The following is a 72,089-nucleotide window of genomic DNA, read 5'->3' on the forward strand; positions in this document are numbered from 1 at the left end:
CAGATACAATTGTCAAGGGAACAAACAAGACATTTTGTAGCTTACCTTAGAGCAAAACTCAGAACTCTTTAAATATGGAGTATCGCTTGAACAACAGCTCGATCCACGCCAGGTCAACATGTGGAAAAATCCAAAGCTTGAAGGACCTGCGGTGCCTTACGGTTACTACGCTATGACTGGATGCTGTGATCACTGGTCGGTGGAGGGGTTTGGCGAACAGTCAATTCTCTCTGATTTCAGGAAAAACTGATAAGCAACTTTAAGAAATATTGTGTATAATGCAAAGACAAGTAAACCAAGTTGTAATGACAAAAGTATGTCGGAAATACAGTTTGGTGTAATTACCTTTCCCAAAACCTCGTCAATGTTGTCACATTCTAATTTTACCATCAAAAACCCACAGAAAAACACAAATGCCCCCACACACGCACGCTCAACAACAACCAACCCCTAAACTGTTGTCTACATCTCTGCCTGATAATGACACTGTTTGTGCAGCCTCATAAGATGAGGAAATTGCAGGACTTCAAGGCTATTTGGACCAATGCAGACTCGTCGGATATCTATAATTGTGTGTTGTTGCTGGTCGGAATGTGTCTCTTTTTTCGACTTTTGTTTTTGACTGTCTCTCTTTAAAATTGTGCTGGCCGAAAAGATTATCTGTGGGATTGCAGCCGAGGCATCTTTGAATGCAAAAAAAGGGTGATGTAACTGGAAAGATAGTCCAAACTAATTTAGCACATCCAAAAAGCGTCACTACGCAGCCAGATTCTCCACTGAAAGTCACTAATCAGCTGTAACCAAATACTAAACCAAAACTAAAAAACTAACTGAAATACGTTTTTCAAAACGAAACAAATTAAAAACTGATGGGAAAGGACATAAATCAAAACCAACCCTGACATAAACTCATTCACACACACGCTGTATGCAGCAACGTGAGTCAGTAATTACAGTTAGTACAGTAGATTTGTCGGCCTCTGTGGCACAGCATCATCAGTGTTGAAAAACTGAAGAGCCGCAAACGTTGACAGCCAGGTGGTATGAATCTAGGTCGCATGAATTCAGCGTATCTGCGGAAGGAAGGGCCCATTTAAAAAACGCTTTGATAAAAAAACCATGAATCATTTGAAAACAATGATGTGCATATTCAATATATTTGTGTTTTTATGATTTTTTTAGTCAGTTAACGGAGCATATAATTTAAAATAGCAACAAGGCCACCTGCAGTTAACAGGGTGCTTATGAATGCTTTGTTGGAGCCATGTTGGACATTATCAGAAAATTACCTGCCTGCCGAACCAAAAACTGTAACCGCCAGGAGGTCGAGTTAGAGACAGGCAGGTAATATGAAAGTCAGAGCTTTCTCAGTTCAAAAAGGCAGGCCGAACCAGGAAGACCGTCTGATCAGGCAAACAAATCCAATAAAGAGCAAGGCAGCGTGTCATCGAACCAGACAGCGAGACTAACACTAGCCAGCAGAGATAGATACACACTCGATAATCTGGCCAAGACAAGCATGAAGGTGGAGAGGTATATATATGTATGTATATACTGCAAGACTAATCAGGGAAATGAGAAGCAGGTGAGCGAGTGGATGGAGATGGCCAGGTGAGGGGACTGATGGAAAATGGGTTTGATCTGTAATGACAGGAAGAGTTAGTATGACAGAGTTAACAGAGCGGGTAAGAGAACGAATCCCAAGTCTCTCATTTGTCATTTCTTGACGGCCGTCACAAAGCTCTTATTTCTGAGGAGAGAAGAACGAGCTCTCTGCGGAGCCATGATGTAATTTAATGACGAAGATGTTAAAATGCTCCGTGCAGCAGAGGGGAACTACAGAGTTGGGTGATCATTTCATCATGCTAACTGACTTACAGCGAATGTTTTGACCAATTGGACCTGGGTTTTGTCGGCCATCAAGATAAATGGCAACAATACAGGATTCAAATAATAATAACCAAGAACAGATACAGATGTTTCAAATTAAACTAAGAGAGGGAGAAGGGGGCATGGTCATGGTCTCACATAAAACTGACACGATATTTAATAAGAATAAAAACTCATCAAAAGACACTAGAGAAAATATGTTGTGATACAATGCATTATTATATTAATATCGAAGATCAAACGCTGTTATTATCCAAACATTTGGCAGGTATCATTTACAATGAAGCTGTTGATATTAAATGGTGATTGAGACGATGAGGAGACAGTTTTGCAAAAGTGCCCTTCAAATATATAATCAGCACAACATATTTTCACCAAAAGTTTAGCGCCATAAAGTTCTTGAACATTTTTTATTGTTTCATTATAGGATGCAAGAGGCACCACTGTCAAAGGCCTTTATTGCTTTATTGGATTAGAGAGCGAGAGGGGGGAGAGAGAGAGAGAGAGAGAGAGAGAGTTCTTTGCAGAGTCCAGAAGGCATTACTTTTTTTAAAGAAAACCTCACCACTGTGTTCAAAGGACAGCTTTCCATCTTTCGAGCGTGCTGTTTGCACTCACACCAGTTACCCTGGATACCAGGGGCATCAAAATACAGGCACAATGACAAATACCAGCATCTGTGTGTGTGTGTGTGTGTGTGTGTGTGTGTGTGTGTGTGTGTGTGTGTGTGTGTGTGTGTGTGTGTGTGTGTGTGTGTGTGTGGGTCAGTGAGGTTCAGTCAGGGCGGTAATGTGAGACCGAGATGAAACACTCAGCCATCAGCACATTCCTATGGGCCTCGGTTTTCTTCAGCATGGAGAAAGAGAGAGAGAGAGAGAGAGAGAGAGAGAAAGAGAGAGAGAAGAAAGACAGAAAGAACAAAAAAATGGGACACAAAAAAGAAAAAAGAAGGGATGTCAGTTAAAAAAATTAATATTACAGAGAGAGAAACCCGTGCAGCAGTAAACATGTCAGCTCTATAAATGATGCAGTTCCCTCCTCCACCTCTCATTAGCTCTCATCACAGTGAGCATAAGTCTGTATGTTGTTGTAGTCTTTACATATAATGATATGCCTTCAGCCTCGTCTGCTTCATGATGGCGGTTGACGGAGGAATTTACTTCCCACAAATATTGTCTGAATATCTGCGGACCAGACTAGAAACAGAGTGCTGGCTGAAAGTGATCATTGTGATGTGGCTGCAGAACCATACAATAACCGCTTATTATCAGGCGTAACCAGACTTTTGCTTTAACGAACGTTTATTTGTTTCTTGAAATAAATTAGGCTGCAGACAACTTTCAAAATGAAACAGCCTGAGTTTGAAAAGACCCTGCAGACTCTGGAAACAACACGTTTTAAGTTTTTACGACACCCGAATGCTGAGTTACAAGCTTGAAGAGGACAAGCTAACATGTATGAGATGTTAGCTAACAGACTAGCCAGCAGGCGAACAGCGCTAGTGGTTTAGCTTGTGAATTTTGAAACTCTTTCTAAAAAGCCCACTCACATCAATTGGCATGGGAATGACACAGCAATTTGTAAGGCATTTTGCGTGCAATAAGAACGCCTTTCTTTGCTTTTTAGCGTGTAATTTGTGCGCCATGTAGCCTGTGCTGACTGCAAAGTTAATGCATCCGCGTGAATATGCTACGTTTTGAAGTGCTGTAGTAAAAAATGTGAGAGATGGCCGCTTATGGACCACGTACGGGGAGGTGGATGGGTGTGCCAAAGTGTTATTTATTTTTAAGTTATGTTAGTAACGTTTACTTTTTTACCATGTTTCCGAATGCATTTGATTTAGTTTAAGTACAAATTTTAAGCCCAACCACAATGTTTTCCCTTACTCTAAGTGTTTTTTTTGTGCAAAAACCTAACTGCGACCATCACCGTAGTTTTGTTGCCTAAGCCTAACCCTAACCCATGGGTTGAATGACTCCTGGAAAAAGCCTAAAATGCGCAATAATGACAGGTAGACGGCGGCTAGTCCACCTTCACAGCCTCGTACGGCTGTTGTGTTGTTCATCGATGGACTAACATTAGCTTTGTTCTTCTGATGATTGCTGATCAAAACGTGGTAAGTGGCTTTTTGTCGCGGGAACCAGTGGCGATGCTAACTTCCAGGGTTGGCATACAAAAAAACCATCACCCCTGCAGCACTATTCAGACGATAAATGGTGAAACAGCGAAACAGAATTCATCATTCTCCATCATTATCTTGGATTTTGACCAGCCAATGGCATAGGTTGTGGGATGCATTGTGGGTCAGTTTGTGACCATTGCAGTAAAAAGCTAGCAATCCAAGACTAACTAACGGAGAAATGAAAAAGAGCTTTGAGTTGAGATGGGACTGTGAGGGAGAGTTCCAGCTGCTGTTATTCTTGCTTTTTGCTTTGTTCAGCTCAGTTTGGAGGACTGACTGCCCGTCTGCCTCGTTTTCTCCATTCTTTTCTCAATTTTTTTCAGATTCAGCCCACCCCTTTCAACATCCCACATCCTTCTTCTCCTCTGCAGGGGAAAAAAACGCAGACTCCACAGTAATTATCCAGCTGGAACTGCTCATGGCTATTCGGGCTGTATTAAATTCATTACCGACCAGAGAAACAGATTCTGAATACTCCCTCAGCGCAGAATGTGTTTTTATACACATTAGGTTACAATGTGACACCTCAGATTGTTGGCATCCTTACTGTGGCATCCTTGCGGCATTCAACTGTGCTGAAGTGTATCTGAGACACTTCAGCACAGTTGAATTCAAGTCCAATGGTGCCATTATTCCCCGCCTCGTTGGTGCCTCTTGGACGATTTGGATAGAGGTTGAAAGGTTTGTATTAAGCTTGTGACCGGAAGGCAAGTGGTGAACCCAGCGCAGCAAAATAAAAAACATACTCGGGGTAAATTCACTGGAAAGCACCCTTCCATCCATCAGGAAAGAAGCCTCAGCAGAATTGAAGGACGAGGAAACATCCTCTAAGCGAGACCACTTTTCTGGTTCTCTCTTCCATAACAGGGAATGGAACTCATTACAAGTGCCGGATATTTGTGTCTCTGGCTAACTCTACATTTAAAATAAAGAGGTTATTTTATTCTTTTGCGCAACTTACCTTGTTTTGGGTTACTTCACGTGCGCTGATCAAACGTGTGATAATTTTCTCGGCCACTTGGAGGGAACAGGAACAACTTGTGAACACAACATTGTTAATTTGATCATTTACACCTGTGCTTTTCCTGCTGTGAACCGTCAAAATGTCATTCATTGTAAAAGGCCCTATTGGTGCCAGCACCATCCAGCAATATTTCTGCCATTGCTTTGAAGACCTTTCTCACATCAGACAACTTGACCTGTCAAACACATGTGTAACTATCACATTACGACGATAACCTCTGGGAGGAGATACCGGAGCCTCCGTGCTCGCACCACCAGACTATCAAACAGCACCAGACTATCAAACAGCTTCATTCACCAAGCTGTCAGAAAGCTGAACTCTCTACCTCACCACTCCCACATCTAGACTCTGCTGCTAATCCTAATTTATGTTGTTTATTTATGTTGTTTATATGTTGTATATATGTTGTTTATATGTTCCATATATGTTGTTTATATGTTCTATATGTTGTTCTATTTTTAAACCGTTTTGCACTACTCACTTTGTCAGACAGAAGAGAAACACAATTTCAAGTCTTCTGTATGTTTACACTAATGGAAGTGACAAATAAAACTAACTTTGAACTTTGAACAAGATCGAGGAGGCCGCAGTTGCACCGACTGCATGACCCAGGGCATGATGGGAAACGCCTGGCTGTTGCCAGATCAGGGCGCTGATTGGCTCTTGGATTTGACAACAAACACCGCCTTTAGTATACAATCCTGTTTTTCTTTGTTGTTGTAATAGTTAAGGCTTGATTGTTGGCTATTAGTTGTATATTGTGCAATGAAGGTTTAATCTAAAAACATATATTATGTGATTGATAATAATAAAGCATAAAAGGAACAAAATATAGCATACAATGCAGATACATTCACATTTCTACATATATAAATTTATGGATACACATGAATAAATCCGAACAAGGTCTGTAAACTACAAGTAGCCTATAGGTCGGGTCTAACGGGAAGTAATTGTTTCTTTGACTTTCTGTGTATTCTTGGAAGGAGGCTGAAAACTGTCCGACTGGACAGCAGTTTTGTTGTCAAAGCCCCCTGCTGCTGCCGCCTGATCTCGTCTACTTTCCAGGCGAGGCGCAGTTCATCTTGAATGAGCCTATTCTAAACGAGTAAATTGTTAATCTTTAATGAATTACACCTGTGCTTTTTTCCAGCTATCGCGAGATAAAATGTCAGCTGCGATAAAGCTACGTTAGGCTAAACGGGACCAGGAGCATGGCCAAAAGCCTGGTAGTTCCCATTCTAGCCAAAATGCGTGTGTGGCTAGTATACAGGGCAAACTGGGAATGTTCGCTACTGGGAATGTTAACTACTGGCCAAATTTGCATGGGTGGAGTAGACAGGTGGGACACCAAATTCTGATCTGACACACAAGTCCAGGCAGAAATCACACACAGACACTCCGCTAGAAGCTTGGAAGTCAACCTTTATTGTTTTAAAAAAAAAAGAGAAAAAAAAGTAATTTCAACCAACAAGAGAAAATGATATACGTCTTTCATATTTGCTTCAGTACTGCTGTTTATACGTGTGAAAAACACAGATTAACATAATGTATCTCATTTTGATTAGGAATGACATTGAGCTCTCATAGCCACTGCAGAAGTTCCCATTCAAACACTGATCTCGCATCAGTGCAGCATTTACACTGAAGTTCTTACAGAGGAGAATGGAATCACCATTCTCGTAAAAAAACAAAATCTCTTAAAATTGTTTAAAACCTTAGTTTCACAATTTTGTGAATTCATAAGTGAACAATCTACCATCTGTATGTCTGTATGTTCTGATCAGAGCAGAGATAAAACAAAGAAATGCCCACTGCTGAGTCCAAAGTAATAATACTTTGCGTTTATTTCCAAGTATTTAAATATTAATTTTTTTACCGAAGCTATCAGGGGGAATGTAATCAAATGTAATGCTAGAAATTGCTAGCAAAACTGGATTGTCTTGTCCATGTCTAATTTGTTTGTGGTAATTAATGCTTGCAGCAAAATGTTGCAGTTTGACATCCAAATGTGTTCTAACTTCGCTGTATTGGTATTTATAACAATTGTATAGCAACTTTTAGCTCTGCTTTAAGGCACTGAGAGCGATTATGAATGCATGTAGTAAAAGGGTACACGCTATAACTGATAGACGTACTTCAAAATGAAACAAACAAGAAGAAAATTCCAGAAGGAAGTGGATAGAGGAGGAATACCAGCGTTTTTAGACCTCTTTTCTACACACTGAAGTCAAAATGTCATAGTGGCGCTTTTTGCTAGCAAGGAGCCATGTGGTGCCTAATGCACACCAGGATTTGTGTGCAATTTTCATTTGTTTTTAACAAATGAACAGTGACGGGGTCACATTCAGTTTTAAATGTTTCTCCGTATAGCTGAGGGGTTGTGAAACGCTGGTAAGCCTTGTATGACTTTTAACTGGCTAGCTGTTGTGTTTCTAAATTCTGTGCACAGTGTCCGTCTTGGTGGTTGGACACCTTGTCGATATTCAAGTACTCCTCTATTTCTCTCGGGGAGTATAATAAATTAGATGCTCTTTGAACTGCCCTGCAGTTGCAATGCGACCTGTGATGATAAAACTGAAGATATAAACACATATATTGGTATTAAAGTACAGTTGCAGGATTGTGTGTGAAAAAGTGTGAGAGACATCAACCGGATTTCTGGTTGTTCAATTTCAAAGTCCAAATGCGAACAAAAAAAGAATACACACTGTAGTTGTCCAGCAGTCTATTTACGTGGATGCCAAAAAAAATTAAAAAATGAATATATTGTTGTATTCTAAATTCAATGAAACATGAAAAGGTGGTTAAGGACGAAATCCAAAGCCTCAAAGATATCAACCAACGTGGCATTCAAAAACTTATCTTCATCACATATTGCAAAAACGTACCTTCCATATAACATCTGTACAATTCCCTGTCACCAATGGTACAAAAACTGGTCCACATGTAACTGTATAATTTCTTATTATTAAAGGATGGGAATTTGTTATCAAGTTGTTGTATAGAAAAAACATCATAAAAAAGGTGAACAAAATCCCTTTGACACTGAGAACAATAATTAAAGTTCAAATTACGATAATATTTTGTATCTTGATTGCTCAACACCGTTTTAACAACACAACCAATTCAAATTTCTGTGAAATCCAATTCCCAAAACCTCTGCAACGGAGAAATAGTCCAATCCATTCAAGGTTTTACCGGGTTACTCAGATTTGCATGTACAACCTACTTTTCGGCTAACAATGGCCTCACTCAGTAGTTGATGAAGACAACAAAGAAATTTCATCCATTACAGTTTTCTTCAGTTTTCTTTCCATTCTGTGGACTTCCTGTGCATACTTGCTTTGCTGTCCAGCAACAATCCACCCTGATCTCACAAACACCAACACTAAGTCAAATATATGTGCCCGAATCCCCCCTGTTCATGTCAAGTCAAACTGCTTTTTTGTATTTGGGAAGGGGTGGGGTCCACTCTACATTTTGTACATAGACAATGACTCAGAGATTCACTGGTACTCCTACGTTTATTCCTCCCGAGTATATGATTTTTAGTTTGAAATGACTTAAATGACTACATACAGTTTGACTTGACAGTCTCCCATACAAGAAGAGGAACAAAGTATGACTGGGACTGAAAATACTGCTTATAGCAGGAGTACCTTTGGCAGCGAGGACCACAACCTTCAACAGAGCGGTAAGTCCGTGACATCAAAGCGGGGCGTGATTTTTTTTTTGTCTGTGTGATTCAGGGTCGGAGGCTGGGCGGGGGGCGCGATGGCGGTGCACAGGGAAGGCCCGGGGGTATGCGGGATGGTGGCGGTCCTGGGGGAACCTGGCCCGAAGGGGGTGATCTGGCAGGAGGGCTGGCAGCGGTGGGAGACGGTGCGGTGGTCACAGGGCGGTAGTCCGGTGGCGGGGGCGAGTGTGTGTGGATCGGGGAGCGAGGTCCGGCCTTGGCTGCCGCTGACTCTTCTTTCACTCTCGTGAAGTTGATGCATCGACCCTGAAGGGAAGGAAGGATACGCGTAAGATTAAAACAAGTTTGAGTTTTAGCGGCTTGGATTTTGTTCATGGTTAATTGTTGAAGTCCATTGACTTTGGTGATACCCTAACTTTTCATCTCAGGCAACCTTCAGATCCAAATTTGAATGTGTTTGTGTATTTATGGTTAATGACGTGCAAAACTCGCTTAAATAAATCGGTGCACATGCTGAAAATAAAGCCTGCTGGGTATTCATCAACTTAGCATGGTCATCGTGGTGACGTCAGCGTTTAGCTCAAACAGTAAGTACAGCCACGGAGCTGCTTTCATGGTTGTAGACTGTGGTACGAATGATAATATGGACAATACCATGAACATTAACCTTAACATTAACGGACTCAGTTGGGGATATAAAAGGGAGTGAAAAGAATAATATAAGTTGAAAGTATGTAGTGTATATATCTGTTTAACATCAAAGTAGGTTGGATTTAGAAATATAATTTTCGTGAAATTGTACACACTTTCAGAAACACACTAACACACACACTTACACATACACTCAGGTGTCTAATCTGAAGCACATTTGGGCGAATAAAGCAGTGACATCAGTGGACCACGTGATCATGTTGTGTGTGTGTGTGTGTGTGTGTGTGGTGTGTGCATGGCCAGCTGGTGTTCCATATGATTACACTCAAATCCATGCTTTGTCGCCCCCCTACACAAATGATCCCATCCAATGTTTTATCCCTAGAGCTGTCGCTTACCAAAGTTAAATTACCATATGAAAAAGAAAAAAGATTGAGGTTAGAGGCTAGGTGTGTGGGTGTGTGGGGGTCGGGCGGTAAAAGGTAGCGGTCGAGTTGCAACAATGTTAACAGTGTAAGGCTGACTTATCAGACTGTAAAACAAATGAATTGGTTCCGGCAGAAATCACATTTCACTCCTGAGCTGCTCGTAAAATATTACACTAACCACGAGCTTCCCCAGAGTTCACCGGGGTCGCTGGTCCCATAGTAACTCTACTCGCTCCGTAGTTGCATGCGGTTGGCAGCCAGAGTGGAGTGGAGTAATGTTAATCTGCTAATAACCAGTGATTGGAACCACAGGACCAGAGTTTTATTCCGTGGAAAATGGGGGAATTGATGTCACTCACAAAGCTGTGTGGAATGAGCACAGCTTAAAAAAACTCTTGCACCTGTGTTTTTATTACAAGCTTTATACAAATGGAAATGTCTATGGAGAAGAAGCACGAAGGAACATCGGAGAGCTAATCTGTTGATCTACAGCAGTGTAACATTCTTGCAGATAACACACCTTCAAGTTAAATTAAAGTGAGTGAAAGTAAGACAGAGAGAGAGAAGGAAAACCACAGCAGACAGAGGAAAGTGATAATAAACCACATTGAAATGTGTCAATTCTTCAATATCCCACTCTCAACTTTGCCCTATGCTCCGGCCAACCACTCTTATCCTCTTCCATTTAGCCCGCACAGCTCGAGATCCACTGCACACTCCTCTCTAACGCAGACGTGCAGTCACAAGGAGGCAATGTTAGGCTCAAAATCAAAAAGGACACATTGCATTCATCCCGATGCTGTGAGCCACCAGTTTCTGGTCTGACTTAACCATCGATAAAAGAAAAAAAGAGAAAGATTTAAGGATGCTCTGAAATTCTTTCAACTGTTTTCTTGTCTCATGGAAATACCCACGGAGAGGAGATGAGTAGAGGCCGCTATCTTTGGCCAACATGCACAAATTCTCCAAACTAGAGCTGCACTCTGGCTCCATCCCTGGCAGGATTTATTGAGAAACTAATGGATAATCTCTTCTTCTTTTTTCAACCGGTCTGGGTGACTAATGCTAAGCTAAGTGGCATGTGTACAGCCTTTGATAATATATCCTTTGATAATGTAAGCAAGGGAGTTCCACATGTTGCCGCTACCTTTTAAAAGTTAATTAAATAAAGAAGAATTATGAATTTTGAAATGTTAAATACCATTTTTTTTTTTTTTTTTTAAAGAAATCCCCCCAAAAACCCAGCTTCGCTTCATGTATGTTGTTCCGTTATAGTGCCCAGCTGCGGTTTGAATCCATGAACATTTTCCTGGATTAAAGAAAGCCACACTCGCTTGTTCTTTCTCACTGACCTCCTCCACTGTCTACAGTCTTACCAAGGTCATAAAATTGTCTAGGTCTAGGCAAAATGTGCACGCGTGTGTGTGTGTGTGTGTGTGTGTGTGTGTGTGTGTGTGTGTGAGACATGGTTGGTTGGTGGAGACAGCGCTGGCAGTCGCTAGGTATTACCTCATGTCCTTTAGCCAGCTAAATGCTTCTCAGGGGAGGCTTGTGTTTATGAGAGAGAGAGAGAGAGAGAGAGAGAGAGAGAGAGAGACAGAGAGCGAGAGAGAGAGAGAGAGAGAGAGAGAGAGAGAGAGAGATTGTGGACTAGCTCCACCTCACACTGTACTCTCTGACGTCAATGAAATGGATGTGATTTTGTGACACACAGACACACACACACAGACACACACACAGACACACACACACACACACACACACACACACACACACACACACACACACACACACACACACACACATACAAAACCCCTCTGCTCTATATCATGCTCTATACTGAGCCTATACTGAGCAAACAAGAGGAGGGGTTGTTGAGTTCATTGCTGGAAGAAAGAAAAAGCATGTGTGTGTGTGTGTGTAGCCATTACAGTATATGAACAGTATTAGATCCACATTTTTGTTTGTTTTGGTGTCACTGGATTTGATAGCAAGAACTAACTTCCTCACTACACGATGCAGTGCTGCAGCCAGGATCGGGTCAGGGGTCACATTCAGCTGTTGAAAAGCGCGGCACGGCAACAGAACGAAGAATCCAAGCTGAACTCGGCCAACTCGGCCTCATGTGAAGAGCGAGCGTTCCTGTTCATTTGAAAGTCTGCCAGCTTTGGAGTGCGAGACTTTGCTCTAAAAGGTCTGTTACAGGGTGGGACTGTTGCAGGCAATTAACATCAACTTAGCTGTTCAGGTAGAACTTAAAGCAAGGGTGGGAAGGCTGGTTTCCACTCCACTTTCACCTTGAATTAAGACATTAAAGTACCTGGAAATGAGTCGGCCTGCTGGCCTGGGAGATGTTTCTACCGCATCGTTAGAAACCGCAAATGACTTGAGGAGACGACATCATTTGAGTGGAAAGAGTAAGCATTGCGCCATGCGGAGCGCTTACGCATGCAGACATTGCTAAAAGCTTCTCTCGGTAAGAGAAATGTGTTGACTAAGTGAATCCAGGCCCAAATCTTTCTTTTTATCTGACTTCCAGTTTGCTTTGGTGAAGATGTTTTCTATCTGATTTGTCTCAGGGAAAGCTGAAAGCAAATTCTGCCTCTGTTACTGTTTTAGTGCTAAGAAAAACTGCGTGACCATTAACATGCGCTGTGATTGGTCACAAGGAACTCCTCGGGACCGCCAAAATCTCATCAACACCACCAATGAATACGGCCAGTTGAGCAATATCTCTAGTAATGTTGGTCCTTTCAATCCATTCTGACTGTTGGCTCAATGGTTAGCATGCTTGCTAGCAGAGGATTGGTGGTTCAAACCTGGGCTCTGCTAGTTTTTCTTCTTTTGGTGTGTGTGTGGCTTTTCTGTAATTTTAACAGTAGGTGGCGGTAATGCACCTTTTGTTGGATAAATCTGCATTTAAAAAGACTCTGCAGGGGGGCGCGGTGTGGTGCCAGTGCGCCGGTTAGACAGCAGGCGTACGTAGAAATCCACAGCCCGCCACTGGACTAAAGACAAAGGCTGCGACCACTGGTGACGATACTGTCCGACGAATCAGCGGCCTCCAGCAAATTTGCCTTTAGTGTCATTTGCTAATTAAACGCGTTGCTAGCGCGTTTAGAAACCAAGCAGCCGAAAAAGTTTAGATTCCTCTTTTATCGTGTATTACTGAATTACAAATTACCCATAGTGAAGTTGGAAATTATAAAGAATCTCACGAGCACATTTAAACATTAACTGACTTTGCGAAATGTGTCAGAGGGATTTCAAACGTCCCTAGAGAGCTGTCTGTACTCAGTGACCTCCCATCTCCTCCAACTCTTATCTAAACACAGAGGCTACAGGCATTTTAAAACTAAACCATGTGGCTTTTACCATCTCACACACACACACACACACACACACACACACACACACACACACACACACACACACACACACACACACACACACACAAACCCATCAGAAAACACTCCCATCGGGCTACAAGGATGTGCCTTTGTGCAAGCTGCTTTATATCCGATTTATAGCGTCTAATGTGAGGCAGGCGAGAGCGGGCTCAATGGGATGGACGCAGGCCAGCTGAGGTGTTAGCTGGCGCAGTAACACCAGGAGGGAATGAGACGGAGAGACAGATGGAGGACGGGAGAACGGGATGATCAAAGGGTTCAGAGGACTGGAGCATTTTCAGACCGCAGATACACGAGAAGACTTTAAAAGCTGAGCCAGTTCGAGACATACCTGCAGTTTTTTTTGGTCCATCTAAGACAAAAAATGTCACCCCTCCCAAGGATGGAGGGGTCGTTACTTTCAAGGCCAAGGAGCATTTCTTACCACATTATTATTTTGGGGTTACAGGTTATATCAAAAATAAAAACCCTTCAATATAGCACATCAGCTAAGTAGCTTAACAGCATTATATTAAATTAAAATACTATTCTTATTATGAGCCAAAAAATAAGAAATGTATTTTTAATTCAACAAAAAGAAAGGGAACAAAATATGGGTCATCAGAGGTATAAAATACTGCAGGAGGGATGACCTTGAAGCAAAACGTGAGGTACAGTGAAGTGAATGCGAGTGTATGCGTGTGTGTGTGTGTGTGTGAAAGCATTTGATGAAATGAAACGCCGCTGAGGTACTCACATGATCCCCGGGCTGGGGTCTCATCAGGGAGACCTGGTCGTACCCGCGGCGAAACAGAGCCCAGATAGCATCCAGTTTACCCTGAACAGGACAGAGGGGAGTGGTTTAACAGCTGGCCACATCTGGACACCAAACTCTCCCACACCGCATGACATCTAAATCCTATTATTACGGTTTCTACTGTGTCAGCGGACATTTGGTCTGTGGTCCTCAGCATCGTGCCGCCAGGCCAAGAGTCTGCAGGTTTGAATCCCAAACAAACACCACAGCAGCTGATTCCACTGATTAGTTCCTTCCTCTCTGGTGTAAACGGTGCTGATTAGTCAATTGGCCATATGTCTGCTCGACTTTAGACATGAACTTTAATTCCCTCTGAATCATTTCCTCTGTCAAGCAGTTAACAGAACGCTCCTTATCACTAATAAGACGGTCTGACAGGGAATAAAAAAAGGTCCTACTTCCTAACACAAGGTGTATCTTTTGATGGGACCAAAACAGACTCCTGATCCTCAGTCGCACACACTTGAGAAGAAGCTAGTCAATATCTTTAACTACCTAGAAATAACTACATCTTATTATTACATTTTTTTCATAATTATCAGAGATACAAAAATAGGAACTTGTGACATAGTTATTGAAAGCACTAACTCATGGCCATATAGCCATCTATTGACCAGGTATGATAAGCTTTACACTGAAATTCTAAAACACACTTTATCGCATAAACTACATGTGGTTGTCAACATTAGACTCATCGGTTAAAACTAAAAGCACGTGTGTGTGTTTGCTAAATTCTGCCATTGACATTCTACACTCAATTTTCAATTACTGCGATCAAAATGCACCTGTGAAAACAGCTTAGAAATCCGAGCAGAAACAGTATAACTAGGATTCAGGTTTGGTCTTTGGAGAGCAAGTTAGAGGACAATAGTATTGAGTATTGAGAATAAACAAACTTGTTTGTTTCCCCATTCCATGTCTGTTTTGTTTTGTGTGTAGAGTTTTGACAAAGAGGGAGCAAGTTCCAGAGACTGTTATACAGCCAAAAAGGATCTGCATGTGTGGGGGCCAACTACACCCAACACACAGTGACTAGTCAGTGCATGAATTCACCTTTTTCCTACACTGACTGTTGTGTATGAGCAGTGTCACGTTTCACCATGAATCCCTGCAGCGCTGTTTGTAGGCCTGTGTCATGCTCAAAATACAGCTGGTAAGGTATCGGTGTCTCCAGATAACAGTCGGTGTGGCTGATGTATGAAAGACCAGTGTTGCTACACAGAGCTGTATTGTAGTGTAGAATTAAAGCACAAACAGCACTGACGCCGGGTCCAATAATGTCTCTCTGTCTGGAGAATATGTTATATCACTTTGGCTATGTGGGCACATTGATAGTTGGAGAATGTTGTGCTTGTGCAACTAATTATACACAAACATGACCAGAACAGGCTTTATTCCTCCCCGCTGTATTATGAAAACTTTGCAGCTCCACTCGTGGTGCTTTTCATGTTTGAACTTCGGGTTGAAGCAGTTCGGGCTTCTCTGTGGGTGGAGATAGTTCTGCCACGCCCGCAGTTATTTGAAACTTGCTGGGCAAGAGCTCAAAAGAAGAAGAAAAAAACGCACACTGGTCAAACTGTAAGCAAGGCAGATTTTTGTATTCCTGAAAAGCAGACATTTTGTCAGGGGGCAGCAAGTAGCGTCTCTGCTAAATAAGTCTGCGTGTTGGATGTGAGGGGAAACGGAGTCTGTGTTTACCTGGATGGGCGTGTACCACTTCCGGTCCTGAGGCGCCTTCTTGTTGTGAGCTTTCCTAGGTTTGGGCTCGAAGGGCTCGTACTCCTGGTCCGGCATTTTCACCACGGCGTTCTTCGGCTTCTCCAGCTTGGCCCCCTCCTCGGTCGAGCCCTTCCCTCCCCAACGCACCTATGACAGCACACAATGTGTGTATGATGAACACACAAAATAATAGAGGCAGGCAATGAGACCTCAAGTGGTCGGATTCCCCTCAGTTGTTTTTCGGTTGTCGATTCAATTATGATTGTTAGCGTCACGCATTTTTTAAATCATCTTGTCACCTCCATCCTCTTGATTCCTCCGATTCCTCTTCCTCCGTAATAAGAGGCATCCACAGTGGGCCATTTCTTCTTTGGCAGGCCGTCTTCATCATCTGAACTTTCCTAAAACACAAATAATCACACAATCACATAGATTCCGAGGGAGTTATCATGGACTTTTGAATACTTTTGAATACTTTTGAAAGAAAAGAAGGAACAAGGAACTGGAAAACAAGGAACTCAATCTTAAAGGAACTGAGACAATTCAGGGATATTTTTACCATTTCGGTTGAACTGTGTTGGTACTGTTTAGATTAGGAGTTTAGTCAATGTTGTGCAGGATTTTATTTGAAAGTATGTTTTAGTTTTTCTATTTTCATATGGTCCAATATAATCTTTGAAATCAAACCATTCAGTGGCTCCATTTCCTTTGTGTGTCAATTCTTATCTTCTACGAACCTAGAGCTTGGCCCAATAATAATTTGAATGCCCCGCGGACACTAAGTGGGTTACATTAGCAAAAGAAAGTATGAATACTTCACGCAAATATGACCAATCTGCTTTTCATAAACATTTGTTAACAAAGTGGGGGGAGACACACCCGCCATGGCCACGCCCACTTCGGAAACAGGAAGTGTATGCCATCCCAAACCATTGGCGGAGCTTGTAATGTGTCATCTTTGTCATAGAGCATCATTGCTACAACTCACTTCATCCGATTTCTGGCTTTTATAGCATGTGTTACCTTTATTGCTGCGTGTATGTAACACTGGTAATTATTAGAAAGAGATGTGATCATGACTGTTACAGGATACGTATCAGACACACATTCTCCTTCAGACCTGGTGGGTAAATATATGTGGTGTGTGTCTTTCTACTCACAGGCTCAGGAGGAGGTGGAGGAGGTGGTTCTTTGATCACCTGTGGAACAAAAAGAGGTACGACATCGATGAGCACACACGTTTTTCCCATCTCCTAAAGGTCTGTATGTTGTTTTTGTAAGGACCCCTAAGCTGCTTAATGCCCCTTTGGAGGTCAGACGAACCTGTTTGAAGCTCTGGATAACTTTAATTTAAGTGTTGCTTTTTTCAAAATCGACCACTTCCTGAATGTAGTTTACGTTTTTCTTACCACAGTGCAGCAGAGAGGCCAGAACCACCACATAAAGAGCAGGGCCAGCAGCAGGAACAACACCAGCAGGGTGATCAGGAGAATGGTGCCGTCAAACTGGAGAGGGAAACACACGCAACATCAGAACATTACAAACGCACACACGGCACTACGGCACTTCTCACGTGCTGGAATGGAGATTTGAACTAATATACTAACTGTATGGAGCAGTAGTAGAACCGAAGTAGAAGAAACGGGAGGGGAACAAATTGGTAAAGTAAGTGCATGAACCGTAACAATCATTTTTTAAAGAAGCACCAGAAGTAGTAGTGGGAATATGTTGTTGTAATACTCGTAGTACTTTCTAGATCAGTTCTGCCAATGTAAATAGTCATGCTTTTTGTTTTTCTCAATTATGTGTAAGCGGTGTGATCGCCGAAGGAATCCATCAGTTACTTTGCTCACTTTGAGCGATGCAGGCGTCCATAAGCCAAACGTGGGTCCCATTACGGACCACAGATGAGGATTACATGTGGTTAGACTTTCCCCTATCTGTCTTGCGACCAGGACGGGGAGGATTTTATCTGATCGGCAGTGGGGTCCGTCACAGAGAAGTCACTAATTACCATCTCTCAGAAAATTTTCCAAATCAGCAAGTTTTCTTTAAGTTTCAACAGCCGTCGAGCAGAATTTGTGATGTAATGGTTTAGCGGACCGCAAACAGTGACCACATCTGTGTCTCGCACACACAGCGTGTGTTTTCTCAGGCTATATGGGCAGACTCATATATGGGCAGACTAACTACAAAGGCTAAATCTATGGCACAAGATTTATTGCACAAGGCCGACCTGTCCCAACGTACCAACTTGTCGTCTCCTGATTTCATTTTGTGTTTAATTTTCCTAATTTTGTGTGCCCCTTAATTAGCCGGGTGTGACTTCAGCCTACATGGTTTTATTAGAACAGCTAATTGCTATGGTTTGATTGAGCTCTGTAGATCATGAACCACAACGTTTGAATTCACAGTGTTTTCATGGATGTGATGTCACGAGGGCCGAGGACGAACAGCTTCAAAGAGCATGTTTTTTTTCACCTGGGTGGAAATCTGCTGTAGCTCCGGTCCATATGTTCCAACATATGTGATTTTTTTATTAAATTGCTTTTAAATTGCTTTTAAATTGCATCTTGTTTTCATAGGGGATGAAGCTCCATGCTGCTCCACGCTGACACAGTAATATTCATTTGCACACCTGGGGGCTCCGAGAGTCTCAGAGTATCGCCATTGAGTCGCTCCAACTGAGGGGTAAAGGCTTTGCACAAGGGCACTGGTGAGATTGAACCGGCAGCCTCACGGTCATGAACCTGCTCCCCTAACATTTTCGTCTCCTGAGGGTTCCGAGGATCTTTTTTGGGGTGGATCGCTACTACAAACCCCTGTGGATTGGCTCCCGAAAAAAAAGGAGGAAAAATAACAAAATTGAGAAAGGGAAGATGAAGGAGACAAAGGGGTAAGGAAACTCACTGCAGATAACAAAACAGCAAGCTTCTAGGAAAAGAGATGAGGTTGGTGTGGACAGAAGAAGCCGAGCAAAGACGAGTGGAAACCACATGCAACACGAGAAGAAATGGAAATATTACAACATCTCAAGAGTAAATCTACGATATAAATTGAGAAGCTTTGAAATATGAACTCCAAATTAATAAACTTATTCATCATCAGTTTGAAGGACAAAAATGTTATATAATCCTTATCAAATAAAGATTATGAGAATCTACCCAAGTGCAAAGTTCCATTTTTATTTAATAATCTGTCCGTTAAATTAGTTTTGATTCATATCTATATGATTTTACGGAACCATGACTGATGGTTAATCGGCAGGACTACTGCGGGCTGAATGCGTGAACGGGGGACAAAAAGCGGCCACTTACACACTCCGTGGTGGTGATATGCACGTTGCTGCTGATGAAGGTCAGACCGTCATTCATGCTCACTTGGAGATAAATCACCCTGAAACAAAACAACAGACAAGAGCACACACACACACACACACACACACACACACACACACACACACACACACACACACACACACACACACACACACACACACACACACACACACATTTAGAAAAAAGCAAGTTTCGAATACTCATGTTACAATACAACAACCGCGATTGGAGCAGTTCATGTAGCCTGGAGCGTTTCCTCCTGAAGCTCAGTTTGTTTGGCCAGGATGGTGTCATTTAAACTTGGGCTCGCACCAAAATCACGTCACCGACCCGCCTGCAAACTGTGAGGTAGTTTGTGAGAAGTGAGAAAGTGAGACAGGAAACAATCACAAGACACAGACGACTAAAAGAGAAAATTCTGTTATATCTTCAAAGTTTACTGGACTCGGATCAGTTCTGACCTGGCAGGACGGCGTCCAACACATGAGCTACTTGGTGAGTCAGGTGGCTTTTGTTTGCGAGCTTTGTGTCACTTGTAATTGAGCAAGCTGAACCCAAATGAACTGAATACAAGCATTTTCCAAACGTAGGTGAAGATTATTTTTGGAACTGCGTGAGTCTTTCGTGATGGTCTGAAGAGTCCCTTCCTCCTCCGAGTTGAGAAAAACAATTCTGAGAATTTCATGTGACCTGCAGTGGCCTCTTTGGAGCCTGTTCTCTTCCAGCACTTCAAAACATGTTGATTAAAAGGAGAGCATTTTTAAAGCTCCCCTCCTCCCCCCCTCCCAGGTCTTCTCCAATAGAGGGCCGAGTGGATGGGAGTGAGGCCTGGCAGATGATAAGCAGGCCTTTTGACCGAAAAACCTGTCTTTACTCTGACTCAGTGAGCTGTCTGTCTGGTTTGGAAAAACTAGGAGAGAGAGAGAGAGAGAGAGAGAGAGAGAGAGAGAGAGAGAGAGAGAGAGAGAGATGATCAACAGCAGACGTACCTTCCTGATGACAAACAGCTGGGCATTACGGGATTAAAACCTTAAAACAGTCTTAAAGGTAAAGTAGGCGCCATTTGTGTTCACTTTTTTGATGTATCTCGCTCTGTGACCAGCTACGTATACGGAAAGTATGGCGTATGGTGAAACACACCCCTCAGATTTAAGTGGGATGAATGATGTAAAAGAATAGCAGTGAACCTAAATATTGTTTAAGGAAAGTTTGATCTGTTCATAGCTAAATTTTAAATTATTATTGTCAACAAATCTCCCGAAAAAATAATGTGTTAGTTCGTCTTCACAAACGTTCTGACCTCCCTATCCCTACTCTGTCTGTGGCAAAAAAAATAGTATGAAGAGAAAATGAGCTAGAGAAATCTGACCAGCGTGACTTTGAGGATGTGGAGGAGAAAAAGCAGCGTGGAGGAAATGTTAGTTGTAGAGCACCCTGTCTGACAGCTGTGAGGCAAGGAAATGAAACAGACATGGCAGCTGGTCCAAGCAAGAACACACACACACACACACACACACACACACACACACACACACACACACACACACACACACACACACACACACACACACACACGCACACACACACACGCACACACACACACACACACACACACACACTACTAGAGTTCGCCTAGTGCTAACCTATTTACTATTTACTAGCCAGACATAGATTACATGATGCCACGCCCAGAGGGGCAGAGAAACCATCCCAACAAATAAAAAGCCCAGAAAAGCAATGAAGCGATGATAAAATTTGACAAATTTGCTGTCAAAGGTAAATCCGTTTTAATGATACAAACGACTGCTAATTTGTCAAAAACGAACTTCATTTGTCTGGGTATTAATGGAGCAGTTCAAACACTCAGAAGATTTTTCCACCCTGCTGAGAATCAGACTGCACACAAACGGCGCACACTTGAAAGACCGGGCAAGCTGCGACATGGCTTTGATCAGCCAAAACTGGACAGGGAGACTGTTGAAAGAGAGTGGGAGACTGACGGGGGATGAAAGAAAGGGACACAAATAAGAGACAGATACAGAGGGAAAAATTAACAGACGGGCAGAAAGATGGGGGGTTGAAAACAATCCGCAGGGCAAAGCATTTGGTGAAAAACAAAAAGAGTCACGGTGGCACCGAAAGTAAGGCAGAGGTGGAGAGAAAGCAAAAGGGAGGGGGAGGGGTAGAAAGATAGTGTGGGATAGGAGGGTCGGGAGGTTAAGTCGGGAACGCTTTCAGAGAACATACAATATATACAAAGGCAGGACAGGGCTGGCTTGTTGGGACATTGAAGGGAGGCGAAGGCACACGATGTACCTCCAGTTTTACGACCCTTCTGCTGAGGTATCGATTAAAGCTTCAGAGTCATCGGTCCGAATTGTTCCTCCCTGCGGTGAAAATCAAATTCGCTCTCTTTTCACTCCACTGCCAGTGCAAATATCAACCGTAAATCGGATTTGTAACTTCTACGGTGGAATAAAACGATGGAATTTGTAGCGCAATTATAAAAGTATGCACAAATACCACCACAGGTATAAATAAGGAACTAAAAAGTGACTCTTTGTGGCCATGCAGTTTAAAGATCCACTGAACCATGTATTCTGTGGACCGTTGTACTTTTCTTCCCATGAAGAACTTCGGTTAAAGAGGTTTGTGGATTGTTGATGTTGGACCATGGCCGGGCTCTAAAAGGAGAGTAGGGCTCAGCTGATGAAGAGCTACTCGGGCCTCTGCTTGGGTTGCACCAGGAAATGGTGTGACACTGTGGTGAACGTTCTGAGCAAAACAACCTCAGTTGTCTTAGTTTTCACAACCCGCCGCCTCCATCTGTTCCTCCAGTCATCAAGTTTTGATGGTGAACATGACGGCAAACAGTGTCTGCCGTTTAGTGCTGGGCAGGTAGCACACAGTGAGCTTTTAGAGTTTTTTTATTTTGCAGAAAACAGCTGCCTCCTGCAGCTGGAAATGGCTCATGTGAGCAGTGAGACTGAACCAAAACAGTAAAGCTGTGGCTAATGAAACCAAAAACAATGAGCTGAAAGATGCTACAATGCTCTGCGGAGCTGGCCGACAGTCCTCTGTGGACTAGTCACTTCTCGGTTCTAATTCAGGACAGGAGCAAGAGGGTTTACCACCGCGTGTGCTGGCACGGCTACAGAGCCCCTTATATTTTGCTAAGCCAAAAGGTTTCTAGGGATCTAGAAAAAGAGGAATGCGGCCACGGCTGGGGATCGTAAAAAGAGCTAATGTATGGCAGGCTTCACCTGGTCTGTGTCCGAACATACACGTGTGTGCATACATGTGTTTCTCTGGGTCTGAGGCAAAGAATGGGATCAAAGATGAATGTGACATTGATTAAAAAAAAAGAAAAAAGAGACACCTACTTCCCAACTTCATCGATGACAGGAGCTGGACACAGTAAGAATGTGTTTTCTACATCAGCCGGCTTTTCATCTAGGAAGCAAAGACGACATTTTAATGAAGATACACTCAGTGTCATCCATATCGCTGTGTATTACTTTACATCATGGACACTCATTAGAATGGTACTTGTAAAGCTGAAACAGCGAGTGTTTGATCGATATGGGCTTTAGAAGCTGACATTTTGCACATCTGGACGTGACCATTTCCTTGCCATAAAAAGCCTGATGAAGTGTCTTCTCCACTTATTCATATACTGTGTACTGAGGTGTCGTATTTCCACTAGTTATTCAGCACTGACGCATGCAAAGGGGAATACTGAGCGTCTCAAAGAAACTGAAAAAATGACCGATCTAAACCTCCATACATTAAAAAGTGTTGGCATACTCACTGACTGTGATGGTGTCGTTGATCTTGAAGCTGCAGAGCACCTGGTTGATGTCCCTGGCATGGAGAAAGCCGTTTCCTCTCACCACCACTTGGAAAGACTCTGGTTGCACATAGACATGATTTTTTTTACACTCTTTGGCAAGCAAGAGGACATTTCATACTGCATGTATCGCACATGATGCTCATCATACGGCACCAAGATTTCTGGAAATATGGGCCTCAGTCCTCAGATCTAAGAATGCATAGCACTTATTTATTATGTTTTTACATTTTTAAATACTTTAAATATGTATGAATGTATATCTAGAACATGTGCGTGTGTAAATGTAATTTTTCCCATGAAATATACATTTAAATATTGCCACTCTTATGTAAGAATAAATGATCATCATAAGATCGTTCACAAAGAATAACCGAGAGACTCAAAGACACAGGTGGTCCATCATAATGAGAGAGTTATAGCATTAGATTAAGCCCAAATCTCTAATCTGGCAGCCTGAAGACGTTGTCCACGGAACCGGCAAACTAATACGGCATGTGTCTTTAATTTGCGAGTGAATCTGAGTAAACAAAGTAGAAATAAATTACAGCAGAGTAAATCTTTCCACCCCACAACTGAGCCACTCAGCATACGATTGAGCTACAATTGTTGGACAGCAACCCTCAGTAGTAGCAATGTTGCCTGAAACTGGGCAACATGATAAGAATAAACCTGCAGGACTGAAACTGAACAGCGGAGCGCTCGCTGCAGACTGTTTCACGTGAAATACCTTTCTTGAAGGGTGAAAGTAATTCAGTGCTAAAAAAAAAAGAAGACAAAAGCAGATGTGAAACGCTGTAAAAGTCCCTCTGCTTTTGCCAAAAAAACTTTTATCGGATCATTTGTGCCATTTAAAGTCCATTTAACGTTGCTTTAACTGTGCTAATCTTTCTCTTGGCTGTCCACTTTACATTACAGCCAATATCCGCACCGTCACTCTCTTACGGCCAATCCTTTTAATGAGAACCTATAATATTATCCCCACTGCGGCGCCGCCTCCCAATAGGTTTTCTGTAAGTGACCTGGATGCCCATATAAGATCGCTTTTTTACTCTGGGATTGTCATTAATGAAGTGAGAGCAGGGGAGACAGGGAACACAGTCATGAAATGAACACAGTTCAATGTTAAAAGGCTAGCATCCGAGTATGAGTGTTTGTGTGTGTGTGTGTGTGTGTGTGTGTGTGTGTGTGTGTGTGTGTTTTCCGCTCCCCACCTCCGGCACACACACTGGAGGGCTCAGCTGCCAAAATCTCAATGCAGGATTTCTTGATGATCTGGAGGGTAAACAAGGAGAAAGTTATTGTTTTACTCTATTCTTTTTGTGCACACATGCTGGCCTCTTTGTAACAGGCAGGTTTGTCAAAATGTACTGTGATAAAATAAAATAAAAGACTGTCGAGAGCTCAATATATACAATATTCACAGTATCACTTCTGAAAACGTTCCACTTCCTGAAATGCATATGTTAAAACACGATTAGTAGACTGGAGTGGTAAATCTGTCACATGACGGGAGACGGGGCTTGTTGTTCTTGGAAGATCGTATGACAGGGAAAAAAAGTTAAGTGAAACCCTTTACTCCAACTAACAGACTAACAGGGAAACTGATGAACATATTAGCTCCTCTCATGAGAGGTGGGCTCACCCTGCCCGTACTGTACTCTTTAAATATGTGCACGAGTTCCATGAGCCCACTGTGCACAAAGACTTACCGTTCTGCCTAATGCGTACAAAAAAATAGTGCGCAGGGTCAGTTTGAGTTGAATCTTGGACTACAACGCGAACAGTGTGATGTGAATCAGTGTTGCTTCTGCATTCTGGCATTGGACAAACCAATGTAGCAACCGGGTGTCTGATGAGTAACAAGGTTTTCTGTGCATTCATGTTTGAGTGAGTGTTTCCATGAAGTCAGTTCGCAGGACAGACTCAAGATAAAAATGTGAATGTTGTGAGCTTCAGGGAGTTTATTTACCGAATCAATGACTCCCCGGAGGGCGTGGAAGCCGCCCAACACAGGAAACACGTGCTCGATGGTGTCTGCAATAGTGGCCAGCTAAAGAAGGGGAGAGGTGGAGACAGAGGTGTGGAAGGAGGAAAAAAGGGAGAGAGGAGATAAGTAGCTGAACTAGAGAAGAATATTTAATACGTATATCGTGGAAAATTGTGTAAAGAGAGACATCTTTAACATTCAGACGTTGATGATCCCTGATATTTCATAACAGGCTCCAGATGTACTGGTGTGTGACATTATGTACGGGAAGAACTGCTCACACACACACACACACACACACACACACACACACACACACACACACACACACACACACACACACACACACACCATCCATTATGATCACACAGTCTGGTGAGTGAAGGTCGACCAGCCTTCAAATGGTTTCAAACATTCAAACATCTTTGACATTAAATACAGGAACCTGAATCATTTCCCTCCTCCTCATTGTGTTGGAGCTAATTGTTGAGTTACACACATTTCCACATTCCAGCTTTGTGCGTTGGCATCCTTAAGAGACAACTCGGGGTTAAAAAGCTCCTTGGATTGGTTTTCAGGACATTTTTAATTATGGGTTCGCCAAATCGCACAGCGGTCACTGAATACACACTACGCAACATGGAGGTAAGAGCATTTCCACACGCATGGATTCCTGAGCACATGTGGTACCGGACACACATGGTCTTTATTTCAAACCAGGTGATACAAAGGTAAAACGGACATCAATTCATTACGTTGGCACTACCTGCGTCTCATTGAAGTCTTTGACACCGACACAGTACACAATGGCTCCAAGAGACCGGGCTCTCTCCGCCTGTTGGAAGACACAAGCAATAAGCCGAGTAAGTTCCGGCCTTCAAGCAAAGAAAGTGTTATCAGCCGCCGGAGCTACGAGTGGCTACCTCTTGCTGCGCAGTGATGAGCTGATGTTCCTGCAGCTCTCCGTCCGTCAGCGCGATAATCACGCTGGCCGTGCCTGGAATAAAGCATACAGACATGCTATGACCTCAACATAATTCATGACTGAGCTTGAAGTAGGTGCTCACAAGGAGAATTTTTGTTTTTGTTACGCTGACATGTGTACCAAAGTTCTCCTGGTGGATCTGCTCGTTCGCCTTGAAATAAGAAAACATTCTCGTGGTGAGAAAGACAGGAAATACCAAAGCTTCACATTTAAACTGGCGGTTCAACAGACTTGCTCTTTGCAAAAAAAGTGTAAAAATAACATTTTTGACACAGGCTTACCCTGTGCAGGCCAAGGTGCATGAATGTGTCTCCACCAGGAATCTCATTTTTCAGAGCATTCAGCCCCTTTCTGATGTCCCCTCTGCAGAGAAGAAAGAGAGAGTTTCGATGAAGAAACATTTTAAACTGCAGTTCTGTCCTATTTGTGCTCTCTTCCATAGAAACTAATCCATTTGACTGCAATTTATTGTGTTTTGCCTTTTTATTTGTTTCCTATTCCCTTCACAATGTGTGTTTCTCTATCCTTTACAAAATGATACTGTTAGTCAGTGGAGACACGGGTCAGTATTCAGCTTCATGTCAGTTCAGAGAGCATCTGCTTTCACTCTAGTGCAACAGTTTGAGTTTTCTTTCCTCTTGTGTGAGAAGAGCAATCTGTACTATAATAACATTTATTTATAACAAGAGATTGAGCTTGGAGTTAATTCATCACATAAGTCAACAGACAGTCTCTGTCTGAATTTACCTGTTTTCCGTCAGTTTCATGATGGTGGATGCTCTGGAGGAGAACGTTATGAAGGACATCCTCAACATGGGACTGGAACAAGAAAAAATAAAAACATCATCTCACTTGTCATTCAGCCAGTACAAAAATCCCCACAGATGAACCAATTATTGATGATATGTTCAACTGCACTTGGCTGCCAGTTGTTGTTTTCCCACTTCCCACCCATTTTTACACCATCTGAGATGAATCAGAAAAATTGTGTTTGACAGTCACACTGCGAAAGAAACTTATTGTTTTCCACAGAAACATGAAACAACTGCCCGTAACCCATCGTGTGATTTTCTTCAATGCCAGACAAACACAGTTGAAATCCTTTCATTTAAACAACAAATATCTCATGGTGAAATAAAACTACATAGCTCTCTCTCTCTCTCTTTGAGGCCACTTTAACAGGTTCTGCATGAATTGCATATTGAACTTTCTGGGATTCGAACCTTCTGTGTTGCGTGACAATGAGTCAAAGGTTTGCATTCAAACTACATCGCTGAACCCCTCAGATGTTGGGAAAGCTTGTTATTTTTCTTTGTTGGGTGACATTTTATATTCCGAAATGAATTACATGCGTGTAAACATACATGCACAGCCATCCGAAGTAAAAAAAAAGAAGATATTGCATTATTTGTGAGAGAAAGTAAGTGAATGCAGATTTGCGCCATTTGAAATGCTCTCGTATTTGTGAAAAACAGAAACTTTGGGGAGGGTTGGTTCTGTGCTTTGGTCAAACCGCAAAGCTCCAGGTGTTGTTGTGGCCTTCGAGCAGCATAGACAAAACAAAACCACTCGCGAGCTGAAGATCAGCTGTTGAATTTTTGCCTCTCTATTTTTGCACTATTGAAATAGGCTTCATATTTTAGCCGTTGCTTTAATAATATAGTTTTCTTTATGTTCACTGAACGATTGTTCTGCATGTTGACGCATGTGGAATCAAAATGGCTGATGCTAAAAAAAAATGAAAAAAGGATGGAAATTATTGATAAGCACATGGCAATTAATGCCATATTCTTAACAATAATAATAATTGAATATTCAAATATTCATATCTCATAAAGAGGCTGCACTGGATAAACACATAGTCTGCTTATTCAATTTTGTCAATTTGTGGGGAATCATGCTGCTGGGGACATTTTATAAAAACAACTGGATTTTTATTCAAGAGCACTACTTTCTAGTCATCTTTAAAATGTCAAGACATGGTTGATATTCACATGGAACTTGTTTTCGTTCATATTTGTCAGATGTGAGTAACATTTGGGGGGAAATATATCTGACTGAGACACTTATTGCTGCAGTATCTTCAGAGGCAGCAGATCTGTGTTCCTGTAGTTACTGCTGGTAACCCCACTGACACCAGACATCAGCTCAGCTACTGAAGATAGTGAAACATCAGCTTGCATGCCGAGGGACTAAGCATATTGCCAGCTGTCGCTGTAGGGACAGATATTTATTTTACTTTACCGTGGTGACTGCTGCAAAAAGTATGTATTTCTCTTCAGTGATCTACAGCTCGATGCTCCAGGAAGTACAGAGGCAGCAAGGCGGTTAAGTGTCCCAAGACTTGAAGTCCAGTTGTGAAACCTTTCCAAGCCTTTCAAATGTTACACTATACAGTCCCCCCCCCCCCCACACACACACACTTTTTTTTTTGCCGACATGTATGTTTGCCTGTGTTCTCTTACCTTTTGAATTTCTCAGCTAAATTCTCCACAAAGTAGTAGATTTCCTCCCAGTGATTCTTCACACTGCCAGACCTAAGACAAAAATCAATGAAAACAATCAAACATCCTTCATACAAGACAAATACTGCTTTGCTAGCCAAAAACAAAACAGGGGGCAATATCATGAGCTCCAAAAGCAAGAAAGAGCTGTATGTATTCTGGGCCAAACACTTGTTTCACTTGTTACAAAAAGGTTATTAAGAACATGGACCGTCCGTTATGTTTATGCAGGGCTCTCAAGTTTTTACGACAGGTAAGAGAGACATATCCCCATATCCCCCCCCCCCCCCCCCCCCCCCCCCCTCCCCTCCCCCCGTATGCCCACAGACCAGCCTCCCTCCCCCCCATATTATTACTAGCTTTATTTTCATTGGTTGCTGGATTACATTTCACCAACAGATACGTTTTTCTGATTGGCTATTCGTGTAGCCCATTTCTTTTTTTTGATTGGCTGATGAGTGGCACCTCGCGGCATAACTCCAGGGGATTTGGGGGAGACGTGCTTGATTCCTCCATGGTGAGGGCAGCGCGACCAGGTCATGTTTGTGCGCTGCGGCACATTAAATAGCCTAGAGTTTTTTTTCAGCGCGAGAAATACGATGTGTGGCGGGAGGGCGTGACTTAAGACCGAAATGCGTGACAGTCACGCTCAATGCGTGACACTTGAGAGCCCTGTTTATGTATTCAAACGCCACTGGGGGAATAACTTAAAACAATTAGCCTGTGCTATACCTTAGGGGCCTGTTGAGATAAAAGAGGCTGGTGGTGTGGTCTGGTGTGTAATTTAGCACCCTATCCTGAATGAGACCCTGAAGGCTGAGGAAATAGGTCCCGGTCTCACCAGGGGAACCTCTATAAAACTGGACTATTATGAGAAACTCCCTAAGCTACCTTCATTTCCTCTGGACAGACTGTTTGTGTATGTGTATGTTAGTGGTAATTGTATTAAGTGTGAGCATTAACAGAGAGGTCTTATGGCATGATGTGACCGGTCAGCTGGTCATCCGTTAGAAAAAAGAGTGAGCCAGGAGATGAGACATGGGAAATGAGCTAATTGACCGTGGTCAAACTCAAGGCCTGTTTAGAGGATGAGGCTTACTTAGACTAAAGTGTAAGGCTGACTCAATGCTATTCTAGGCGCTGACTAACTGATGTAACGGCATTAGACACACTGGAACTGGCCAGCATTGTTGCATTGCAACTTTTTTTTATCCACAGGATTAGCGGGATTTCAATTTATTGGAGTTTCCATTGAAACGTCTTCTTTTTTCTTTCTTTTCATTGTTAAAATCGTCAGGTTCAAACAGTTGTATGTATGGGAAGTCATAAGAACCAGACTAAACACTGAGTCTGTTATCCTAGCTTACCTTCTAGTTGTATCAGTTCCCAGCACACTCAAATCCCGTCGAGACATAATAAACAGATTGAACTATTTTTGGTTCACAGGCTTTTCATGCCTTGGGCTGATGAGAAAACATTTGTCCAGTAAATGATATTACTATTAACGCTTATTTTCAACAATGTTTTTTGATTATTTGGATATAGATACACAAACCATGAGCCTTAGTCTTGCGAGTTGCTTTTGAAAACAGCACCTGCTCCAAATGAATTGTTATTCATGTTATTTGCCTTGCAATTGAGTGTCTCAGAGGTTATACCCAAAGGTGTTTTTTAGTTATTGCTTGGCAGAGGAGGGGTAATTATTTGACAAGGCCTCGGGAGCGTAGACACAGCCAAGGGATTTTCCCATCATGCCTCAGTCATTCAAGGTTCTTTACCTTGTCAGATTATAAACACTCTGATTTGCAGACTGGACAACGTATGACGAATATGGTGTGTTCTTAATCTTCTAGTCTAAATTTTTCCCCTTTAAAGAGGCAAAAATAAATAGTTGTACTGTCGCACAGCTCATAGGATATCTGCATGGGGTTGGTAGGGTTGTTGATCAGGAATTAGGGGCCGACCACACTTTTAAAAGTACAGTCGCCTCTAAAACGCCTTGGCAAAAACGCGCCAGGCAAAACAGCCCGGTGCGCCTGTGGAGCGGGCCTGCGTGCGCAACCGGTCGATACACACTGACATTGATGAGCTGTGCGACCCCGCGCAAGGCGCTTAAAAGTTGAGAACACTAGAAAAACGCGAAGCGCAGCATTTAAAAAGCGTGCATGAAAGGTGCGACGAACCATAGGAAAACAATGGTTTTGGTAGCGATGCATTTTTGAGAGTCGCGTCTGGTGTGATCGGCCCTTTACTTTGCAGATGCTGAACTTATCGGAATTTAAAACTCGTAACACCTCTGCAGCTACAAGCATTTCAAGGAGAATCAACACAAGCAACAGTAGCTGAAATGAGAGCCAGCTCATATTCAAACTTCATCGACTTAAAATCCAAGGAAAACCAACAGATTGATTGCTCATAAGGCAGAGAGCTACTAAACCTGCTAAAGTCTGGTGAAAAAGGAAAGCAACTTTCTGAGTGAGGTTCAGGTTCCCTTTGGCCACCCATGCTGGTAATATCTAGACCCTTTTCTTCCAAATACAATAAAAGCATCCAAAATAACATATACTTGTAATGTAAGTTTCAGTGTTTTCACTCGTCTAGTCTGAGCAGATACAAATGCTGGTCGACTAAACACCCTATCTCAGCATTTTCTCAGACTTATTGTTGTTCTAATGACATGACTTGTTCCCCCACATCAAGGCTGACGGAGCAAAGAAAGAGGACAAGACCTTACAAGCTCAACAAAAACCTCCCAAAATATAAAAAGCTTGAGTTGGAGAGATGTTTAGCTTGGGTGTTCAACAAAATGTGCAGCGCAAACACAAATAGTCACACAAAGACTGCGCGCACACACAGTCCACACAGTCCACACACTGATGGCCTCTGACCTGAAAAATTGTCAGGAGCCAATTTCTTTTGTATATTGTTCCATTACAGCGACAGAGGAGGGGGAAGCAGAAGAAGAAAGTCTGGTGAAACGTTCCTGCAGCTGATAGTCATGTAGAGGTGTGGGGATCCTAGTTGAGTATTTATTTAACACCAGGGTGAATCTGAGGACTCCCACCTTTTGGTTTTCATCTGCTTATCTTTATTTCTGAACCACAATGGCTCTTGTTTGCGTTGGACCAGCTCAACTGACCGAGGTGGCTGCAGTCGTGGGACCGAGACCTAGCTTGCAGTTTTACTCACCTGTCCAAACAGCATTTGGAAAGGAAGTGGGCCATTTCATTTTATAACTCTTCACGAAACAATTTTATGTGGTACTTTTATTTCCCCCCTAACTCCTTTGATCTAATTTTAATAGTTTGAGTTGAGACCTCTGGTTTACTGGTTTGGGGTTTGGCCACATAAAATAAAGGTTTTGAGAGGTGATCAAGACCCAGCAGCGGTTTGAAGTTGTGTCACAGCAAATAGGCCAAAGCCGAGGGACGTTGTTCTCTTGATTGGACAGGTTCTCGGAGCAAGATGAAGAGCATGTGTCTGGCCGTGCGCCATCCGTGGGCCGAGAGAAAAAGAAACAAAAGAAAAGGCAGGAAAGAGAAAAGGAAAGATGAAGAGCCTTATCGTACAGTAAATTCAGCTGACTGGGAGTGAGATAATGTGAAAAATCTGTTGGCTCGAACGCAAACTTGTCTGCTGGAAGAAAACATGTTGATGATTTGATGAAAAACTGTCAGGCCAAGTTTCTTCCGCGCGCTTCAGCCAACACAGCTGGCATTCAAAAAGCCCGAAGCACCAACACCACCAGATGGCCAAAGCAAAGTGTAAACAATCGATTACATTGCTGTGTGGTGAACATATTTACTCTAACTTTTTACTCTGGCCTCTGGGTTTTAAGGTAAGTCGGTCAGTAGACATCTTTCTCCACCTTCTTCCCTATTATATCTCTCCTGTCAACTCTTATAATGGCACAACATGCACCCCCAAAAAATAAAGAATATAAAAGAAGCTTGTGTTTCCATGTAGATTTTCATTTCTATGGAACCACTGACTATTGTTGGTATTGTCTGTGAAGATGTATCTTTATCCAGGTAGTAAGATGCCAAACTAAATATCCAACTACAAACTGTTGCATTAATAAGACATTAAGGCTCCCACAGGGATATATGGAGGTTGGGTTTGCTTCATTGACAGATCAATTCAGCTGTAACTGACAAAGGTAATAATAAAGTAAACAAAAAAAAAGGTTTTGGCCTAAATTATACAAAGTTTGGGTATTTATGTCCCTCTGCTGCTACACCAGTACTTCTCACATCCAGGGTGGTGATATACTGTTTCTAAATAAGCACAACGCAAGGTTATATGCATCATTACTATTCAGCGATGCCAAACAGATGTCGAAAGGGACAAGGAATTTGCTAGATAGCCCCCAATGGTCCAAGAAGACCTGAAGAATAAAAACATATTTTTTGTATTAATGCCTTTTACTGCTGACTGGGTGATTTTGAAAGAGCTGGTTCTGCAGAAAATGAATCATACGTGTGTGTGTGTGTGTGTATGTGCATATGTGTGTGTGTGTGTGTGTTGAGGAGAGCATACAGTTCAGATGGAGGAGGGTGAGACAGAAAGACAGACAGAGTAGGAAACAAGAAGAAAGAGAAGAAGCTTTGCCTGCAATGTACTTGTGCTTTAAATGTATGCTTAATATACTGTTGAGAGTTTATGAGATATGGGTGTTGTTTTTTCCTAACTTTCCAGTTGTCCACTGGTTTTTAATTATTTCCATACAGAATGAAAATCAATTAGCTTACTCTTGACGCATTCTTGAACTATGCATCACGTCTTAAAGTTCGCCAGCTCTGAATTAGAGCTTACCAGTGTTACATTATTAAACCAATAACATAATAATTAAAAGATTTAAAGACTGACTTTGAGTTGAACTATCACATAATGATATTAATCTTCACTGTAATGGATTGCAAAACACAAGCAACTTGTAAGTGTCTGCTTCAGGATTTTCACATCATACAACAAGACTTGCAGCCACGCTAGAGTGGCTCTATGAGGCTGTGGCTAACGTAAGCACGCTAACATGTATACTTTTTAACATTCTGATGTTCACCATTTTGGTAAATCACATTAGATTGCAAACATTTGGACTGTAGCAAATACAATGAATGTGTTTTGTTTTGTTTTGGAGGAAACAGTTGATGTTTCAAAAAACTCAGATTGTGCTTTGGGTCTTAATGCGGACATTTTGAAAGTCAGGGATTTTTTGAGTATCCCTGCAATCTGTTAACTCTAGCACAGGATATTACAGCTGAAGCATGTTTGATATCAAGCCTTCTCTTTAATTTTTTTAATCAAGTCCACTTTTAACTACCGATTGAAGCTCTTCTCTCCAAGAGGGCAACGGGATGACGGCATGTGGGAAAAAGCTCCATCGGTCTAAAGTCTTAGCGGCTGTCAGCTTCGTTCTCACGGTTCTAAGTGTTGGCGAAGAAAAAGAAGAAGAAGAAAAAATCCCAACTTCACTGAGGAGGCTGTCTGCCATTCCAGCTGGGCCTACCCACACCACCCCAGCCTGTAGCCAATGATGGTGCTTCAATTCAACTGACTGGGCACAAGGATTTGTTTGTTTAAAACCACTAACCTACTTTTACAGCCGTTGTAGAAGTCAAAGTCGTTACTGCGAGATTGCTGAGCTAATGCTGCACTTCTATTCCCAAATTGCTGAGGATAGCTAGCTGGAGGAGAGGCATGTGAGATATGTGTCATAAGATTATTTCTTTTCTTTTCAGTCAGAGGTAGTATATTACCAGGAGTTAGAGACACATTCATTCTCTTTAAAAACCTTTGGTCTTGCTTTTGTCTACGGGGGACTTCGGACAGCATGGTATTATTTAACTAGACATGTCTTCCTGCTGAAAACAACAAAGCAGCACGCTGCAAAAGACAAATTGACAAAACACAGAATGAGTGCCATTCCTCAGCTAGAACGTATTCCACTGCTAGACATATCCAAAATATTTATAAACTGCAGCTGCAAGTCTTGGTTTTTCCGCTGACTTGCCAGAATTCAGACAGCATGACCCAATGGCCAACCGGTGCGCCAACTTGTGACTACATCAATAACAACATTTTTCAGCCGTGATTTGGGTGTTGTGAAAAACAAAGACGAGACGGAAATTACTGTAATTTGGCCTGGACCTACAAGAGAAAGATTACATTATTAATAACAGCACTACAGGAGTATGAAAAGCGTGTATCATATCTTCGAACACCCAAGTGAGGCAATGAGGAGTATAGATTCAAGCGGTGATGGGAGTCTAGTGGAAACCAAAGAGAGAGGGAGATGACTCAAAAGAGCCAGTGGAAGAAAAGAAAAGCAGAAAGACATCGCCACAAAGGGAAAGAGGGGAAGTAAACTTGGTAGTTTACTACATGTATCTATTTTACTTTCCCCTTCTTCAGATAATATTGTGATCCACAAAATCAACAGTGATCGCAATATTGTGCAATAATTGCTTCAAACTTTTGCACAATCAACATAAAACACGACAGTTAAATGCAGTCACCGAGAAGTGAACATTAGCATGGGGCCCAAAGGTGAATCATTTCATCTTCCATATGAAAACACCCCAAAACTATCTGGCTCTGTGTTCCATAAGCTGCTCCGAATCAGCAAATATGCATCCTCCTTTGTGAATGTGCAGCAGTACGGGGCTGAATCACATACACAACTTACGTCATTTCCCATCAACCTCAGTTGTACCTTGTGTTTGGCCTTGATTAGCAAATGTTAGCATGCTAACACACTAAGATGGTTGACGTGGTGCACATTATAGTACAGCCTCAGGAAGAAGCTAGCATGGCTGTAGACTTTACAGTCTAGTTTGTGTGCAACTTCATTTAGGTTAGAGTAGTGGTGACATCAGTTAATTATTTTTGTTTGTCTCACATACCATACACCACAACACAGGGATACATGTTGTTGACGGGTTGCGGGTGGTAGGGTGTGGATGGGGCCCAAATGTTCCCACGTTGTACTGTATCAAAACAGCTTTTTAAAAAACTTTTATTTGCCAAGGGTTTGGAGTTGTTCACGTTTTACAATCAACACCATTATTTGCATATTGTGTCATTTTGTCCCAGTTATTTGTCCTACTTGACAATCACATGGGTTAGCATTCTCCCATTTCCTCCACCATCTGTATCCTATTAGTCATTAGTGCCTGTGTGTTAAAGTCATAGTTTAACACGTGTGTGCTGCTTGGACTTGAAGGGAGAACCAACCTATACATGTATTTGGTTGCAGACGTTTAGTCCTGACACTGGATGTTGTGCTGCGGCCCCTCAGCCCCTTGATGTCCTGTGAGCATTGTAGCGCCTTTCTTTTCCTTTAGTATGTCATAAATAACTCTAAAGGGCACTTTGCAGTTGAGGATAGTGTGTCTCACTAAAACCCAAATTTTCCAACCCAGTCCCGGATGTCCCAGATTCAAACTGGGAACCATACAGGCATTAGCCACCTCCTCTAGCATTCAGACTGCAGCCAGTCTTAGAGAGCACTGTCCTACATGTTCGAACCGGGACATGACATCATCTGCCCGAATCTGCAATGAATGCCTTTGGAGACGACTTTATGAGTCGATGCAGCAGTTATTTTTCCTCATTACTGTGAAACTCGTGACCCTCCAACGCAGTGCCCAAAGTGTGTTTCTCTCTCTTTACGAATCAAATGAACCAATTCCATCGGCATTACCGTGTGTCTGTGCGCGTTCTTTCCAGTTCAACACGACCAACCCTACATGCAGACATGATGTTGATGTTGGACAATTCTGCAACATCCACACATACCACTTGCTGTATAGTAACACATTAGCATGCTGATGTTAGCATTTAGCTCAAAGTACTACTGTGCCTAAGTATACGGCCTCAGAGAGACATTAAGTTATGTTTAAGGCTTAACTTTTCACTTTGCTACTTGAAAGGAACACTTCGGCCCGCATGGGTACTATAAACACGTTCATGATTTCATTCAAATGGAGACTGGGTCAGACAATAGCTACAGCAACTATTGCTGAATAAAACAGCTTCAACCAGAACTAAGTAGCTATTAAGTGACATCATCATTTGGTGGCTTACAATATAAAAGCCCTCAGGCATGTTTTTCCCCCTGTTCAGCCAGAGCGCTCAGTCTTTCGTGTAACTCACTGTCAATGAACTGCCTGTCCAACATCCTTTTGGTATTTACAAAAGAGGAACACATCCATGTAGGGTTGGAGTCTGGGTGACCGATGATTCAAACTATCCCGAAAGTAGTCATAGTGTCTTACTGTACTTTGATGAAATGGAGGGCCGTCAGCATTTCACCATCCTGTGTGGTTCAGGCTGTGTCTCTTAAACCCAACTCAGGCCCGAGGGATGGGGTTTAGGTGAGGCGGACGCATGTCTCTAATGAGCTTCCTCTCTAAACCTTGTTAGTCACCCCCCAGAGTTGGGCACCAAAGCACGCACACCAGCTAACAATAGCATCTGACATTGAAACAAAAGGAAAGAAAAAAAGAAGAAGCATGTGTCAGTGTTTACTGCACAGCGCACGCTAAATACAGCCGTCCGCATCTGGGGAGCAATTTCGCGTTTTGTGTCCAGGAGTCAAAACTTTTACAAGCCAGGAAACATGTCAAGGGTGTCGTGCTCAGTGGGTACAGCAAGGCACTTCAAACTGTCACAATGCTGATGCCTACTGGGGGCCATCAAGGTAAAAAATGTCCATTTAGATAAAGCTATACACCAAATGGTAGGACATTATATAGTCATTAGTGATGCCAATCTGCAAGAAACTTCTCATTTTGATCTCTCAAAACCTCATGGATGACCCCCCCCCAACACACACATACACACACACACACACACACACACACACACACACACACACACACGCACAAACAAGCTTTTTAAGGTGCTGCGTGCAACATTTTGTTCTCCAAATTAAGACCACATTTTCCATAAAGGTTGTTGCTTCCTGTCCTTCCTTGTTTCCCCTCCCCATTCTGGGCAATGCTCCATTAATGCAAGGAGAAGGATACAAGCTGATACAGCAATGGCCAGGTCAGATACTCAACAGATTAGACAGCAGAGTTGTAATAAAGTTTCTAATTGCTCACAGTAGAGGTTCCCATTCTGCTGCTTGCAGATTCCTCATCAAATCATAGCATCAGTGGCTTACACCAATGATGATTTGTTGGGTTGCAGTAATTAGAATCATATTCATCTCTGGGATGAATACTATAATGCTGTGTAGATCTTTAATCTGTGGTCGAGTCACATTATGGCTTCCTGTACTCCATTATGTAGGGTAACACAAAGTTACTGCGCTTGAATGTACAGTAAAGGCATTGAAAGAGAAACAGGCTTTTTCTCTGACATTTTTTCTTCTTTTTTCTCGGCTGAAGTCCAGCACTAAGATGTCACACAACCACAGCATTTTTCCTATGTGGGCGTACAAAGAGTGGAAATGAAAGAGCAGAAAAAGTCCCTTTAGCATGAGTTGGAGGGAGAACAGCCTCGGGCAGTTAAACGTGTTGTTTCTGCAAGAAGAGTGACACAGATGATGTGGAGAAAGAAACCGGGTTTTTAAAATCTGCAGAGAAATATGCTTATTCAGCAAACTGTACTCTGCAAGTCAGCCTCCTTTCCAGCGTCATCGCGCGCACGCGCACGCGCAGATGTCTCCGCAGATTCGGCAGCGCGAATCAGCAGACGAGAGCCGAAACTTGTCTTTTTCTACTTTTTAAAAACAATCATGTTTGAAGCAGAAACGCTGCTGTCATTCATCCCATGTTTGGAAAATAAGTTGTCCGTTTTTTGTGTGTGTCTTCAATAACAGAATTAAATAAACGCACAGCAATAAAAGTAAATGCAGGTGTTTGCTTAGTTGTTGTGTGTTTTGCAAGTTTATTGCACCCGAGAAACTGCTGTAGGGTGTTTTCCGAATTGTGTTCCTATTATGATTAATGAATATATAACTGCTTTAAGCTGTTTCCACTTACTTATCAAGCACAAAATACAGGTCAAAAGCGCCCTGACATGAACTCTCCTCCTCCTCCTCTTCATCCTGCTGCTCCGGCTCGGCTCTTGCAGATGGAGAAGAGAGCAAAAATAATCCGAATAAAACCAGAACAAAACGCATGTTCAACTTAAGTGTCGCCATACTTTTTCCTCGAAAAAAAAGGTTAATTCCTTTGTGGATAAAAAGAAAAATAACAATGTGAGTGTCTTCTTACATCCCAGAGACAGTTATATAATTAAAGAGGCAGAGATGCAACAAAGACAAAAGAAAGGATGAAGGCGACGCTTCCACGTCTCTTTGATTGTGAGCTCAGTTTGCAACCATAGCCACCCGCATCCCGGCCAGTGAGCCCCCCGGAGAAGAGATGATCTCTCCCAACTGGAATGATTAAAAAAATAAAAGTTCCGGATAGTTCAAAATCCACGTGCAGTTTGTAGAAAAAACAAGTTTTAAAAGCAGCATTTGGAGAAAACAAATCCAAACCCGAGTTAAAAAGGAGAGAATGGCTACATGAATGGGTGGTTGGTTGGTGAAAAAGAATTAAATAAAAAAATGGATAAAAGTTTCCTGTCAAAGTGTCAAAACGGAGAAAGCCAAATGAAGCCGGGTAATGCAGAGCAGCGTTGGCGCCGGAGGAACTGGGAGCCCGGGTGACAGACTGGGCTGAAATGGACCAAGGCTCACGTTTCAATGAGGAGGAGAGAGAAAGAGGGGAAATGGGTCATTTTGCGCCTCCCTCACGTGGCAGACTCGCGCATTTTGCGGAGGATTCGGCGCAGGGCAGGATGGGATGATGATTAAGAGGTAATATGAGCTGTCCCTCTTGTACGTCGAAGCCTATTGTCACAAATTAGTCTCAACACCAACGTGTCCGTTTATGTGTTCACAGCACTTTGCCCTCATTACTCACTGCTAGTGTGTTGGCTTTCTCTGTGCTGCTATAGTTAATTAAATACAGCACCATGGGCCATGAACAGCTACCTCGCTCTGTAATTATCATCATAAACCAGAGTGTGGAAAATACATGGAACAACAACAAACATACATGGACACAAAGTGTTGTTGTTGTTATTCATCAAACCAATGGAGGTGATTAAAACATTGTTAATCAATTGTGTTTATTATAACTTTGTTTATTAAAAGATACTATAAGTATCCTATGATTTGTCTTCTTAATCCCACGGAAATCTAAACTGTATGTGCGACATAAAACATTATGCGCACATTATTTGCATGTCTGTCCCCTGGCCCATCCTCATGATCTCTGTAAGCACAGCTGTAATATCCTGCCAAAGGGCCCCGGGTAGAAATAAGCTTCTGGGCCCTTTTAAAACCTCTCTATCCATTTTGTACAGTATACCTGTGCTGTGAACTACATGCCCCCGGGTCTGCTGTGTGGATATTGGTGATATGTTATGAAGCTGTATCTGCTTTGAATTATAATCCACACGATTTTTCATCAAATGAAACCCTTATGGTCGGCATCTTTTCAGCAATAGCGATTGATTGTTATTGGCAGAGTCCGCCATTGCCTCTCAGGATTCAATTTGTCTATAATGACACTCACACAAACAAACAAACAATCAACTACAAAACGCTAGTTCGTTGGCCACGCCTGCTGAGGTTTTCTCCTCAGAGCCTCTGTTTTTCTACACCGTAAACCCGAACAGTACTACTAATACGAATCACAAGTACAGGAATCAAAACCAGTTGATCAGCTAAACCAACATTACACTTAAACATTTTCTGAACGAGTAATACTATTTTAATTTTATTTGAATCTATCTCTGAGTAAATATTAATATCTAAATGATAACTTCTTAGTGAACAGAGGGACGTATAGCGCTCATGCTTGGTCTTGACGTTCCCATGGGAAATATTTGTATAATTTGCTGTCCCATCACTTCGACACAAACCAGGTGGACAATTACAAAAATATTATTAGCAGCCTGATTTAGTAACACGGTCAATCCCGCTCTTAACGTCAGACCGCCCCCAACCCCTTCCACGCGGTTTCACCCGGCCTTTGGTCCTTGTTTCACTTCTCAACACATGCTGATGTGTTCTGACTTTACCTCCTTCAGATCCTTATGGTTCACAAATTACATTCCAGTGCGTCCCAGTCCCCTGCTCCTCTGTTACACATCCACTCATACAGTATATCTTCATAGCCACTTACATACATACCACTTACAACATGCTCATAAACACTCAAGTCTAGTGTATACAACAAGTACACTCATCAGCCCCCCTCTAAAAAAAACATTCCTGTCATGTCTTTATGGCTTCTCGAGTTCATCCTACCAATATTATTTTAGTAAAGCCCATGTCAGTGGTTGTTTTTGGATTGCAAAATGCCATTAGCTACAATCATTACTTCTGCCTTCTGTTAAAGAGAGACCCAAACACAACCAACATCTAATGCCATTTACACCAACATGTTACATACAGACTGTATATTTTGTGGAGGGTCCAGTACTCTTCAGAGCAAGGAGAAATTATTTCTGCGTTAATATTTGGGCCTCAAATCAGGGAATCTTGCCAACCTAATTATCTGGGTTCATGGTCTGAATTGCACCACTGAAATTATAGTTTGTGGTTTGTGCACGATTAAACTACTCCACACAACGACCGTTAACAATACAAATTGTAAGCTTCAGATACTTGTTCCAGCTAATTTGAGAGACACATAAGAGTTGAAATAATGTACTTTTACGTTATTTAAAAAAACATTAAAGACTTAAAAATATATAGATTCAGATTAAAATGTATTCTTTAAAACACTTTGTTCAATACAAACATTTGCTTTCTTTATGGCCTCCAATAGAAACAACAAAGAGTTATTATCTCTTTTTTATTGTATTGTATAAAAAGACCACGTGGTCCTTAAAACACGAGATAAAAATGAATCCAAGACCGATCTTCTCTTGCCTGTCTGTTGGATGATTCCTTTGGGCATTAAAACTTGGTACATAGATGTCCATCATGTTATTCTCTTTTTGTGAGCTAAAGCTACAATTTAATAGATACATATTTGGTTTTCTTGCAGTTGTTGATTAAAGGTTTTGTAACTGACAGTTGTATCTTAAATATGACATAATAATAAAATGGAAACTTCTTGCACTTCACTGTAGAATAAATGCAGACTTAATCAAAAAAGAACTTCTGTATTGGTACAAACTGATATTTTTTTGTCTGTCTGATAAATGTAAAACATGACCAACACACACTTTTGTATTTAAGTTTTGAGTCATGTTTATTGTGTCTCACCACAGGAAATTGTACAACCCAAGCAGGCCCACATGGCTTAATTGATGTATTTCCCATTCACAATGAGGACATTGCATGATGGTTTTCTGACCAAAGCAACAAGTGGATCACTTCACAGAGGTCACAATTCAAAAACTCCAATATAGTACAAGAATAGAAAACATAGGTTGAAAGTAATTTTTTTGTGTTTTCACTCAATTTGTTTCCTATCTCTTGAATGTGACTTCAAAAATGTAAAATATTTTAAGTTGTTTTGATGTTACAACTGATCTGACCACACAATATTACTCATACTCACTTCACAAATAAATCGGCCAAGCAGCATCACTCATTCTGAAAACCTTCAGCAGCCAGAGTAACATTGAACAGAAATACGAACTAGAGGTAAATCCAATTGAAACTTTGCTCTACATTACAAACAGGCTAAAAAGGCTTAGGTTGTAACAAAATGAACAACAGATTTCACAATGTACTTTATCTATATTCTTCACTTCTTAAACACGTCTTTATTCTAAATCTTGAAACTATTTGGCTGCCACAGTAAAAGTGACCTTTGAACTTGATTTGTTCAGGACATGGTTTACTTCTGGCCTGCAAAGTGCTTGTTGAAGATGCCCTTGGCAGTCTCGAGGGCGGCGTCAGCTGGGACGGGTATGTGAGGTGCGATGCCAGCTCCCTCCCAGGCTGGCCCGGCGGCAGTGTCAGAGTGGACAGTGGGGATGCTGAGGAAGATGTCAGTCTCACCAACACTGAAGGTCTTGGGTGGGTGGGAAGCTCCGGCGGTGGTCTCACCGACGATCATAGCGCGGCCGAGCTTCTTCATGATGTAAACGAACTCCTCTGCGGCGCCAGCAGTCGCTCTGCTGGTCAGCATGATCAGGCTCTTCTTGGAGCCGTACCTTGCGCCTTAGGAAGAGGATGAGATGGAAGCAGAACAAGGTGAAAACTGTGAGGTAGACGAGTGATGGCTAGGTAGTCAACATCGAATTGAAGGATGGAAGTGGAAAAGGAGTCATGGATGAATGCAATTATACAATTTGGGTAGTGAATCATGGAAGGTGAGTAACAAAATTAAGCTTTCTTGTTAACCAAAGATGTCTTGAATAGGGACTTTGCCAAACAGGATGACTTTTAAGACCCAAAACCCCTGTTCAAACAAAGCATCCAGACAGCTGTATGGCTTTAAAAAAAGCATAGATGCTTCAATGTTGAACCTGCACCACCAACTCCTATGAAATATCTATGTTCACAATCTAGTCACAAACTTTTAAGTCAGTGGAATCAATGAATTGAGTTCTTTTTTTTTATTACCTGTGAGTTCAGGCAAGGTCCGGAGCTCTGTGGTGGTCCCGGATGGTCTGTCATACAGCTTGTCCAGCACAATCTGCTTGTCGGCATCAAAGAAGTAAGAGCAGAAGCCTGCAAGGGCTGTTGTTGGGCCACCAATGTTGTTCCTGCAACAAACAGTGGCAGAACAATCAGAGAAAGGATACTTTTATGTTGAAATTGAATGGTCCTTTGTGAAACTTTCATTCATGCAGGCATTGCTGAAGGTTCTAATGGATTGATACTATAGATATGTTGCTTGTTCACAAAAATACTACACTTATGCAAACTAAGGAGTTTTTATTTTTGAAATTTTGAAATTGGACACACTGCATCTTGAATAGAAGCTTTTACTTGCTCAAGATTACCCACCTGAGGTCAACGATCAGAGCATCAGTGTTGACAACCTTATTCCACACGTGCTCAACAATAATCTGGGCGATGGCCTTGACCTCCTCAAAGTCTCCAAACATGTCAAAGCGCAGGTATCCGATGTTGTTCTCAAATATGTCAGTTTGGAAGGAGACTTTGATCAGCTCAATGAACATCTCTGGCAAATAATCCTGTGGGTAAAAAACAAATAACTCAGCATCTGTTATATAAGCATGAGCTATATGTCTCAGTAAAAGTACATTTTTCAGATTTTCACGTATGTATTTCCCACATCAAAAACATTTGAATTGCAGCATATTACACATGTTGCCAAATGGATAATATTGATATCAAATCCTCCATGGACTTTATCCAATTCATCCAATGCAAAATCATCTCAAAATCACCACATGACCACAACATTGTAACGAATACTTTTAAAAACGTTTTGAACACAAGATAATTTTTTAGCTGTACAAGTAAAGTATAAATTAACAACTCTTTAAAAGAAACGTCTGTCAGTAAATAACAAGTCACACCCCAAAACACACCCAAAGACCATAATCTTATGTACAAGGGACTCACCATGGGTGGCAGGGCTGGGGTGTTGCTGGTTGTCTTCAGGCTCTTGTCCCCAGACAGGGTCTTCAGGTCAGTGGACAGCTTCACCTTCAGACTGTCCTTGGAGACAACCTTGCTGTACTCGCCGCTTGCCAGGAGCCCTTTCAACTTTTCTGCAACAGCAGCACCAATATCTTCAAAGGCGTAGTTGTCCGCAATCAGGGTTGCTGATCCCTCAATGATGGCTGGAACTTGGGCACGGAGGTTGACGATCTTGATGGCGGTAGCAAGGGCGTCCTCAGCGTTGACCTCCACATCAGGGGTCACACCTGTAATCTCCCAGGTGGAGCCGGTGATGGGGTTGATGGACTTTGCAGTTGGCACGGTAACGTAAAAGTCAGTGTCGCCCACTTTGAGTTTATCTACTTTCACAGAGCCCCCAGCGGTCTTCTCGCCCACAATGGTGGCCCTCTTCAGGTTCTGGAGGCAGTAGGCAACGTCCTCGGCAATGCCCTTGGTGTTTTTGCTGGTGAGGATAATGAGGGGTTTGGTCATGTTGTATCTTTCCCCCAGAAGTGCTGACATAGAAAACAGCTTAGTGGTGGTGTTTGAGGGACGGTCATACACACTGTCAATATGAATCGGAGACTCAGCTTCGGTGAAGTAAGACACAATGTAGGGGATTCCTGACATGTCCCCGCTGCTGGTGTAGCGCAAGTCAAAGATGAGAGCTGAGGTTGGCAGGATTTTATTCCAGACCAGGTCGAGGAGCAAAGGGCCGACCTTCTCAGCAACCTCCTCGCCGAGGATGTGATCGATCCTCAGGTAGCCGATGTTGCCCTCCAGGATGTCGAGCTTAATCGAAGTTTGCAAGACAGCAATTACCTGGTCAGGGGGCAACTGAGGCATCTTCGGGGGAACCACAGGGACATAGTTTGGCTCATAGGAGACCATCAAACGTGGGTCACTGACTGTGGTCTGGACTCCAGCGCTGAGTACATTAGCTAAGGTTTCAGCGTCTGGGATGTTGAGAACCTCTGTGTTGCTGCCGGCTGCGTCAATAGCCTCCTTCATCCCCGTCAGCTTCTCTGGTGAGCAGTAATTGTCCATGACGATTTTTGCCATATCTACGATGAGGTTTGGGGCAAACCCGGCATGGCTAATACAAACATTCCCCAATACTAGCAGAGGTGCCACCAGGAAGATAAGCTTTGCCATTTTTGTCAATTTAGTCGTACAAAAAAATCTTTAGACGGAGAGTGGATGTTGTTGAGCCAAACTTCCTTCTCCGAAGAAGTCCTTTGTCGAATGGCACTGTTTTGGCTGCACGGCCTCTGTTAACAAACACATAAGAGGATTTGCCCCACAATAAACCTATAATCGCATTATCTTCAGTGTTTCTGGAAGGCAATAAGAACCTAGTCATGTAGGTGTAGTAACAAAGAGATGTTGCCAAAGATAATCGTCTTAAATTTACACAAGGTATCATATGAGGTGTCATCAAAGGCAAGCTTTGTACCCAAATATCGGGAAAATAGTTTAAGGTTCATTAGGGTTCACTTATTAAGCCTCTTTGTGTCGGTATTTATAAGTGGAAGTCATAACTGTGTGACTTTTGTGCAATTTTTTAAGATGAAAACACAAGAAAATGTTGAAATAGAACATGTGAAAACTCATGATTGCCATATAATTCAAAACGTAAAGTTGCTCATTAATTTCTTCATGGTTAAAGACAAATGCTTCTAGTATTGATGTCTGGAAAGTAAATTAAATCTAAAACAATTCCACCAATAACCACTGAATATATAATTGTATTGTCTGTTTTACATGTTTCATAGCATTAGTTCAGTGAGTGGTGGTTGTCTCTCTTCTGCAGTAGTGTTGAAGGGAACAGCAAGAGTCAGTTTAGGTTTGTTTGGTACTTACTCCCTCTGCTGGTAGTTTTGCAGTAATGGAACAGGGAAGCTGAAACAACATTGCAGCATACTGAAAAAACCTAATGCAAAAAAATAAATAAACAAGCAATCAAAAAATGTATCAATGTCATGATAAATTGTCCAATATGATGACATACATCAATAACAATTTACATAACGATTAAATCATTGTTCATGCATTAATATGGGTAAACAGAATATTGGCATTTAAAATGTAATATCAAGGGAATAACAGAAAATATGAAAACAGAAGAGAAAACGACAGGATGGAGGTGTAACGTAATCAAATAAATAATAATTGTGCAGTGGGATTTACTTCAACAAACACTTATAATTAATGTATTCATCTTTATAGGATTTGTTTTATTCACAATACTTCTTCACTGTTCACACTGGAATGAGGCTACTGTAATGTCAAAGATTGTCTAAGATTTGATTCTACACACAGCTAATAACGTTCCCGCTAATAACGAAATTATGCATTGAATCCATACTCAGTCAGTACAAATAAAAGCATCACCTAAACACCTTGAATGTGAAAACGTATTTCTGGGATTCTGGGAAATAATGTTGATGTCACACAGGCAACACTTGCCACACACAGAAAAATGAATCTGATATAGAAGTGGTAGCTAAACACAAGACCAATTAACTACTAGGTTTTCAAGGTTAAAGTTAGCATACAACATGAGGAACTATTTTCCTTGCTCTCTCTTTAACTGCCTTGTTGCTATGAGTCTCTGTGCCAAAGAAAGAGCGTAATTTGCCTGGCCTATAACGTGAGGCTCAATCCCTGAAACACTCCACACTTTCCCAGTGATTGCACTCAACACAACCTGGTTAGGGATGGATGCGTACAGGACGCTGTCCCCGATCTGATAGGTTCCGCTTGATAAAGACCCTCCAATCGTTGGCTCTCCAATGATTGTGGCCCTGTTCAGGGCCCCGTTTCTTGTACCTGGCTTACTGAGTTAGCGGGCTAATTGTCAGAATAAGATGACGTAGGTCAGGCTTTCTCGGTTTCTCGAAGCAAGCTTAGATTAATCACCATAGCAACACATCCAAAAATGTAAACCTGCTCCGGGCAGGCTTACTGAAATTCACTGGATAAGCTGGACACTCCCACGGACAAAAACGGCAGCTCCCTTCCTCATTGATGAAGGAGCGATATTAGTTATATTAGTTTTATAGGGAGAGAGTTATTTCAGATCGCCAGGATCCATCCTTTACATCATCATGACTTCCTGTACGCGGCGATATAGATTTTGCCGGCAAGAAATACTTTATTTACGAGAGCTTCTCGAGCCGCGGACATTGAACACTACAGGCGCAGCCGATCGCCCGTCTCCCGTCGCTGCATGCCGCTATTCTTAAGTTTATTTAGCTCTTAAGAAACTTATGGATGTGTTAAACCCCTCATAATAATATGACAGTGTTATTAGTACACCATGCATATCATTATTGTAGAACATGATTAAGGTGATCGTGATAAGAATACAGAGAATCACACACAATTTCTTTTCACTGCTTCAATTGATTGGATTTCTGATTATGAATAATACACACATACTGATCCGCGCCCATACACATATTCAAACTCCTAGTTATATAGTAATCTACACATACATGTATATACACATATATAGTACATGATTCATACGTGCATACAGTACATATATCCTCATAAGTATATATTTATTCGTAAATAAAATCTGATTGATTTGGGTGATGAAGCACTAAAATTTACTATAATTTTATATTTGTGATGCTTATGTCTCTCAGCGGGGGCGCTGTTAAAGTTGCGTTCACGCCAACAATGTTGCAACAACTTTGGAATATTCGCAATGCGTTTGCTGTGAATGACTACGGTATTGACTTCCTCATATGCGTTCATGATCATCTCCTGCTTCTCATTAGAGAAATAAAAAGAGGTTCGAACATCGTGGTGTCAGTGCTCGATTATTATCCCTTCTGAAGAGGAGCGGGCGCGCGCATTTATCCAGATGACTGACGTCTGGCTAGAATTAACGAGACCGTTTCAGCACGGATCAGCCGTGAAGAAACACAGATAGCCTGATGTCAATCATCTCGCTAATTTAAGATGGATAATAGGACATTTGCTTGACTTTGTATAGCCAGGTACGAGAAACAGGGCCCAGGTTCTTCATAGAGCGGGTAAACACTTCAGCTGCTGAACCTGTCATGTGACTGGTGAGGATGTAGACGTCCTTAGAGGACCCATACCGTCTGACTTGAGGCAATCGCTCAGCAGGGAGCCAAGCTTTGCTGCTGTCTTCTCCCCAATCACCCGATCTATCCACAAATATCCAACGTTATTGTCCAGGATATCCAGCTTGACAGAGTTTCTCACCAGCCAGATAAGATGCTCTATAGGGAGAGACGTCAGCGTAGGTGGCATCACCGGGATGAAATTGGGCTCATATGACACAGTCAACCGTGGATCGTTCAGTGCCCCCTGTGCTCCAGCTGTAAGTGCAGATGCCAGGGTCTTCCTGTCGGAAATCTTCAGGATTTCTCCACTGTTGATGGCTTGTTGGATGGCCTCCTGCATCCCAACTAAGTTCTCAGGGAAGCAGTAGTTTTCCAAAAGAATCGTGGCCATTTCTAACATCAAGGCGGGCTGAAATGATGACTTGACGGATAGAGTACATAGGAGAAGCATCACTAGAAAGGGTGGTGTGTGTTGCGCCATCGCCACGGTCTGCATCAGAACAACTCAGTCTTCTTTTTCACTTGGCTGTCTGTGTTGAGAGATGTTGGATTTTATAGGAGGGGCCATTGTCACTGTCATGGGTTTTTGGACACAACAACATCAATATAAGAGGCTTTTGTTCCAAATAAACCTTTAATCGCATTATCTATGATGCTTCAGCCAGCAGACAATAACAGACATAATTAAAAATTGTGAATGGGAGCCTGTGCAGTTTATTACCTTTTCTAACACAAACAGAATACATTATTCTTATCTCATCGTCTTTGTCATAGTGTAGGAGCATAATGTACTTGACACAATTTACCATTACTTACTGAAGACTTATTTAGCCATTGTTTTGAGTTCCCCATATGTTATCTCATTATATATTATATGTTAAACCACATACAATTTTCTTTTAGACACAAAATAGGGACAGGTCACATGTGTTTGGGGTGGACTGATTGATGCGAAAGCCTGGTCAGAAACTCTCACTCTCACTCTCTCTCACTCCCATGTTTGTTATGAAAGCTTATGATGGTGTATTTTGGTGCTGTTGGTAGCTTTAAGGGTCATGTCTGGGTCGCTCCACTGGTGACATGATTACACAGTTTATAGACACGTGGCAAAGTCTTCTTAAAACACATGCAGGGTCAGAATAGGGTAAAGGAAAACAAACACACACCCACACTCTGGATATAAGAACAAAAAGTATTTAACTGGATTGAATGCTTAGTCATTTGCTTATCCTCCTTTTTTCACCCTGATTTGTTCTCCTTTCACAGTAGGCTAATGTTTCTTGTGGGTTGTTTTCTGTTTCTTTTAATCAAAATGTATTTATTTTTATTTGGTGGACCGTGAAATAAAGAAAGTGTTTATATGAATATTACGTAGGCAAAATGAAAGTCCCAAGTTGACAATTAATTCAAATTATATTTTCTGAAGTGTTAAAATCTATACATTGATGTTGAACTTGACATCAATAAGGAGTGGTACCCTAATCCAGGCCATTTTGCAGCTCAGCATTATGCAGCCAGGCGCCATCTCCTTCCAAATACTACAGTGTACAGTGTGCTCAGCTAATCTCAAGGTCTAAACTTTTAATACTGCCTCACGTCTTACATAACAAGTCCCCTTTGCCAACTCTGAGGACACTGATCAAGACTTTTAAACACTGTATTGTGCAGTGGCGGGCCGTGGATTTTCTACCTGGGCTTTCAGTGGGTCAGCTGTTCGCGGCGCACCACCACAAGACAGGAGCTGTGCAATGAGAAAATAAGTTAATAGGGAAAAATAATTATAATACATGTATTGTATTTGTGAAAAACAATTACATTATAAAATAGATACCACTTTTAATTATAAAAATACATTTTAATAAATTTAAATTTTTTAAATTTAAATTATAAAATAGCTATAACTTTGTGATTCTGTTTAGGCCAGCAGAGAAGGCTTAGCAGGCCCTGCCGGCCCATCACTGGTATTGTGTCATACTTTGGTTTCAGCAATCCCTAAAATGCTATTTTGCTTGAAATACAACAGTTGAATTGTAACTATACAAATATTATCTGAAGGCAAGGCTGCTCTGTCAGATGAAATAATCTCATTGGATAATTTGCACGTCAGCGGGCAAGAACAGCTACTCATTTTATCTATCTCTCTATTTCAGTAAGATAGGTAGCCTGCAGAGATTCCAAAATCATAAATTCAATAATAAATACCCTGGCCCACAACTTTACCATCCTGATCTGTTCTCATCAGCGTCATTTCGAGACATATTTTTGTGTAAAAGCCCCCCCAAAACACTATATGCTCCCTGTCCAGGCATAGCTAGCAACTAGCTTGTAAATATTGCGTAGCTTTTGGTAGAATTTTGTTTCTCTGTCTCTGTGTGTCTGTCAAAAACGTGGCAGATCCAGATACATTTTTATTTATTTGTATTTTAAACCAAATAAACCAAAATGTGGGAACATTTAATCAAATTAAAGCCACAAATTGAGAGATGGAATTATATCTTGTGTGCGCGAATTAGTCAATTATGGCCTCAATATAAACAATCTCTTTATGGCCACTTCAAGGCGCCGTGGTGTAACGTTATAAGGTAAGAATTTGTAACTTTTGAGTCTACAGCTTATTGTGCTTCTCTCAATTTGACAAAACTAATCTATTTATGCAGGCTTACAATGTAATATTGTACTGCAAATCCAGACATTCTGTTGTCACATGTTGTTGGGGGCAAAAGTCAACTAAGCCAATTATTTTCTTGGCCATTGAAATAGGATTGCCTGCCTTGTTATTGATGCTATTTTAAGAGAGCAATTATGGGTCACCCCGGAAGTGTCTACATGAACTTGCCCCCTCATTGGTCTTGTCACAGAGGTTTCAGCACTGATAAGGATGTGTCACTGACTTCAAATATTTACTAAACTGACATTAACACAAAAATATTTGGTTTAAGTGAAATTAGTTTGTTCTACTTATATGTAGATGTTTTCCCCTTTATGTGGTACAAGTACCACATAACCGTCTTCTAACACAAACAACAAATTAGTAATAAATATGATTTACGGACATCAGAATTTAAGTAATTCATGATTTGTCTTGGGTGGTGTGAATGATGCATGCAGATAATATTCATAACCTTTCCAACCTTATAAAATATTGCTTACAATACAATCACAAAAAATATCGTAAAATACAGAATTAAAATGTTTACAGAATTAAAAGCTAAAAGTAAAAGTCACAAAGTTAAAAAGTACAGAACCTTGTAACTCTTTCTATGTAGATAAATACGTACTTACTGTACTTATATTGTTCATAACTGAGCCATTAGGACAGTTCAGCTTCTATACAGTATACAACTGTACTATAAATATAATAGAATGTAATCTGCCATAGAGTCATTTGACAGAGTCCAGTCACTGCTTAAGGGAGACAATGACGCACAGCTGTCTTCACTATCCTCTAACGAGCAGTGGCAGCAGTTATGATTTAATGCAGAAACTCAATAATCCCTATACTGCTGCATTTATTTACTGCCGAAAACATCCCATCCAAGTTTGTGTTTGAAATATTAAAAAAAGACCGCCCAATCCACTCACTCTTTCTATGCAATTGTTGTATTAAGTTAACGTTATTTGGGTTAGTTATTTGTGCTGTAAAGAAGGTATTTATCAGTCCTGTGAACCTGTGTTTGCTAAAAGCAATGTTGATGTATTAGTGTATTAATACAAGATATATAAGATAGAAGATAATGTATTAGTTTGAAGCTGCCGATACAAGGTGATTAATGTTGACTTAGGCAAGAAAGGCAGTTGCATTTGTTCTCACTCATCTATGGTGATTTTATTGGTTGGAGGAATTGGACAGAAAAAGACATTCAGTCATGCAAAACAAAGTTATTAAATCCAGTTAATGCAGTATGAGCGGAGTAACTAAAATAAGATGTCCTTTTGTGACAAGAGTTTTATTAATTTCAGGGTAGGAAAGCCTCAGAAACAAATTTAGACATCATTAGACATACAGTACAATACAAACTCTCCACTCAGCAATGTAGCATGCATGTTCAAGCTGAACATCGTCCAAGCCTGTGTGACAGTGATTTACAGAATACAACTAAATATATATATATATATATATATATATATATATATATATATATATATATATATATATATATATATATATATATATATATATTAATATAAACAAATTACATTTCTAATGGTAATGTACAGATTTACACTAAAGCTAGTACATATTAACAGATAGACAGCTGTGATTAAATGTCATGCCTTTTGATGCCAACAGGTCAATTAATTTCTTCTACAAACATCACATTTCTGATGGATTTACTGCAGCATTATTTTTTATCTGCAAAAAACCCACATAATGTAATAGTTGTTGTAATCAAAGAGGTCTAATAACAAATAAAACAACTCACATACTTTTGTTTTTCAGATTCAATTTTTACTATATATTTTTGGTTTACTTTTTACATATTGTTTGCCCATTATTTACTGCATAAAATTACAACGGTATTAGTTTTGTTGAAACGTATTAGACCAAGACAGTATACGGGCAAGCTTTTTTATGTACATACATCCAGTATTAAATACACAATGCAAAGATATCGGTGTCTTTTTTGTTTCCTGCTTGGTGGTGTTAACATGCAAAATGGAAAAAACAAAACAGAGAAACAACAACATAATTTTAGCAAATGCCACGGGTTCTATTAGAATTCATAGCAGCGCATGCAACAAGCTGTAACTGACTTGTTGATGGTTCCATCATTCAAGACATATCTCTATTTTTTTATTAAGACTTTTTATTAGCAATAGATCTGAAAGAATAGCATAAACTGTAAATGCTACATAGCATTGTTTCAAGACAACCGGTGTAAAAAGGTACATACAGTATGTTTAATGTAAGGATTGCATTCCTTTAATTATATTGCTAGCAATGCTAGCGGCTTGGTTTTAAGGATGGCAATGTCGGTCCACCAATCAACAACTATTGGACGGATTGCCATAATATTTTGTTCAGACAATTATGCTACACAGAGAATGAGCTCTTATGACTTTGGCGATCTCCTGACTTTTCGTTTTGTGCTAGAAATACATTTAAATTTGCGACGCACTTTGATACCAGGGGGAAGAATTTAAATAATTTGGATCCCATGACTTTGCATCTAGCCCCATCATCAAGTCAAGACTTCTTTTGATTTATGGAAATCTACCTGCAATAACTAAATACCTCAGCTGTACTTGCCTACACCATATCAACATGCCACACATTATACCTGTAACATACACTGTTCCATGGGAAGGAATATACTTTTGTAATCTACTACCTATCTATATCAAGAAAATAGGTAGATGGTAGGAGGCATCCATGTTCCATGCACTCTCCTTTTTTTGTACTGCAACTGCTGCAAAATTGAGATATATAAAGTTCTATCTCATCTTCTTTTTAGACCTGGGGTGCTTTTCTTCTACTGGACCTATGGAGGGCATGAAGATCAGACTGACTTGAATGAAATGCAGCATTTGAACCATGATGATCACCTGTGCTACCACCAGAGCAGACCAATTATCTCTGACTACCTGCAACCACACTCTGCCACCTTCATCTCCTCATAAAGGTATCTTATAGTGAGGCGTCCGTTCTCCTGATACATGACTGTGATGGGGTCCAGTTTGATGGGGACGCAGCACGCCATGTTGGCCTTCTTGGGGTTCCTGAGATTCATCAGCGTCTGGATGAGGGCATGTTTTGAAGGGGTCATCTCATCCGTCAGCGGGTGGTAACACAGGCCTCGGCATTCAAAGGCGTCATATTCTGGAGGCGCCACAATCCAGCTGTCCCAGCCGATGTCCCTAAAGTTGACCTTGAGAGAAGTCCGCTGACAGTATTCTGTCTCTGCCTTTCTTTTCTGTCTCCGTGGATGTTGAACATCCGGGATCTCGTTTGGAAGCTGATCTCCTCCGTTCCAGTCGGCGCCGGAGTGTAAGATAGTTTCTTCTTCGTGGAGGATCATTTCTCTTAATTCCTTCTTTGTTTCCTTCCTTCTGCTACCTAGGTCATCTGAGAAGACTATTAAAGCCGCTGAAGTATTATCTCCAACAGACATGCTCATATTCAAACAGCCTGCGCCTTCTTCTCCGCCTTTAGAGGCCCCACAATTCTTCCTGTCCACCACGACATCAAAAACAGTTGCTCCATGGCCCGACTTGATCCAGCTCTGGATAGCTGTGGTCACATCAAACGTCTCCCACGTGCTCTCCAAGCCTGTCACCTCTTTGCCAAACAGCAGTTGGGTGGTGGATGTGAAATCATTGTAATCTACTTCATAGACTTTGATGGTGGTCTTGAAATTGTGGGAGAGGACGCTTGATCTGGTTTCTGGGAAGAAGAAGAGCTGCAGTTCAGCAGTAGTGATCTTTTCATGGTTGGGGATGCTGACGTTGAACTGCAGCCTGTGCTTTGACTTTCTTCCATTTGTCGCAGAGAGAGGGATATCTGTTGGATAGAAACCAAGAGGTTAGAGGGGTTTATATGAGACAGCCGCTGAGATCTGCGCTGCTTGTCAGACTGATATTCAAATATTTTTTTTTGCTAAATAAATCAGTTGGATATGTATCTCTAGTTTCAATTATGCATGCTGTTTATTGGGGAAATTACGGTCCCATTTAGAATAAAATAGATCATAAAGCGAGTAGACTTTAGGGCGGTACTACCTTGTGATTGACAGGTTGCTACTGCCAGAGCCGTCCGTCCGTATATGTCACTCCTCTGCTACAAATATGGTCACTTCCATTTACTGGTAGCAAAAATCAAAGATGACGATGGCCAAAACGCCTAACTCAAGGCTTCAAAACCGCAGTCCACAAACCAATGGTTTATGTCACAACGGCTACGTCCACTTCTTATTTACAGTCTAAGAGAGTAACATACTAATACTTTGGTCACAGGAATATCTCAGTGATCATAATCACAAATAAAAGAGAGGCTAGTGCTAGCCGGCCTGCTTTTCCATAAAGCAGGACGAACACTACACTGAGTGCAGGAGCTGTCAATGACTCATAAGGTGTTGAAATAAAATTACTCTGTGCTACATTTAGCAATCTAAACTAACTAGCTTTCAATTTCTTGTAGTTAGCCTAGCTTGTTAGCTTCTAATTTCAGAGTGAAATACAAATGTAATCACCTAAATGTTTATTGTTGACGGATCTGAATTTGCTAATGAATGACAACCAACACTAACATGTTGAATGTTCACAGGCTACAGGGCTCTGATATGCCAAAGTTAAGAGTGCAATTGTCTTTCATAGAATTATGGCCATTCAAGAAAAATACATACATATCAGTCTTTTAAAGCAATAACTAAGCTATTCAGGCACAATCTATCACTTTACTCTAATTGATCTATGAAAAACTGTTCTGAGAAATTTTGGAATGTGGTGCCCAACCTAGGATTTTGGGCCCCACAGAGATATTTAAGAACTTGAGGAACCTGAAAAGGATTAATTCTGCTTCACAAAATTGTTTTTATATCACTTTTTAGCACAGCTATTAGGGTTTGCAAGATACATTGATTCCTTTTAAATGGGCCACAGGCCCAACATTGGTTTAGAGTTGTACATAATGTACAATCCCCACAAAAAATCCCGAATTGAACAATATTACTTTTAATATTGCATGTAGAGATTTTCAAATATTGAACTGTTATTGAAATTGGGATTACTAAGGGAAAAAGCCCCCAGAATAAGAGTTATATTTATTAACAGGAAGTGACTCCCATATTGACTTGCATAGCGTCCTATTGCATGACAAGTTAAACTCTGTGAATCTACCTTGGACTGTGAAGCTTCGAATGACATCAGACTGAGGGTTTGCTGAGCTGTCCGAGGCGTACTTGTTGTAGAGCTCCATCATGAATTGAGGAGGGCAGATCTTGCTGTTTTCCTGAGGAACATCCGACAGGTTGAGTTTCCTCAGAAATCCCTCCTTCATTGTTCCCAAGAGGTTCTCCATCCTGGAGTCAGTGTCTTCCTTCTCCAGAAGTTCCTCCTCTGACAGCTGGGAGTAGAGTCCCTCGGGGTCCTCACTCTGGATGTCATTATTGAGAGGTTTACAGGTGCAGGAGCCGATAGAAACCACCAGACCCAAACACACCTGGAACAGGAAGGGTCTGGAGCTCTGCATTTTGAAAATAGGTCCTTTCTAAGCCCCTGAGCTGGCACAAACTTTACCTTCTGCCCGGACTAAAAACAGACTTTGCGTCGGCAAGGTTGGAAAATGGAGATCCCCAATGCAAGGACCACAGTCCTGATGTCCGCTCCCATGCTCCCAGAGTAAACAGGGGGAATTGTGTCAACCAAAAAAGCTTGGTAGCTTATCACTGCCATTGATGCCTTCTTTTAAGCTTTGTTATCACTAGAGGGCTAGCTGCTAATGAACACACTGTAAACACTTGACAGCGATAATGAGGGAGGCACTGGATACTTTGAGGTTACTGATAAGCAGACATTTCCATAAAATCCCTTATACTTACAAACCACACACAATAAATAAATAAAGGACACTATGTTTCAGGAAGTGGAGAACTCACTACAATCATTGTCCATTTTTTCTTACAAGTTAGTGTCTCGTAATTTATATCCAGCCACGTACATTGTAGGTCATGCACATGTTCCAGATAGCAAATTGTCTAATGACTTTGAGCCCTTTAAGGTACTGATAAGGAATATAGCCGACTATACTTGACTGACACAAATAGTTATGAAAATGTGCAGGTGAATTCCTCTTGTAAACAGTGACAAAGAGTCACAAATGCAACGTACTGTTAATTAAAAATGATATAGCTAATATCACACAATATGGACATTGGAATTCAACTGCACAATAGTTTTTCCACTGTAATTGAGAGGGCACATATGATGCTTGTCCATTTAACAGATAATTTAAAAGCACCTGAAGAAAATCACCGTTTGTCGCAAGTTTGTTTTAGTGCCATTTGTGTGAAACTACATCTCTCGCGGTTGATGACTGTACATATTTCTCCATGGATCTGTCGGTTCTCTGCTGGTAAAGAAGTGTATAATTCAGGAAACTCCAATCCAAGTAAAAAGTGGAATTATTACAAACTCTGAATGATGTTTTGTTTGTGATGTTTTGCTTAGCAAGTGTTTTCACCAGTGTATGGTTTAAGTTTATGTTGGTGTGTCTCTTTTAGTGTTCCGTCTATCCATTGTTGCAATCATTAACTACTCCGTTCTTCTTTTGTTTATTCCAAGCGTTTCCGTTTCATCAAAGAACAACCAGCCATTAGAACGAACACATGGAAAAATGTTCTGACAGATTATTTCACACCACTTGCAAATGAAATAAAGACATGAGGGTGGTGGCCTTCACCACTACGTCCTGTATGTCCCAGATGGATGACGGAATCTGGGGGGGGAACACAAGCCAATGTGTCGGCGGACGTTGGCCTGAGTCCGGCCTTTCTTGGAATTTCTGTCTTTCACCAATGCAGTCGCTCAGTACTTGGTTCATGCCGGGTTTCTTATGGCCCATTCAAGCATTTAAGAGGTCCTCTCTCTGGAGTCAATCAGTGATGAGAGGCGACGGCAAGACCTACTGGCACGAACTCAGCAAATAATGTAGGCATGCAGGAGGAAAACAAACACAGCAGGGAAAACTGGACGGAGAACTATTTGTTGTTGTGAAACTTTACTGGGTTGAAAAATATGCAGTAAAAAAAACTATACTTTAATTGTATTAGGAATTGGCAGATAGACTGTGGTCTTTAATGGCTGATATTGATGAGACTTGCAATGGCTAATGTCTGGTGTCAACATTCAGCACAGATGTTTCTGTTTCCAAGTCAAGAAATTCAGAAGAAGTAAAGTGTTTCATCCAGAATGTCTTTATCAGGGTGAAAAAAAGCTTTGAAACAATGGTTAGAACATCATGAAACATTTAAACTCTCCAATTAACCATTATATTTTTTTAACAGCTCTTTCAAGCAGTATTTATATTTTGGGCTTCTCGGGCTGAGGAACAAATTGTAACTTTGACAAACCGATTTCACATGGTGATAAGTCAAACTGGTAGCAAATAGTTTATTTTCACATCCAGCAGACAATCTGGCAAAACTATGTTCTATGTTCAATGTTCACTCTCCCTCCAGCTCTGGTTTTGGTCTTCAACGCCTGTGAAAAATGTGTGGCTTCTGCAAAATTCTGGTTCACTTAAGTTGGTTTATCAGTTTTTTTACATTTGAAAACAGCTGCCTGCTCTGGCTGGAAACAACGCGGATGGGAGCAGGGAGTGTGAACCAAAAGAGTAAAGTTGTGGGCTGTAAAACCAAAAAAAAAGAAGTGCAGCTTCAACTATTATCACCCATTTAACACAGTTAGAACAACTGTACATTAAACAATACTAAATAAACAATATAAAGAATAAATCAACACCATCACGCCACTTTTACAGACCGATACCTGTTATTTCAATCATACATTTATATGAATGCATGTGTGTGTTTCTGAGTATAATGTATAGTAGCAAGGTATATGTCCAATGTACACAGTCTGTGATTTATATACTTTTTATGAAACCTAAGGAAGTCAGCAAGTGTCTTTGATCATATGTACAATTCAGTTTATTTCCTTCCTACGCATACATTATTCTCCGATGTGTCAAAGCCTACATCACAACTATTCAAATACACTTTAAGCCATACAGTTATAAGGTCAGATATATATATATCTCCCCCTTTTTACTTCCTCTGGAAATCTACTATCATTACAAACTGTAGGCTACGCTTCATCTTTGATAAACAGTATTTATGTATCAAAGGAAAATACTGCGTAGCCAAAGGACGTACTAAAACGTTCAGTCTCTTCAACGTTCCCACAAATGCCCAGCAGGTGGCAGCAACGTGCCGCTCTTCCCATCTGCTGTACCGTGAAGCAAAAGCAAGCAACACGTTGCATCTCAGTAGGTGTCCAAACACTAATTATATCCAAGATAAACAGATGGCTATTGAAATACAGTTCAAAGATGATATTACCTCTCATGCATTAACAACGTTCCTTGCTAATATATGGGAGGTGTTCAAATGGCAACAATGTGATATCACTTAAGAATAAGTACCATTTAGTTAGCATTAGTAACTACAGTATTTACACGCTGAGGGTTGATTCATTTGGTGGGATGTAAATGTGCTGCCATGCAGCTTCTGTGTCCCTCCTGAGTCCGAGAGTCAGTGTGAAGTTCAGTGTGTCCAGATTTCAGTTCACTGCTAACGACAGGGGCAAGCAGCAGAGGATGCTGACGTCCGAAGGTTTCAGAAACTTTTGAAAGCCAGACGTTGAGCTTAGTCGAGTTGGAAGCATTTCCAAAACCAGGCCGAGACCAAAGAAAATCAAGTCTCATCTTCTTATCAAAGCCTGGGAAGATCACTTTATAAAAGCGTAAGTGCTGAAATAGACTAAAGGAAGTTTATGAGAGATTAGAGATGAAGATGTTCTTTTTTTAACTTAACTTCAACATCCAGACGGTCAATACATTATTACATATACAGGTTTGTATTAAGTGCACTTCATAAAACTGCTTTTGGATGAATGGAGAAAGAAAAATGACGGCGGCATGGGTGGAGAAAAACACATCTATGGAAACTATTGAGTCAACGTCGCATCATGACAGAGGCTAGTCCAAGCTTCACAACAGAGTTCTCAAACCGAGACTCACGAGTTCCTCCTCATCACTGGTGTCCTCTTCAATGTGGAAATGCCCTCCTGATATATGCCCAACATGCAAGTCCTCCTCGCAACCTTTTATCTGCATCGATCGGACGTCATTGCGCCCACCGGCCCTACCGACAGGCACAGGTATCCACAGACATGCCGGGGTAAACCTTTAGCGCCATATTCCTGTTTGTGTCCAGGAAAAGGACGCTGAGGGGACTCATCTTTTCTGGAACACAGCACGGCTCTGGGATGCCAGGGACGATTCCCACCGCTCTGACGATGCTCTGGATGGTGGCGTGATTGGAAGGACGTACCACCTAAACAAATGGGTGGGAGGAAAGGGAATTATATTTTACTTTTATAGCAGTAAAGATGAAGGCAAAAATAAACAAATATGATGCCTGAAAAGATTAGAATTTTCTATTATCCGAGTCAAAATTAAGAGGAAGCCTGACCTTAGGGATGGGGAACCCGCAGGCCCCTGCACAGTAGTAGGCGTCAAATGACTTTGGCGCCAAAACCCACTCACTCCAGCCGATGTCAGCGAAGTCCACCTTGAGGTAGCGCCTGGAGCAAACCCTGGGCTCGCTCCACTGTCTCCTCCTGGCCTTCTTCATCGTCCTCTCATCAAAGCTCAGCACCTGGGGCTTTCCCAGGCCCTCGCCGCTCTCCGCTCCCAGCTTCCTTCCTGGCTTCACTGCTGCTTTGGCTTTCGCCGGGAAGTACGTGTTCTGCCACAGCTCGTGATTCTTCAAGGTGTTGTACTGGACCTCTGGGATGTCGTTGGTTTTGATTTGGAGATGAAGCTCCCTCCGGATCCTGGAGGCTGAGGCGGACGCATCCTCCACCACAGGGAAGGGCCCGTACCTCTGGAGCGACGTGGCCACGCTGTTCGGCTCATCTATGGCTCGATCGTCAGCGTATACCAAGATATACGGCAGGTTGGCTGGAGAGAGGCGCTCTTGGCCGTGAGGGCTCCTCTGCTGTCCCCGAGCCGCCCCTAGCCCCATTTCAAACTCCACCGTGACCACAAGCTGTTTGACGTCCCTGGCGTGATTCAGCACGGCCGTTACATCCTGTGTTTGCCAAGAGCCTTTCTTGAAAGGAGCCAGAGTTATGTTCCCCAGCGGTGTCGTAAAAGCTGAGTTTGTGGAGAGGGATCCATGGAAGAGAAATTGTGGGGAGGGAGGATATGGATGCTGGAGGCCGCCGGATGGGTGGCGAGGCCTTCGGAAACGCCACGGTCGCTGGTGGTGGCGGGGCCGCTTGTAGAGGAAATGAAAAGAGGCGAGAAGTATGAGCTCCGATTCTTGGATGGTGGACAGGTTGAACTGGAACACATCTTTGCCATCCACGACTCCTGGAGGATTTGAAAAGAAATTGGAAGACTGATGAGGAAAACAAGCTCTTCAAATTTAAAAACGTCCGAGGAAGACAAACATTGTTTCCCCTCTTGTCTCCCATACTTTTTCAAATGTATCTATTGGCTTTAAAAAAGGAGGTTTTGTCAAACTTGTGCTGCAGACCTGAAGGAGGATCTCCCTCTGAAGTGAACGGCAAGGACGACCCTCCACCCCCCTTCTATATCATTCTGACACATTTGACTGACAGGAATAACAACATCCAATACGTTTTCTGCAAAATGTTGCTCAACACATCTGACTGACATAAGCAGCCGCATGGAAAATATTAAGCACGGCATGCTTAAGTGCCTGCCTCACGCACAAAAGCCTCCTCCTGGATGGCTACGCTCTTGAAGTTCACCCTCGTCTCCCACACTTCCACCACAGCCTGAAAGACAAACATTGGATCGGTCCAGTAGGCCTGTCGCAGGCATATGGAAATGCTTATAGCCGAGAGCTCCTCTGAGGATTTCTTGCTGTGCAGGCGGTGTCTGGGTGTGATAATAGGCTCTTGTCTAACACCTATGGCTGTTGCAGCTACTGGAGAACGAACAGACTTTAAAAGTCCTCCGGATCACTAAATCAAGACACCAACGGAGCATCGAGGTGAAGATGTTTGGCCCAAAGGGAAGCGAGAGCAGCTATTATTGAAACACCTGCGTTTAGGATATTGCCCTGATATTATTAAGATCAGAATCCTTTTGTCAAGGGATCATTGTGTTCACAACATTAGACCACTACAATTGCGCACTTTCAGCCTGTTCCTGTATTTTTTTAGTTTGTAAACAGTTGATCTGTAATGAAATGCGCAACAAAAATGACAAAAGTGGAGGCAAAAATTTGATGGAACCCATTATATGACATAAGCAGTAGTAAAGTCGAAAAATATTTTGTATACAAGACTTGACTAAAATGCTAGTTCACCTTATTCTAAAGTGTTCATGGAAATACATTTTTTGTCTATTTTCTAAAAGCTGTGACCACCAACTGGGTATCAATCATTATGATCTGGGTGACAAATAAACATGCTTCAATTAACTATTTAGAAGAAAAAGCTAATTTAGACTTTAACAAAATGCCCAATCAATATGTATTGGTCCATAATATTACTAGTAACCTAAAAATATCTGATGAATGGTTAATTTAGCAGACATTAACAATTAATGTATCTATTTTGACACACTATGGACATTAGACTTACTAACCGTGCCAGCAGTGATGCTTATTATATGACATTTTCTCTCATGTAAATTAACGTCGATCTGATTAGAGGCTTGTGGTCACTCACTCGGGACGGCCTTAAAGCTCCTCACGGTGTTCCCGTCCTTCTGGCTCTGCGGCTCTTTGCTGTACTTTTCGTACACTTTGAACATGTTGATGGAGACCATGTCCCGGCTCGCACCTTCGCGCGCAAAGACGCGCTGCTCCACGGCCGCGGAGACCTCTGCGCCTTTACGCACGGCTCCACCGAGATCCTCAGATAGCATTTCACCCCAGCTCGACTCCAGAACCAGTAACACATGCAGCGTGTGAAGAAGCCGACTCGCCATGGTTGATGTTCTCAGAAGTGATCCCATTCAAAAAAGAAAAGCGGAGGAGCTTAATTCAAAGCAAAAGGAGCGCTGCCTCTCTGTCTCTCGCTGCTTGATGCCCACCCAAGCTTCCCAGCCGGTATCCAGGTAATCCGTGTCGGACCCGCACTCCGCGGTTCACGGTCTACAGCTGTTTCCACAATGGGAGGAGACCGGGGGGAGGACGCATGCATGGAGCTCTGCTGCTGGATGTCAGATGGTGACGCCTCGGAGCTCACAGCCAACGAGAGACACGCAGCATTTAAGGTGAGCTGCTGACGAGTTTTGATAAGCAGCAAAGTCAAGAACAGAGCAGGTTCCCACGAGAATAATACACCTATGCTGGGAATATGCAGCACCCACTCAGGTGAAGGCCCAACGATCCTCTTGGAAGAAGTTTTAAAGCTGCAGAGGTCGCCATAAAGTAAATAACATTAGAACACGAGTCATATCACCTTTTTTAGATGTTAAAAACAATAAATAATACAGTGGTATTATTTATTTATATTGAGTAACAAGCAGTCAACCACATCTTTTTAGGTCCTCCTCTGCTTTCAGTGTTTCTCCTGCAACACAATAGTTTCCCTGTGAGAGAGATGGCAGCAGGCTGTAGAGCCACCACGGGTCAGACAGCTATTCAAATACCTACTGATCCTGAGGGGGGGAGAGAGAGATATCACAAGGGATCCTTTGACACCACCGTGTCTTACATTGGATATAAAGGACTCTGCGCCGCTTCAACGAAAGAGCCAGATAGCATCTGTCTCCACCCGGGTAGCTATCAAACCCGAGCTATCACTCAGCATGGGCTCGCCTAATTGGTTCTAATGGGGCTGTGTCTTCTTTTGATGGCGTTTCAGGCTGTCCTCACCAGCACAAACAATGGCGTTAATCATTTGATCAAACACTTAAAACGACCAATGCTTGCGTTTTCCTCGCAAGCAGCGGCGAATAATGACTCCTCTCTCTCTCAGAGGCCGAGGCGACGGTGGACAAGGCTTGATTTCCAACCGGCCCGTTGGGATGCGAGGCCCTGCAAGTGGCCTGACGTTGGTATAGCGCCACAAAAACCTCTTAGGAGGGAGGTCAAGGAAGATAGTTGGGGGCACAAAAGGGCATGGCTTTGATGTTGGAGACTGTTACGTCCCCTTCTCAGTCTAGGAGATAAGGGGGGGACGAACACAGGTCAGCCAAAGAATAAGTGAAAGAAAGTCAAAAGTAAAGTAAAGTTTTTAAACAATATTTATTCGCACTGCTGGTGGTTAATAAAACAACAAAAGTTCTCCATATAGTGGGAGAGATTGGGACGGTTTGTGGTCATGCCAAACAAATAGAAATCAAGATAACAAAACTAGGCCTGACTGACTACCTCTGGAAAGGAAACAAACAAAATGGCTTCACAAGCTTCTCTAAAAATGATCGACCAAAACAAATACAGGGGGAGCACCGACCAATAAGCTAATGTTTCTAGACAGAAAGTACCTACGTGTTTGCACAAATGTACAGTGTACCCCAAACCTACCTACCTACCTTACCTACCGCCCTCAACCTCTCACCACAAACCTTCAAGCCTGTCAGTGTGTGCATCATAAGAAAGACCGTCCCCAAACTCTTCTAGCATCCTCCTTTAAAAATGTCCGCCACGCTGCTGATTGGCCTTCACAGGTGGTAACCAATTAACAGGTTAGAATCTGTGGGGGAAAACAAGAGGTGAGGGGAGAACACCAAACACATAACAGAGACCACAGTTCACATCCAATCTGCCAGCAACATTTTGGTTTCTTTTAGCATGACCATACTTCTTTCTTATCATAGCCTGATAGCTTTAGTTCCCGAAAGTTAACCAAAGCTGGCGTCAGATCAGAAAACACTGGGTCGTTGTGGACGGCAATGACAGACTTTATTCTTTAGGTGTTAGGACTTCAAGCACCTTATTTAACTCTTCATTCTGCGATGAGAACTCATTGTTCATTAAGTATTGGTCTGATGAGGATTTTGTATCTGAAATCAGTCTCCCCATGGGGTCATTCAAATCAAATTAATCATTTTCAAATAATCTTTAGTTATATGCAGTCTTCACAATCAGTAGCTCAATGAACAGCTGTGTGGTTACCAGCTGACTAGTCACGTCCAATCATATTCATGCAGATTATTATTATGTTGCCGCAGCTTCCTCCACCACCCCAACCTTTTGTGAGCTAAGCCTTTTGGCATCACTGCATAAACATTTGTGATGAGGGGTCAACTCTTTGATGCAAGTTTCTCTGAATGAAATCGCTCCCTCCATCTGGACCCATTCAGACTATTGCATTCCAATTTTGTGCAAAAGCATTGTCATTGTATTCCTCTCATTATTGCTAACTGAGCCCATTATCTATGAGTTTAGAGACCCTGCTTTGGAGACGTGGAAATGCATCAACCAAAAGGCCCTAGCTCCATATTGACTCTTGTTTCGCAGCTGTAGCCACTGAGCCAAAACTGCCCCACCACAGCCATTAGCCGCCACTTCAAAGGTAATTTAAACCCGTATGAGTATGTGTCACACCCACGGCAAACTTCACAAGACCTCTCACCTCACAGCTTCCCCGCAATGGGAGACGGAGAGAAAATGTCAGGCAGACAAGGTTCATAATTTGTTGAATTGAAAACTGTTATATCCAATGAGCATAAATTCTCAATGATCATAAAGTCACCTCATTATCGTGGGTTTGCAACCAGAGATCAAAGGAGCATGTCCAGGCCCTGTGTCCAACACACATCAGCCTGGTGACCAATATAGCTGCTCAACAAGGTACAGAGCGTAGAGAGAGTGAACTTAGAGAAATAGTCATTAAGTGTTGAAGCTCAAATATTAAAACAAGCTTTTGGCTGTATGTTCCATGAAGAGATTTTAACTTGTTCTATAAATAAAACTGTGGAATACATTTTCTTTTTTAGAACCTTATGTCTTTGTAGCTTCGCAGGAAATATCTCAGCTCATCATGTTCTCTACGTTTGGACAGTTAGAGAAAAAGCTCACGTTTTGAATTTTTTCTAAAGGGTGAAACAGCTTGAACGTATCAAAACCAGCCTACCAACACCAACACGTTTGCTGAGAGGTAGATAGGAAGATTAAAAAACTCATGTCGGTACACTAAATATGCGGATACAGCCAGTAGCTCGTTAGCTTAGCTTAGCATAAAGACTGGAAACAGCTTGCCTAGCCTTGTCTAAAAATATCCACCTCCCAGCGCCTGAATGAAAAGTTAGGGTTAAAGGGGAGATAAGAGCCGGACTATTTAAAAAGCTAAGAGCAGCCACTGTTTCACCTGTTTCCAGTCTTCATGCTAAGCTAAGCCTTTCGAGCCTCACCACAGATGTTTTTTTTGCATTGTTAAAGAGCTTTCTAGACCACAGAAATAAGCAAGACATTTTCCCTGTGCAGGTTAAACAGGGACTACTTAGTTGTTTTGGGATCCCATCACTGAAGCTGAAAAGGTTGAAAACCAGCACTGTTGTACCGTAATAGCAAAAACAGAACAAGACGCAGGCCAAAATATACATTCTCTATTACACATTGAGACTCATTTAAAAAAAGAAATCATCTTGTATGACATCATGAGATGAGTCACCTCTCCTCCACCTCCTTCGCCTTCGCAGGGTAAAATCGGACGTTTAGCACTCCCAAAATATGCTCTCATTCACAGAATATTTGCCTGGGGTGCTCATCAGGACAAGGAGAAGGACAGACGAGCCCACCGTGTTTCTTTTGGCCCGAGACCCCATCCTTCATCCCACCACTCCCCCTCTCCTCTTCCTCCCTTTGACTTGTTTTCATACTGCTGGCTGGAGCTGAATGACCATTCATGCTCGCTGCAGTTGGATATGGATGTTTGTGTTTGTGTGTGTGTGAGAGAGAGTTTGAGGGGCATGACATCCCCTCATCTGTTGTCTGCCAAGCCATCCCCATCCACGAACCTCCCCCCCCTCCCTCCAGTCTGGATTCTGTGCCATACCTCCCTCATAGAGAGCCACAGTCATGCCACTTGAGCTCACATCAACATCACTCAACCGAGGGTGACAGGTCCACACACACAAACATACAGCCCTCTTGCTCTCTCCGGGAGACATCCGGCTGTCTCATGCATTAGTGTTGCAAGTAGCCGCAGCAGTGCCAGCCGAATGGGGAATGTCTGCTGGAGTCAGAGGGGAAACTTGCGCATAGCAAATTTATGACTTCAAATCACTGCAAATTTGCCAGACGTCCAGGCAAAAAAAAAAAAAAAAGTGACATCTGAACAGAATTAGGCCACATTTATTAATTTATGCAGCACCTGGGCAACTTACTGACAGGGGAGTCATCGGCGTCATGTGTGTGTGACAGAGAGCATGTATGTGTCTGCTGATGGATGAGGGTTCCTAAAGCAGACATTGGAATGGCAAAGGTATTTCCTATTTCCCAGCTTTTGCTTGGTAAAGTCGTAACATCCACTTCAAATGGCCACTCAAAAGATCAATTGCAGAATTAGCTGTGTGCAAACCTTTCTGAGAAACGGTCTAGAAATGGAGAGACTGGTCCAAACTCCAAAATCCCAACTTGTAGTTTGGCAACAGTCAGCTATGTTGATCTAAACTAATTGTTTCGGCTTAGCTGGCCAACAACAGTAGGCATTGCATCAACCACTTGTTGAATGGACTTGCTAGCAATAAGTTACGTTTCTTTGAAATTTAAACAAGACAGTCATGGTTAGTTTACCAGATGCTAATGCTAAGCTAGTGCTTAGCATTTTTACTGATTGAAACAAAATGGGATAGTTTGTTAAGCTCCAGAGTTGTCGTTGGTAAAAACAACAACTTGCTAGGAAATGCAGAAGAACACCAGTCATCGGATCATCAACGCTTGTCGCCCTGCTGGACCAGTTGTTGGCAATGAAATATAAAAATAAAGGTGTTAAGCTCCAGTCATGATCTAAACACAAAATTGATGACGGAAATATTTTGGCGATCTCACATTTTGATTCAACATTGATTCTCGATTGTCACGTGAACACAAAAGGAACAGCATTACTGGTATATCTTGTTTTTTGTAAAAAAAATTAAAAAAATACACAAAAACAACAATTCTGGAGTAAGCAGAAAAAAAGGAAAAGAAAAACCGTACACTGCTGTGTTGGAACTAAAGTTATGTCTCCCGGGGTGTAAGCACCTGTGATACACATTGATATAAGTGCTGAGAGCACGCAGTGCTTCTTTGAAATATAACAGTGATCAGTGTTGAGACGGACGGGAAGTTATCCTTTCAGAAACGATATCAACTGTTCACACATCTCCTGCTGCCAGAGAAGACCTTCGATGTAGCCACTGAAAGGGTTTGTTTAAATTCCCCGAAAGCCCGTAAGCAGTGCGGTTGCTTCTCGCTCGGCCTCGCCGCTGCCGCCATAGATGTCAGCCTGACCGTGAGCCACGGGGCTGTCAGAGCCGCACATGAGGACCGGCTCATTTATCATCCGGCTGCAGACAGTGGAGCTGATGACTAACCGAGGTAATGAGCTGCTCTCGGCTGTGCGAGGGCTTCCCTCCGGAGATCCAACTAGCATGTGCAGAATCCAAAACCACAAGAACCCCAACAAACCCCACACGGCACCACCCCCATGTGGCTCCACGCAGACAAGGCCAGCAATCAGCGTGATGGATTTCAGCCCCGACAAGCTTTTCCTCAAGCGGCCCAATTAGGAAAATACTTTCTTTTCTTTTTTTTTTCTTCCTTTCTTTAACAAAGCTAAGTTCTCATTGTGTCTCAACCGTCTGATCCTGTGGTTGATGTACTGAGCTGTGGGCCAGAAGATGGATTGCCTTTAAAGAGGACATTTAGTTTCATTATGGTTAGAAAAAAGGAGTTGGGGAAACCCCTTTGCACAAAAGGAAAGTGAGAAACCAGATCTTAGACTAGGTGGTGAACTCAAAAAAACAAAGACAGGCAGGCGCAAAAAGACTTAAAAACGTGCAGACAGACCAACACGCACTTTTGAATAACGAGTTTGCTGTGCCATCCGGACAGCAGGAGTTTGAGATGACTTCCCACTTAGCTCTTACTCTCACTAATCATAAGAAAACATGTCATAGGGAGCGTTTCTAGCTGAGGCCCAAACCTTCACAGGCCCTCTCTAAACCAAATGTCAGCCTGTGACCGTATGACGGATGAGTCTGAATGTCTCCCTCGAGGAGGGCTTTCATTAGTAAATGGTCATCACTCTCCTCCAGTGTTTTCAGGGCTGCAATTTTCTCAAAAGCGAATTGTTTTGGCAATTCCTCCTCAGAGGCCCCCGTCTGAGAACAATCATCCACCGCGTGTTTGTCAGTTATTTGAAAAATTGACAACGATCTCAAATTGCAGCTATTTTTCACATCTCAGGCTTCTGGAACAGCTGCATTTTTAAAACGCACGTCTTTCTTTGCCCGTAGGAATGGTACGCCGTCCATTTAACACTGCAGGCAGCAGCAGCGGACCTGTGCCGGTTGTCGGCTTCACCTCGTCAGCCCTCTTCTTGTTAACTACCTCCAGACGATGCTGTTGTTTTGTCAGACTGGTGCAGCGGGCAAGCTTAAAGCTGCCACTCTCAAATAAAGCACATAAGCTACAGCTTTAGTGAATTAGTACAACAATTCCGGATTGTTTCTGGTGTTCTTACTGTGTATGTGATTGGTGTTCTTAACAACATCCACTTGCACAAATAGAGGCTCGAATGCACCTTTTTGCTGTTTCTGTGTACAACTATATACGCCAAACTATTGCTAAACAAAGCATTTTCGTATTATCTGATCATTACACACATATGCACTCATCAAGATTTAAGATTCAAGATATTTTTTTTGTCATATGCACAGATAACAGACAGTTAGTCCATACAATGAAAAGCGTATTTTGCTAGGTTTTCCTTACACACAGAATTACAATAAACTTAAGGTAAAACAAATTTAAATTAGAATAAAGAATACAGAAAAACATTGCTATAAATGCTAATAGTATAAGAAAATATATACAATAAAGCACAAAAATCAGATTCCTTCACGGGAGATGCTTTGTTCATAAGGATGCACAGTTAATCGAAATTTCATTGCGACCGCAAAGATGTCCTGGCCTACAAGACTGCTGAGTCAGGTATCAATAGGAGCGACCCCTTGCACATTACGTGCAGTTATTCAATTGATAAGCGCAGTTTAAATGTTCATGTTCTCAGAAGCACATGTGGGCATGAGTTCTCTATGGCTAGAGCGTTGACTCTGGCATAGTGTGCAATACCGTTTTAAACTCTCTGTATAAGTGCAGCAGAATTTTCTTCACAAGCTGCAAGCAGCAACATGTAAAGTCAGAACTGAGCAGACTCAAAGTTATCCCACCGCAACAATAGTTGACACACTTTGGATGGGTCAGGCTCTGTATCTCCTTACAGGAAGCCCCCCCGTTGTTTATGCCTGTAATGAGCCGAGGGAGGAGGAATCGGCCACCGAGCGCTGCGCTCTGTCCTCGCAACTATACATCACTTCAAGAGCTAACCCTACAGGAAGGGCCATTTCTCCCCATCATCCCTCAGTCAGGGAGGCCGTTACTCTCCACTTTAATGGACCAAATGAACTGACGACTGGCACCGAGCGCTCTCCATCTATCTGCCCCCCCCACACTTTATTACTCTGTCTTTGTATACTTTCCCTCTCTCTTTCTCTTTCTGCTTCACCCTCAGTTTTTTTTTAGTTTTTCCGCATTTTGGCCGAGCTGTCCATAAATCACTTGTCATATCTCCGTGACGTACTGCGGCCCCACTGAGGCAGCCTGTGGTGTGATTTAGCCTCAAGTTGATTTTTGTGCAGAGTGATACTTTGTATGTCAGTGCCTCTGTCAGCCGCACACAATTCGGACACAGCTAGCTTTCCAGCCAGCCCTGAAACTTTTTATTCTCTTTTCATGCGAGAGAATGGAATTAAGTCGGTGCATTACAGACTTGGGTTTTTCTGGCCAGGCACATTGTTTTCCTTGGCCGTTGCACTTAAAGTCTGTTGAAACGGGCCTTTTTTTCATGTCTATAAATGGGCTCTTTTCATGAATCCATGAGGGAATGCTCGCTTCTTGAAGGGATTAAAGCGGATACTGCTCTCAACTCAGTCAGGGGCCCTGGGTTTCTGCTCCATATTCACACACTCCATCATATTGAGGCTAATATGGTATGGCTAGGCTCGCTGCATATGAATCGTCATGGTATTTATCAAAATGGCTCGCCAGAGCGCTGGAGACGGGAACAACTAGAGTGGCGATGAGAGGGGATAGTGAATTACTTCCTGTCCTCGAGAGCTGATGAGTGAGAGAGAGGAGGAGGCAGCGTGGCGCTCAGAGCGCAGATAGCAGTGGAACCCAAGAAAGCAGTGGAGTGATGGGAGTAAACAGAAAGGACTTTATCGTTCTGCACTTAAACATCAACACCGTGAAAAAAAAGAAAGATATCAGTGTTGATAGTGACCTTCCAGCCGGTCTCTGAATTGCGTGAGTTGCAGCAAACAGTACACACTGAACCTGTTTCCAAGATGCTTAATTAAAAAGACTATTAAAAAGGAATAGTCTGACAATTTGTGACTTATATGACAAGTTTGAGGTTCTGCTAGGAGGATTGTGTTAACTTTGGACAGAGCTTCATGCTAAGCAAAAGATAACTGTACGGAGCTCCATATTTTGCACACACATATGAAAGTGTATTGAGTGAATAAGCACTCCAAAATGGCAAAACTATTCCTTTAGGAAGTCCAAGATGCAATAACTCATGATAACGCATAACTTTGCATATGTCCTCTTTTATGACAAACGGCTGCAGATTAGTTTCTTTTCAGCTCAGTCCTGGGAAAAACTAACTTAATACTCCAAATGGCCATTCTGCTGGGAGTGTTCTCATGGAACTCTCAATACAAAAATCAACTGAACTTATGTTATATTAAGTTTGTTTATCGGAAAATTTACCATATTATTGAGATTGGGTGTGTTGTTTTTTGAGGTTTTGGGTGTTTCTCGGTAGGGATATTGTGTTACCCAGCCTTTCTGTCTTCATCGTCCTCAACACACAGCCGCTTAGCCCACTCAGAAATGTGCAAAATGATATTGTCCTCCTGCTATTACCTTTGGTTTATGTACTACTTATTGTTAGAGTTATTTGGGGATTTTATGGTAAACCACAATGCG

The 72,089-nt window shown here is 42.0% G+C and overlaps 4 protein-coding genes across 4 annotated transcripts; all 4 read right to left on the minus strand.

Annotated features, from left to right (window-relative positions):
• Positions 1 to 6,573: 6,573 nt before the first annotated feature.
• On the minus strand, positions 6,574 to 38,623 carry antxr1c (ANTXR cell adhesion molecule 1c; the record flags this gene model as incomplete). Its single annotated transcript, XM_079234703.1, has 18 exons — positions 6,574 to 9,102; positions 14,022 to 14,102; positions 15,780 to 15,947; positions 16,100 to 16,201; positions 16,961 to 16,999; positions 17,210 to 17,305; positions 19,118 to 19,196; positions 22,522 to 22,591; positions 22,950 to 23,048; positions 24,203 to 24,263; positions 24,961 to 25,041; positions 25,745 to 25,813; positions 25,902 to 25,975; positions 26,084 to 26,114; positions 26,245 to 26,326; positions 26,711 to 26,782; positions 28,429 to 28,500; positions 38,463 to 38,623. The coding sequence occupies 18 exons, from the start codon at positions 38,621 to 38,623 to the stop codon at positions 8,845 to 8,847; spliced, it is 1,695 nt and encodes a 564-aa protein (XP_079090829.1). The 3' UTR covers positions 6,574 to 8,844.
• A 3,709-nt stretch (positions 38,624 to 42,332) lies between these two features.
• On the minus strand, positions 42,333 to 45,229 carry LOC306753849 (retinol-binding protein 3-like; the record flags this gene model as incomplete). The annotated part of the gene is made up of 4 exons (XM_079237766.1): positions 42,333 to 42,658; positions 43,064 to 43,206; positions 43,451 to 43,641; positions 44,036 to 45,229. 4 exons carry the CDS (start codon positions 45,227 to 45,229, stop codon positions 42,333 to 42,335), a joined length of 1,854 nt encoding a protein of 617 aa, XP_079093892.1.
• An 8,533-nt stretch (positions 45,230 to 53,762) lies between these two features.
• Positions 53,763 to 56,368, minus strand: gdf2 (growth differentiation factor 2; the record flags this gene model as incomplete). The annotated part of the gene is made up of 2 exons (XM_079238060.1): positions 53,763 to 54,682; positions 56,017 to 56,368. The coding sequence occupies 2 exons, from the start codon at positions 56,366 to 56,368 to the stop codon at positions 53,763 to 53,765; spliced, it is 1,272 nt and encodes a 423-aa protein (XP_079094186.1).
• A 3,673-nt stretch (positions 56,369 to 60,041) lies between these two features.
• On the minus strand, positions 60,042 to 62,869 carry gdf10b (growth differentiation factor 10b; the record flags this gene model as incomplete). The annotated part of the gene is made up of 3 exons (XM_079214329.1): positions 60,042 to 60,233; positions 60,372 to 61,276; positions 62,608 to 62,869. 3 exons carry the CDS (start codon positions 62,867 to 62,869, stop codon positions 60,042 to 60,044), a joined length of 1,359 nt encoding a protein of 452 aa, XP_079070455.1.
• Positions 62,870 to 72,089: the final 9,220 nt, after the last annotated feature.

This window comes from Taurulus bubalis (genome assembly GCF_910589615.1).
Source record: "Taurulus bubalis genome assembly, chromosome: 2".
Lineage (NCBI taxonomy): Eukaryota > Metazoa > Chordata > Actinopteri > Perciformes > Cottidae > Taurulus > Taurulus bubalis.